At 48.3% G+C, this 69,510-nt stretch overlaps 9 protein-coding genes across 9 annotated transcripts; 5 read left to right on the top strand and 4 right to left on the bottom strand.

Annotated features, from left to right (window-relative positions):
* Nucleotides 1-1,998: 1,998 nt before the first annotated feature.
* On the top strand, nt 1,999-2,472 carry HOO65_060623 (uncharacterized protein; the record flags this gene model as incomplete). Its single annotated transcript, XM_071004089.1, has 2 exons — nt 1,999-2,195; nt 2,274-2,472. The coding sequence occupies 2 exons, from the start codon at nt 1,999-2,001 to the stop codon at nt 2,470-2,472; spliced, it is 396 nt and encodes a 131-aa protein (XP_070857973.1).
* A 736-nt stretch (nt 2,473-3,208) lies between these two features.
* Nucleotides 3,209-4,723, bottom strand: HOO65_060622 (Uroporphyrinogen decarboxylase; the record flags this gene model as incomplete). Its single annotated transcript, XM_071003871.1, has 5 exons — nt 3,209-3,282; nt 3,362-3,752; nt 3,893-4,428; nt 4,543-4,584; nt 4,669-4,723. The coding sequence occupies 5 exons, from the start codon at nt 4,721-4,723 to the stop codon at nt 3,209-3,211; spliced, it is 1,098 nt and encodes a 365-aa protein (XP_070857972.1).
* A 4,356-nt stretch (nt 4,724-9,079) lies between these two features.
* On the top strand, nt 9,080-9,646 carry HOO65_060621 (putative integral membrane protein pth11 protein; the record flags this gene model as incomplete). The annotated part of the gene is made up of 1 exon (XM_071001175.1): nt 9,080-9,646. The coding sequence occupies one exon, from the start codon at nt 9,080-9,082 to the stop codon at nt 9,644-9,646; it is 567 nt and encodes a 188-aa protein (XP_070857971.1).
* A 7,018-nt stretch (nt 9,647-16,664) lies between these two features.
* HOO65_060620 (putative amidase) lies at nt 16,665-18,713 on the top strand (the record flags this gene model as incomplete). The annotated part of the gene is made up of 4 exons (XM_071003765.1): nt 16,665-16,948; nt 17,034-17,461; nt 17,569-17,638; nt 17,720-18,713. 4 exons carry the CDS (start codon nt 16,665-16,667, stop codon nt 18,711-18,713), a joined length of 1,776 nt encoding a protein of 591 aa, XP_070857970.1.
* A 668-nt stretch (nt 18,714-19,381) lies between these two features.
* Nucleotides 19,382-21,392, top strand: HOO65_060619 (fungal specific transcription factor domain containing protein; the record flags this gene model as incomplete). Its single annotated transcript, XM_071003774.1, has 2 exons — nt 19,382-21,312; nt 21,371-21,392. The coding sequence occupies 2 exons, from the start codon at nt 19,382-19,384 to the stop codon at nt 21,390-21,392; spliced, it is 1,953 nt and encodes a 650-aa protein (XP_070857969.1).
* Nucleotides 21,393-24,080: 2,688 nt separating this feature from the next.
* HOO65_060618 (Fungal specific transcription factor domain-containing protein) lies at nt 24,081-26,720 on the top strand (the record flags this gene model as incomplete). Its single annotated transcript, XM_071003688.1, has 3 exons — nt 24,081-25,163; nt 25,252-26,511; nt 26,589-26,720. 3 exons carry the CDS (start codon nt 24,081-24,083, stop codon nt 26,718-26,720), a joined length of 2,475 nt encoding a protein of 824 aa, XP_070857968.1.
* An 886-nt stretch (nt 26,721-27,606) lies between these two features.
* HOO65_060617 (uncharacterized protein) lies at nt 27,607-49,564 on the bottom strand (the record flags this gene model as incomplete). Its single annotated transcript, XM_071003572.1, has 9 exons — nt 27,607-29,028; nt 29,352-32,081; nt 32,132-37,203; nt 37,313-37,360; nt 37,464-37,991; nt 38,072-38,317; nt 38,397-39,266; nt 39,325-44,944; nt 45,005-49,564. 9 exons carry the CDS (start codon nt 49,562-49,564, stop codon nt 27,607-27,609), a joined length of 21,096 nt encoding a protein of 7,031 aa, XP_070857967.1.
* A 4,360-nt stretch (nt 49,565-53,924) lies between these two features.
* Nucleotides 53,925-55,109, bottom strand: HOO65_060616 (RING-H2 finger protein ATL5; the record flags this gene model as incomplete). Its single annotated transcript, XM_071001174.1, has 1 exon — nt 53,925-55,109. The coding sequence occupies one exon, from the start codon at nt 55,107-55,109 to the stop codon at nt 53,925-53,927; it is 1,185 nt and encodes a 394-aa protein (XP_070857966.1).
* Nucleotides 55,110-63,135: 8,026 nt separating this feature from the next.
* HOO65_060615 (Anaphase-promoting complex subunit 2) lies at nt 63,136-65,648 on the bottom strand (the record flags this gene model as incomplete). The annotated part of the gene is made up of 2 exons (XM_071003699.1): nt 63,136-63,417; nt 63,501-65,648. 2 exons carry the CDS (start codon nt 65,646-65,648, stop codon nt 63,136-63,138), a joined length of 2,430 nt encoding a protein of 809 aa, XP_070857965.1.
* Between the last annotated feature and the right edge of the window lie 3,862 nt (nt 65,649-69,510).

Below are 69,510 nucleotides of genomic sequence, written 5' to 3'. Positions count from 1 at the left end.
CAAAGGAGGCAAGATGCTTTCCTATAGCCAGCTACTCTCCTCCGGATTGGAGAAAAGCAGAGCGTGCCCCTGACTTTGACAAAGAATATTATAGACGCCAAGATGCGCGGATTCATGGATTCACGCAAAGTTGGAGTCAGTTTGCTAGTTGTGGCACGCGGTTCTGGCGCCATTTTGAAGTGGTATTTGGCATTGAGATCGGAAAAGCATGAGAAGTTGAAGACGGTGGATGGCGCGCATTCACAGGGAGTATTCTTACGTCAAGTGGCGCGCAGGGTATACAGAACACGCTATATGTGTGGACAACATGCTATGTAGTGGGTATACATGAGCTTGTGCGTGCTGCTCACTCCACTTATAGCAACCCAACCAGCACAGCTTGAGTGGAAAAATCTGCACAACATCTGCTTATTCCTCCATTTTGTGATCTTACTCAAGTTGTGACAAGTCGTTCCCTACCCCTTCTTTAGAACTTTGGGCAAATGACCTCCGATCTCCAAGATCACAAGGGAATTTAACAGAGCAAGGCCTGCTGGGCTGGGTGTCTAGGGGCTTAGCAGGGCTCAGCAGGTCTAGCATGGAGTTTCTATTACGTTTCTGTTGGTTAATAGCTTCCTATGTCCGGTGGGGCATTCCCCGGATTTCTCTTGGGGAAGCGCAAAAAACCTTGACACAAGCGCAAGTGAGAGGGGAAAAGGAAATTTAATAGTAAAAGGAGAGACACCCAAGCCAGTCCAGGGCAGCGAGAAGTGACAAGACGAAAGGAACAAATAGCAAAAAGAATGTTGACATCCCTGAATGGAACGGAACAGAGGACATGTTGGAGTTGCGAGCGGTAAGGGCCATGTGACTTTGTAAATTTCAAGTTATTATGTAAAAGACCAAGGATATTCCGAATGCATGAGTAAGTTATTTGACTTGACATTTGGCTCCGAGGAGGCGACAGGTTTACCAGATGACTGGGCCTAGCCAAGAAATTATGCTATAAGAGGAGAAAAATTTTCCCACTCCATAGGTCCCTTGTGCGAGGTAGGAGTCAAAGGCCGGCGCCGGCAGTAGGAGGAGAGGAAAAAAAGAAGAAGAAAAAAAGAAGAAGAAAAAAAAAAGAAAAAAAAAAAAAAAAAGAAAAGGGCTTCTCTCTCTAGAGACAATGAGCCAATCAGATGTTGTGATGAGACCCCTGTGCTGCCTATTTTTCCAGGTAGACAGTGAGAAAAAGTGGAAGGAAGGTGCAAAAAAAACTTCTTAGTAGTTGCCTTAACTCAGCTTCGGCAACAGAGCTCTAATGGATTCTAAGAATCTCGAGGCTAGTGCTAGAGCCTTTCTTTGTTCGAGACTGTCGAAAAGCGGGTCCTCTTGACGCTCATAGCTCGTAACTGCCTCCCCAAAAGAAAAGCAAAACAAAACAAAAAAAGGCTGAGTCTCGCTGTTGGAATACTTTTATTTGAATTTATCGCCATTTTACCGCGGTACTTATTTTAGTCAACCAAATCAAAGCTGGACCCATTGTTGCGGCAAGCAACGTAGTTGAGAAGCACGTTTTCTGGTCTTGTGATCACAAAACTTGCATCGCTAACTAAGTAGTACTAGTACGTAACAGTTTAGTGACGAAACTATGAGGAGACCAAAGAGGAAAAATGCGTGAGAAAATTTGCTGTTACTGCTGGTTAGCGAGGGAGGGAGAGAACTTGGAGACTGCTGTTTTAATGTCTTTCTGCTTTGCTTGGCTTGGCTTATAGAGTCATGATGTTTTAGGAAAGAGAGTTTTATTCGTGGTATATAAGTTGGGGCGGCTTCCCACCCTAAGCTGCCTTCAGACTTGGAGACATTATTTTACACCACAAAGTTCGTTCTTCTCTAGTGCTTGTCTTTACAAACCCACCGATTGTACTGCCTTTGATATTTGCATACCACCCGCTCTGCTACGCACGCTTCTTCCTACTCCATATTTCGCTTTTTCTCCATCTCCCCATCTTCATCTCCATCTTTCCACTCATAATGGTCCTATACTCTTCTCACGGTCGTGGCGGTGTTGGCAACATGGCCGACAAGCGCCTTTCTCCGCCTTTGACCGCTGCCGACCTTGTTACCCCTACTGTGAAGACCGCTGTTTACAGCACTGGTCGTGGAGGCTCAGGCAACATGGCCCGCAACACCGACCCTCTGGAGACCCGCATGCGTCAAGATGTGGAAGAGTAAGTCAGATGCTTCCAGCCTACTGGCACCTACAACAGGCTAGATAGATACACGTAGCTAACACACCCCTCTCCTAGAATCCCACGTCGCCGTTTCTCAGGTAGCGTCCAGCACTCTGGCCGAGGAGGTGCAGGAAACATTGTCAACACCGAAGACCTGGAGCGCGCCGAGATCCCTCATATGACACTGGACATTGGCGAGAGCCTAGTCTCCGGCTCGGAACGTCGCCGAAGCACCGAGATCATCGAGAAGGCCAAGGCATTCTTCCGCAAATAGAGACTGGGATCTAGATCGCCTTTTGCTCAGTCTTGTCCCCTTGACACGATTATGTTTCTTCTTTTCTGCCCTATTTGCTGGTAGTGTATGTGCGGCGCCTTCTCCCGAGTTCTTGCTGTTTCTTCCGGAGCTGTCGATGTCCTCGTTTCTTCCCATGATACCCTCTTTCGAAACCCCTACGTTACTCAGCGACCTCCTTGACGATTTGTTGGCGTTTATTGGTTATGTTTTATTTTTATGGGGGTGTGGGAGTTTTATTTTCTTGATTTTTTTTTAACCACCTGGGCTTTGTTGATAACGGCTCTTACACAACCTTACGCATTATGATACGGAGAAAAAAAAAACTATTATATATGAACTGAGAGATCGTGAGCTTTTCAGCATCTTAGTCATTGCGAATCTGAATACGTCTTCGTTTGCCACATTTTCTACGTCATCGTGCTCTTATATATTTGAACGCAATTTGTAGTAGTAGTAGTAGTAGTAGTTAACCTGAAACCAAAGACCAGTAGTATAAAACTAGGAGCCAATACTGTAATAGACATAGTACTAGTCGTTTCGAAGGAAGAATCTAGTTGTTTTTATTTTGTTGCCGCAGATAAATAAGCAAGACAAATGGGGTCTGTACCTAATATATATGCGCCAGATATACATATTGCATTAGAAGGCTGCATATCATACATGGAAAATATAACCATTTCTAATACATATGGGCGATGAGTGTGCGTTGCCGCACTTATGCCTTGGTTAGCCTGTGGATCTCTTGGAAGAAGAACTTGAGATCCTCCGGGTTAACACCAGGAGTGATACCTAAAACGTGCAACAGAGTATTAGCATCTTCATATCTTCACATATCCACTATCACAAAAGCGCACTGGAGGTTTCATACCGTGTCCTAGATTTGCAATCCAGCCCTTCTTCTCTGACCAGAAGCCATCAACGGTCCTCTGCACCGCCTTGGTGATGGCTTCTCTAGTGCCGTATAGCACTCCAGGGTCAGCGTTGCCCTGGAAAGTGATCTTGCGGTCACCACGAATGCGGACAGCCTCTTCGGGCTCCATAAGCCAGTCAAGGCCAACCACATCGTAGCCCAAGTTGCACACGTCGTCCAGGGCGAACCATGCGCCCTTAGGGAACACGGTCATGGGCACACGAGGGAGGCCCATCTCGTCCAGACGGGCAGGTAGGTGCTTGGAAATGTAACCCAGGAAGGGCTCAGAGAACTCCTTAAAGGCAGACGGTGAAAGCTCGCCAGCCCACGAATCAAAGACCATTAGCAACTAAAGTAGATGAGTCAACGTGTTAGAATAGAATCATCTCAATCAAAAGACGCCCGGGCCTCTTGTTTTGCCAGGCCCGACCAAGGGCAAGAGTAAAAGAAGAGAAAAAATAAGGCCAAAAGGCTAAAGGCAAAGCTCACCTGGGCTCCAGCCTTGACTTGGAGAGCCAGATACTCGACACAGATCTCGGCAATTCTCTGTAGCATCGCCTTGCTCTCCTCGGCATATCTGTAAATCCACTTCTTGCTCTCCATAAACAGCTTGGTGCCACCACCCTCAACCATGTAACAGAAAAGCGTCCACGGAGCACCGCAGAAGCCAATTAGAGGCACGCGGCCGTCTAGCTTCTTGCGTGTTAGGGTAATAGCCTTGTAGACATAGTCCAGCTCCTTGGAAACGTCAACAGCGCCCTTGAGCACTTTTTCGTACTGCCCATCGTCGGGGGTACGCAGCGGTTGCGGAAAGTGAGGTCCCTTCTTCTCAACCATCTCCACCACCATTCCCATAGCCTGGGGGATGACTAAGATGTCGCTGAAGATAATGGCGGCGTCAATTAGGCCGGCATACCGCTCGACGGGCTGTAGGGTAATGGTCGAAGCTACCTCGGGGTCCCGGCAGCACTCGAAGAAATCACGAGAGCCCTTGGCCTCGTGGTATTCAGGAAGATAGCGGCCGGCTATTGGCAGATGTTAGCATCGTTTTAGACCTGAGGTCACAGCCTTGTGCTCGTTTCAAGTCTCGTGCTCATACTCATAACTTGGAGCAGAGTTCTGTGCCAAATATCTCTTACCCTGTCTCATAACCCACATAGGCGGGCGCTCAACCTTTTCGCCTAATAGAATCCAGCATGGTTAGCATTGCTAGAATATTTGCTCTGACGTGAATGAGATAGGCTGAGGGAGGTGTAGATTCCCACCTCTGGCCGCGCGAAGCAGCAGATCATTCTTCAACGGGGCAAAATTGGCGTCCATTGTATGCTTAGGAATGTTCTGTTCTTTTTTGTTGTTGTTGTACAAGGAAATGGTGTCTGGCGGTGTCCCGAGTGCTCAAGTCGATAACCAAGGTTGGATTGTTGATACACTAAAGCACCGCTCAGGATGAGCCTTCGCCGTCTGCCAAACAGATGAAGCTTACGCCACATTTGGCGGGGAGTTTAAGAAGGGGGGGAGGAAATGTGGCGGACAGAGGATTGACAGTGTGGCACTGGTAACCCTAGAGAACAAACATAACAACCCTAGCACGTCTTTTTGTTCTCAATGGCGAAAAGATCAGCGCAGGTATACAACGCGAAAAGATTCTAGCAAATCAGTCGAATTTTTGGATACGAAAATCACCGACAATTTTGCCAAGGCCTCAGTATGAACAAGGCCAGTCTGGTGAAACCCCTTGCAAATCCTACTTGCACCCTTTGATAATGTGTGGCTGCTACTTGCGAGAAACGGCAACATCGTAGGATATTTGTTGTTTGCTAGCGTGGTTTCATGAGTATCTAGTGAAGCTGCAAGGCGCGTTGTTTTTTGTAAACATGGGAAAAAGGTGGCTATTAGGACCAGCACACTCATCACAAGACACAAACGGGACCATGCAAGGCCTATAGATAGGTATGGTACAGTATAGCGAGGGAGAACACAAGGGCAGAATTAACCAATCCACTTAGCAATCCAAAAGTCTGCCTGCTCAATCTGGTGGCTTGGATTTGGATGACCTGACTGTAAGTCAAACGAGAAAGAGGAGGGCGAGGATTATGAGACGAACGGAGAGAGGAGGAGAGACGCGGCGGGGCTGAATCAACAAGGAAAGAGCGAGACTCGAGGCAGGACTCGAGTTTGAGCAAAAGAGGAAGTTTCCGGAATAAAAAATTTCGAGTACTCATCTCGAAACTCTAGCAGGCGGCATCTGTGGCCAAGATCTAGTACAGCGCATGTCGTAGTATAGATAGTAGCGATAAGTCGGGAACCAGATAAGAGATAAGAATCGCTCCTGTGACTCGGCTCGAATGTCATGTTTTGTGACAGTGATTGGAGCAAAACACAACACAAAATCACAGTAGTCGTGCTGTCCTGTCCTGGTTTTTTGGCGGGCTTGGTGCCAAGCCGCCGAGCCCAGTGTGCAGCCCCCCCTCTTCCTAGGGAAATAAGAAAGACAGAGGGTGCATATGTGGTGGTGAGGCGAGTGGGTGTCAGTTCAGGTCAGTGTACATATGGGTATCTGAATTGTGGTAGACTTCCACCGAATACGTAATTTTACTTGCATGGCATAGCAGTCATGGAACTAGGCCGCCAATAGTAGCCGAACTTGGGAGCTGGCACCAGAGAAATTTGTACGTTATGTCTCTTGGCTGAAGGGAGCACAGGTGAATATATTACTGACGGTGCTACCAGGCTCTAGCTCATGTGCGACCTTAACAGGTAAGAGTGTGGGTCTTAGTATACTTAGCATATACACACGTCTGACTTGATAGGTTTCTAATATTATGCATCTCCATTTGTGTGCTATGGTCCATGGCAGCGAGAACAAAAGAAGAATTACAAGAACATTTCTTCATCATTTTGGGTCCACCTGAAGGAAAAGAATGGAGTGCTTGGGGGATCTTATGCTTCAACATATTTTTTTTTTTTCAAATATTAAGATTGCGTGTAAATAGATCAGGCAAGCAGGCAGTCGCCCGGTGGGAGCAGCGCCAGGCTTCGGGTAGGTGCATAGAGGCGGTTAAAAAGTGAAGGTGGAGGAGGGGGAATGAACATGGATCGATGGATAGAGGCAGGGAAAAGATCTTTGGCCCATACAGCGTATTTTCGCCCAGTGAGTTTTCGCAATACGCTCAGAAAACGGAATACTGAGCACTGGCATGCTCTTGAGTATCCACGGTTGTTGGTATATATGTACATATATAATGCGTGCTGGGCTTACTGCTCGCAGGTGCAAAGTAGCTGATCCACTGTCTTGACCGCATCTTAAACACCGGCCTGGTTTCTATTCATGTCTCCGTCCACCTTTCGCTTGCAAACTACTCGCCGTCCTTTTTGTCTGCATGTTTCCTCTGTGAGGTCCCGTTAATATGGTTCTCAGCAGAGTCTGTGAAGTGGGAAGCCCGGGCTTGTCCCTAAAGAATAAGTCCCCTTTTTGCATTCAGGTATTGCCATATTCCTTTTTGCTCGCTAGCAAACGGCAAGAAACCAACGACCAGTCAACCAACGAGCTGCTCAAACGGGTAGGGTTCCTCGGGTCCAGCCTTGGGGCCAAACGCACACAGAAAGTACACTGCTGATAGGATTCCCACAATGGCCCAGCAGTAAAAACAAAGAATAGGAGGATAAGGGTCATCCGATGCGCTTCATATTGGTGCGCCACATATATAGATGCCTGGCTGAGCAACTGGTTGGTTGACTGGCTATCCTGTTCTGAATTGTCTTATTTGCCTTGGTCTGTGGTCTTTGTCACACCCTCTTGTTGCTGCCCGCCCTGCTGTTCTCTGGTCTCTTTGATTACCTGTTGGTTGCCCACCCACCTCAGGAAGTGTTTCTTTTCCTTTCCCTTTTTTCTTTTCCTTCCCCCATACATGCCGACTTCGTGTTCCCCCCCTACTGGGCGCATCTGACCATACATACAGCTATCACCCTCGTTTGTGCCTGCTTGTCGATATCTTCCTGTTCATGACTGCCCTTGGTTTTTGCCTTCATTATTCTCCAAGTTCCCGCCCTTGCTTTCTCCTGTATGGAATCTCAATCTCAATCACAGTCTATCGCCTTGTCCGTTGTTCTCCAGTCCCCACTGACTGACCTTGGAGTATTTCCTATCCCTGGGTGCTTGTACTTTGACCAAAAGAAACAGGAGATTCGTAACCTATCTATCTGCCCTTGGTCACTATCAGGGTTCTGTCTGTCAGCTAGGCCATTGCCTCCCACCCTCCTCTTCTGACTGCAGCCCCCTATCACGATATCTCTCCATTTAGTCTCTCGTGCCACTGGTCACAAGGGAACTACGAGAGCCTCACTTGCCTCGGGCATAGTGGGCCGTTTTTTGTATAGATTGATAACCGCCGTGGGCTGTCCCCTCAACTAGCCTTTGGCGCTGCCCCTCATCTTGCCCTCTGGTCATTTCCTTTGCCATTTTGCTCCAATGAGCAGCAAGGCGATTGAGGAGGCAATCGCTGCCGGGCGTGTCCCGGAAGGAATTGAAGATCGACTGTATAAAAGCACCGAGAGCCAAACCATTGTGGCTATTATTTTCGTTGGAAGCCTTTCGACACTCGTCGTGGCCGTCCGCCTGTTTTCGCGCCTTTTTATTGTCAAACACGTTGGTATTGATGATGGATTGGCATTGGTAGGAGTTGTTAGTTACCCCATTTGGCCATAACTAGGAAGAAGAGAGAGAGAGAGAGAGAGGCCTGCACTTATTTTCGTTCTGACCTCCCTCCCTCCCTCCCTCCCTTTTTCTTGTTTCATCTTTTTTGTCTTTTTTTTTGGATTCCAAGTTGACTTCTTTTGATTTGCTATTGAGGAGAAAATCGCTAACCAAGTCGGCGCCTGCTAGCTCACGCTTATTGCATTTGTCGTGCTTTGTGTCATCCTCATCCGACTTGGCTCAGGGCGGCATTTTGAATACATCGAGTATGTCATGCCAATGAACACTGTTGAAAACAGTGAGATCCTCGACTTCGCAGCCCACATAATATATACCACCTCACTACTGATAGGCAGGCTTTCTGGTCTGGCTTTCTACTATCGGCTGTGTAAGATGCACAACACATTCCGCATGGCTATTTTTATAGTTGGCGGTCTGATTGTTGCTGGCTTCTTGCCCCAAATTCTTCTTATTATCTTCCACTGCCTGCCTGTTACAGGCCTATGGCCATATTCATGGCAGCCCGGGGCTGAAAAGTACACATGTTTGAAATGGGGCCTTGTTTATAGTGTTAACTCGGCTACCTCTCTGCTGTGTGACTTTTTAATTTTTGGAATCCCCATTGCCATGCTTAGAGGATTAGACATGAATCGAAAGAGGAAGATTCAGTTGACATGTATCTTGCTACCAGGAGTTTTGTAAGTTGCATCTTTATCAGGGGCTATTTGTATGCTTCTTTGCTGTGATATAGACTCTGGGCAACTGCCATTCTTCGTCGAGCTAGCTTCTAGAAGTCTTCTCGAAGTCTCTAGAATGTGTTGCTGGCGACGATGCAGTAACTGCCGTTCCGTACTCCATGTTCCATACTTTTGACTAACAAGACCCACCTTCCATTTACTAGTGTAATCGGCATTTCTGTCACCCGCCTTGTATTTGTCATCAAAGGCCAATGGGAGGCGGATATGTCGTGGTCGTACAACCCAATGCTGGCTATAGAAGTCTCTGAGATTGGCGCAACGCTGATAGCACTTTCAGTACCAGGCATAAAGCCTGTGTTTGACTTGTTTTGCGGGAGGCTCAAGAGCGCTTCAAAAGTCTCGTATGCATCGGCACGCAGTCGGTTCCAGCCCAACTCACAGCATCTCTCTAGCACAGAGAACCTCAAAAGTATGTATCATCGGAACCGCGAAGGCCATGGTCGTGGTGGCTTTAACCGCGATTTTGAGCTCGAGTCAACAGGGAGCGGGGACAGTGGCCAAAGCGACGGCCATGGGTTGGAGGTTGGACGACACAGTCACCACCAGCACCACCACCACTTGAGCAACACGGGGGTAACTGCAGGCAATGGTGCTGGTACCGGGGCCGCAATTTGCACAGGGACCGGAACGGTGGTTACCGCGGGAAAAAGCGAGCTTGTGTCGTCTGTGGCTTCTGATGAAGATCACATTCACTCAGGGTCGGATGCTATCCTGGTACAAGTGGACTTTGGCATTGACGAAGAGCGGGGCGAGCCAATCCCCAAAGACTATGGCCTAAAGCATTTCCATTAAAAATTGAGAATGGAGAGGGAGGGTATGTGGCGGATTGGGTATTGCTGTATTGTATACAGCGGGCTTGGGTCCTGGCTTAGCCCCCCCCCCCCCCCCCTGGCTGGGGGCTACCATGGGGCGTCCAAGATTCATGGTATTTATTTCCCTCCTTTATTGATACGTCTGTTATGATCACTGTCGTTACGTGTTTCTTGTCTGGTTGCTTTCCTTATTTAGCTGGCTTTATCATATATTTGCCTCTTGCGTCTCGCGTCTTGCATTTTCGATCCTGCGAGTATTAGTGAGATATTTGGTTGTATTGTGCGCTTAACTAGTCGCTTACTTTCCTCCTTGCCTATGATACTTTTTTTTCTGTTGACTGCGGCTCTTTTGGCGCCCTAGAGCCTTCTCCTGAGCAGTACTTGGAGGAACAATTGCAACCTTTGGGCTGCCTGCCCTGAAGCTTGGACTACGGTTAGCTGGTTTATGCCGGCTAGTCTTAGATTTCTTTCCACCTTTCTCTCACCCCGCCCCGTGCCCCCTGGGCGTTTGTCTTGGTGATCTTTAGACCTGGAACAAGGTTTCATAAAGAAAGGCCCAACATAATGGAGCATGGCGAAGAGGGATTTATAAAATGAGCAAAGAGATGGCAAGATCATCGTCAAAACTAGTTAGGGGATCTAGACTGTGCTGGGACTGAGGGTGAATTTCATGTTATCAAATCGAAACCGAGCAAACAAAGGAGGTAATCTAGATCAGAAGTTTCGAATATATCAGGAACTACGAAATGAAGAACACATATGCCCAGTGACTTTTGCCTGGACCACGCCCGTAGACAGGTAGGTATGTATGTATGAATTTAACTGAGATAATAGCAAGAGCCATCGTTGGTAGAGTCGCACATGAGAAACATGGAGTAGAGGATTACCTGATCAGCAAACACTGCTAATCAAACAAACTGTTGAGCACGCAAGAGCAAGCCAAGCGAGAATTTCAGCTTACCCGAGTCCTTGTTCTTTTTCTTTGTTATCATGTAATAATTTTGAATCGCTCGGTTGGTAGCATTAGGGCATCAGGCGCAAGCCACTAACCGATATTTATCAACGGTGGTTGTTGCACATATGTTCTAGTGGAGCAAGACCCTCACCTATTGTGAGGGAAAGCAAGGTATGGCATGCTGCAGTTGAACTACAGCAATCGGGCAAACACATGCACATGCGTAGATACCTATCAGCTAGACTTCAGATGTAGCAATGTTGCCTGTGACGAGGTGAGAGAACAAAAAAAGCAAGCAAAAAGCTGAACTTCAGCTTTACGGCGCAGGATACCAACAATGCGTAGGAGCGAGCGCCACTACAAAAGACGAGCCAAGCAGAGTAACACCAGAATAGACAAAACCCACGTTCTTGTCTCGTGGGCATATGCGCGCTAGCTACAGGAGTGTGTAGGTTTGTGTTTGGCAGACGATTACACAACATTACGCAGTACAGCCCACTGGAACTTGGCGATATACGTTAGCTGCCACGACTAGAAACTTTGTACTGCAGAGCAGGCGTTTAGGGTCTAGTAAATAGGTAGAAATAGCCCATGGAGAGTTTAAAGAGCGACGCTTCTATATCTAATACAGTAGATAGGGTTTTAACTCTCAGTGCAGCCACGACACTACGTCCGCTATAACCTAAGGAGTAGGCCTAAAATACGAGATATATTTCAAGCTCCGACTTTGAAGCCCCCTATGCTATATACATCTGCTTTAGGAAATGAGTTACCGGAGCGGTAATAATAAGAGATAACGGGGGCTATGCAAGATGGGCACTTTGCACCATGATGGCCGGATTTAAATGGTGTTCATGTACATACACGGTAGCTCTCTCTTCTTGCTCAATCTTTTTTCATGTCTATTGTCTGTTCATGTGGTAACGATATACAGCATGCGTTCTAGGAATTGTGAAGAGAAAAGGAGGCATGCAACGTAGGCAAAAGTTTCGCTGCATATGCATAGAACGAGATGGTAGGTGTGCCTCTCCCACATGGTCCAGTCAAACCCTTTTCGGGAAAACGGCACACTGGCCGATCATTGGTGCTTGCTCATGTGTATACGATGCTGTGCTTTGTGTTGCCCTAGGGTCGGGAGGGCTAGGAAGGTAGGAGCGTAAGAGGGGTACGTAATGTCTGACAAGAGTAATGTGGGATAGAGCTTGTCTGGTCTTGAAATATTAAGCCGGATTTAGTCTCGCTTTTGGCCTGAGATAAAGATAAATTGACCCAAGATATATATAAAGGGGAAACGGCGTAGGAAAGGGAGGAAACGGAGAGGAAGTAGTACTGGGCTAACCAAGCGTCTTCAGCTTTGGCCCAGGGTGATAGAAGAAGGCCTTTGGAAAAAGAAAATCGGTACTTCGAGGACCGACTAGTTTGTACCATAAGGGTAGGCACAGGCATAGAAAAGATGGGCGAAGAATGAGGAAGAAGAGTAGGAAGAGTAGGAAGAGAAACAAGAGAAACAAGAGGAACTACTGCAGCAGAACCTAGGAGACTACAGGCAAGGCAAGAAGGAGATAGAAGGGCTCTTTTGACTGCCAAAAATTCACTTAGGAACCGCATACCGAGTAGAAACCATGGAGTCTAGAGCCCCTCTCGGATTGCTTTTTCCATATTATATTATGGCAAGTCCTCGCCCAGCAGGCTATATCCAACTATAGCTAAGACGAAATATAAGACAAAGGCGGCCAAGACCTGGTGTATGCACACTTGGTAAAATACGGCAAAGAGCAATGGGTGGCTTGAGATTGGAGATACACCATTGTCTTCTTGCCAGACATGAAAACCTCACCATTAGGGCCTTGCTTATGTGGCCTAGTTGGCATAGGAGCGAAAGCAAAAGAAATAAGGCCGGGTTTCTCGTGAACGAGCCATGCGGATCTACTGCATTGGGAAGATTCCACTGATGGACCTAAAGGTTAATTTGTAGGCGTCCCCCCCTACTTTGACATGCGCACTTATACTAGCCGAGTGTTAAATGAGATATGTGGAGACGGACTTTGCCGCTCCAATTCCCCGATAGTTTCATCAGTCTTGTAGCAACCTCCCGTTTGGTTGAACAGAGTGTTTTTGGTGTCGGATTTTAAGAAGACGGAAGATGGCTGCCTTGGCAATGGGTATGCCTAGCTAGACTTGTTAGTATTGGCAATGAAAAAAACCATGATGTTGTATGGGATCCACCAGCTTGTCAGATGGCGACTAGCGTTTGTTGTATAGGCTTTCTTCAACCTTCATGCTCACGACATCCACATCCCTTTTGCCTCTAGAATCTTATATAATGTGATGTTGAGTGAGAATAGATGTTAGAAGCGTGGCTGGTTGCTTTTGTCCTGTCATGGCTTGCTACTCTCCGAGAAGGAGATCGGGACAAAAAAGCGAGGCCAGAAAACGTGATGTCGCTGTTGATGAGTATATGGGCTACACTAACATCATGATTCTGTTATGCACGAATATAACAAACACAGCATCCAAATATTATTGTAAGAAAATGAAAAGGCGATAAGATGAGGGGGGATAGCGTGGTAGCGACCAAGCACGACTCGTGCATAAATATCAAGCCAGAAGACAAAACTATCTCCGAAAAGGAACCTATGTGTGGAAAACAGCATCGTATATGAGTCAGACTCAAATCAACCTCCAAATTCTTGTCCCAGCATCTAGTTCGCTTAGAAAAGGCGTCTATACGGAGTTAAGGTCTGTGACAAGACAGATGGGCCAAGCGAGGAGAGAAGGAATTGGCAGATGACGCTCAAGTCAAGCCCGTGCTTTCTAGCAGACACCTTCAAAAGAAAGCTGCAATGCGGCTGAGCAAGGGGGATGGGCAGCTTGTCCCACAGGCTCACTGCTCTTCCAAGTGGCAGATCCTTGTGCCGACATGGACGTGCTGGTATATTACGTGCTTCTCCCTCGTGGAAACTAAAAAGCGAAGGCAAGCAAGCGGTCTTTTGGTTTTTCTTTTTCTCCGTTTCTCCATTGTTTCTTCATCCCCTACATTCCCTTTCCTTTGTCTCCTCCTGCCAAGGATTAAGTCAGCCCAGAATTGATGTCAGAACACACGACGTTGGCAATAAATACGAACAGCAGCCAGCGGAGGCGTCCTTGGGGTAGCCACCTTCTGTCATGGGCCATCCACTATCGAGTTCAATCATAAATGTGGATAATAGGCGCGTGTCAGAATCTTAGAAGACTGAGAACGAGGCCCAAGCTTCTTGATTATTGCGGTTGTTGTAATTGTTGTCGTTAGGTTTGTTTGTAGGCTTTTTTATTTTCGTTTTGGAAGTTATTGCCCATTGTCATACCATTGAAGCAAGGACTCTATATTCTAGTCATGTTCTAGGTGTATTCTAGAACACAACGGATCTAGTTAGGTAATTGCCATTTTATCGAGCCAATAGGGAGATAAAAGAAATGCCCCTAAAAATAAGTCGTCTTGCTCGTCTCGAATAAGTAGTTGCTGTTCACGCACTGTTGATTTGATTTGAATATATTTAACGTCCACTGGATCACGCACTGTTTTTGGCATCTCTTCTTTTATAAGTCAAAACACTAGCACTAAGATTCGAACATTGAGGAGGCTGTGAAATTGTGGCGGGAGGACAAGGACCTACACTAGATGCAGGTATTACAGGCTGGAATCAAGAGGGAGACCATATGGCAGACAAAAGGCTGTGGTAGAGCCTTTGCCTGGCTACTGCTAGGCGCCCAAGACTCCTTGTTTTTTTTTTTTTTTTTTTTCTAGTTGGCACTCTAATGCTAACTATGCCGACAAACATATAGCATCTTAAGTCAGTCTCAGTCTCTGAAAATGAGTTATCGAGTGGGGAAACAAAACCCACGTACACGAGGAAAAACTCCGATCGTCTGACTAAGGAAGTGCAAGGACCGACCCAGGGAACTCGAATTGTTTTATTTATTGTCAAAGCTCAGTATTCGGGATAGATATGACTTCTCACATCCTACTAGAAAGGGTATTGGCTGTTGGGCGTACATTGTTTTTTTGCTGCACGGCGGCGTTTCGTTGGTGGATAATAGTAGATCTTGTTCTATTTAGGCCATTCAGTTTTCATATGGCTGGCACTACGCTTTATTTATTGCGGCCGCCTTGCTTGCGCAGGACCTTTTAGTTTAAACAGCAATCTTTGAAAGCGTATACACACGCATCTTTGCCATGTTCTTACATATGTTATTCCTTACTTGGCACTATGACGATGCCCTTTCCACCAAAAAGCCCAGCTTAACATATTGAAGGTTGCTTTGTAAAGCCATAGTGGGGGTGACAACGCCCTTTAAAGACACTCCCGAACCATCAACACCCCCCTTCCCCTCATAGCAGTTCACAGTTTGAGGCTGGCTGGCCGGTGGATAATATCTCCAAGTAGGCATTGTTTAGGGGTGGTTGAGAGAAGGGCGTTCGTCTTGATGGCTATTTATTGCCTTCCTAAACCGTCCCTTGTCTTGCTTCACTCTCTTTGTCTTTGCGAAAGTATGTGCGCCTCTCGTGTAGGGTTCGCCGCGGTGGTCTTGCCCATATGTCTCACTGCAAGTTAGGGGAAAGGGAGTCGGTCATTTTGGGCTCTGTATGTCTGCCTATGTGGCATCTGTATTGTATTGTGTTTGCTGGGCGTAGTATGCATGTGGAGCCTAGGTCCATGTGACTAGCGGCGAGTTGCAACCTTAGGTGACTCGTCAATAGGGAGAAAATAAAAGTTCCCTAGAGGGCTGTTTTTTGTTAGTACATCCCTGGCAGAATCGGTCACTCAGCCAAGTAAGAACGGAGTATTGCCTTGTTTCTATGTTCTAGGTTCTTTTTGCCCTTAACTTTTTCTATTTTTTTTTCCTTTTTACTGTGACAGACCCAAGCTGGCATAATCTTGACAAACTTCCCCTCCCGTACCGCCCCAGGGCAGGGCATACAGTCCTGAATATTGCATGTCAGCGTCACATTCACATTCACATCACATCCCATCACAACATCACACTGATGTTGCCTCTCAACATATTCCCTCGTTTTGCTCATGATGTGCACTTCATTTCCTAATGTAGGTAAAGGAAGCTCACGCGGGCGCCATTGGTTGTTTGCCATTGCCATTGTCATCGACTTTTGAATTTTCTCATTCCTTTTCTTTTGCCTCTGTTTCTCTTCCTGCCTCTGCCTTAGCGGTTGAGCCTCTTTACCACCCCCACATGGTTGACTTCTTTTTGGCGTGGCCGGTGTCAATATACACAGCCCTGAGTGGTTCTGGCAAGCGCCTTGAGCCCGCACATGGATCCATAGTGTGTATGGTCTCATTTTCTCTATAATCCTCACTCCGTTCACTTATTTCCTGAGTCCTCACCTGGGCGGTGTCTCCGGGCAGGCCAAGCCAGACCCATGCATGCTTGGCCTACATCTAGCTTGGTGTTTTCATCGCTCACTTTTAGCTTCACCTCATCTTGTGCTGCCCACCATCTATGAATCGTGAGCAACAAGAAAGCTTGCGTGCCAGACCGGGGGGAGGGGAGGGGACGGGGGGGGAGGGGGAAGTCCCCTTCTGCTAGACATACAAGATATGTGTTATATGTATATGTATATATATAAACCGGCTTTCTCCATCGTCTTGTTCTCCCTTCCTTCTGTTTCTTGTGTATCATGCCCTGTGTCCACAAAGTCTCCCTTACTTCTTCTTAATCACTCACTTGCTCACAGGCTTACTTTCAAGCCTCTCTCGAGTCTTGTTGCATTCTTTGCATCCTCTGCATGCGTTGCCGTGTTTGATTATCGAACCAAACTTCGCATATATCTTTTTTGTTTTTTTTTTTACATTTTCTTGTTTGGTGAGTTGCCCTCTTGCTCCTGTCTCGCTTTCTTCTGCAGCATAAGCTATCAGCTATCTGTCGGGGACTGTTAGGATTTTGTCTTGTGTTTTATTCTTTTATTTCTGATCCCTCCACTAACACGCTTTCTTGAAGACTTGTTCACCCGATACCATACAAGCAAGCTCCTTAATATATCCTAAAAATGCCCTCTCTTAGTAAACTTGCGGCTGCGATCCTGCAGTTCGGTGTGTTTGCTGCTGCCAAAAGAGGCAGAGACTGGGTTTCAACTAATAGCGAGATTTTGTTTCCCCTGGAAAAGAATATAAACACACCCGAGCTCTTTACCATGCCTCACTGTGGTGGTTTCATTCTGGAAGAGGCCACTATTGACCAGATGCAGGAGGGCATGAGCAACGGAACCCTGACGTCTATGAGCCTCACCATCTGCTACCTGACCAGAGTCCAGCAAACTCAGAACTACATCAAGTAAGTCTACGCAAGATCTAGCCCAAGTTGCCGCTGTCTATCATCTAACCTATTGCCGTTTTCTTTTCTTTTCTTTTTGCCACAGTTCTGTCATGCAGGTCAACCCTGATGTATTCAAGATTGCCACTCAGATGGATCTTGAACGCAGCCAGGGCAAAGTCCGCGGCCCCCTGCATGGCATTCCGTTCCTTGTCAAGGAAAATATAGCTACCAAGGACTCGATGGAGACCACAGCCGGAAGCAATGCCCTCCTGGGAAACATCGTCCCTCGAGATGCCTTCACTGTGAAGAAGCTCCGGGATGCCGGTGCTGTCCTCTTTGGAAAATCCACTCTTAGTGAGTGGGCCGATATGCGCTCCAGCTATTACTCGGAGGGATACTCGGCCAGAGGTGGACAGGCCCGCAACCCTTACAACTTGACCAACAACCCCGGTGGCAGTAGCACTGGCAGCGCTACTGCCGTGAGTGCAAATGTCATTCCGTTTTCTTTGGGGACTGAGACCGATGGTAGCAGTAAGTTGCGATTTCTACAAGCTGTTAATTTTCACAGCAAGGTAGTGAAACATGATATGGTGCAGTTGGGTACAGCAGACAGCTAACCCGTTTATCTTCACTTGTAGTTATCAACCCTGCCCTGCGCAACAGTATTGTTGGTTTCAAGCCTACTGTTGGCCGTACTTCAAGAGCCGGGTAAGAATAAAAAGCACCTCTTATGTGATGTTTTACTTGTTTTGTTGAGAGCACCCACTGACCTTGTTTCTTGCTTCCCAGTGTTGTTCCTGAAAGTGAGCACCAGGACAGTGTTGGCACATTTGGCCGTACTGTCCGAGATGCTGTCTATGCTTTTGATGCTATCTGGGGCATCGACAGCCGCGACAACTATACCGACGGCCAAAAGGAGTTCATGCCCAAGGATGGATATGTCCCCTTTCTATCTGACAAGACTGCTCTCAATGGCGCCACGTTTGGACTGCCCTGGGACAGCTTCTGGAAGTATGCCTCAGATGAGCAGATTGACGTTCTTTTAAAGTTGGTCAACCTCATAGAGGCGGCTGGAGCTACTGTCATTAACGGCACTGAAATTCTTGATGGCGATGAGTTCATTAGCAAAAGCGGCTGGGACTGGGACTATGGTACTACTCGCGGATTTCCCAACAAATCTGAGTTTACTGTGATCAAGGCCGACTTCTACAACAACATCAAGTCATACCTTTCTGAGCTCACCAATACTCGGATGCGCTCGCTTGAAGATATCATCGAGTACAACAACGAAAATCTTGGAACTGAGGGAGGTCAGCCTGGGTCCCATCCCGCTTTTCCTTCGGGCCAGGACTATTTCCTTGCTTCCGCCGCAACTAAAGGTGAACAGAATGAGGAGTACTGGGAGGCCCTCTACTACATACAGAATACTACTCGGGACGGCATTGATTACGCCCTGAACTGGGAGGGCAAAAAGCTCAACGGCCTGCTTGTGCCATCTAGTGTTGGTCAGTCCTACCAGATCGCTGCCCAAGCTGGCTATCCCATGGTGACTCTGCCCGTTGGCATCAAGGACATCAGCTACATTCCGTATGGTGTTGGCATCATGCAGACTGCCTGGAGAGAGGACGAGCTGGTCAAGTACGCTTCGGCCATCGAAGACCTGCAGCTTACCACACCCGGGTGGGAATATAAGCGGACCCGGCCCGAATGGAGAGGTTATATGGCGCGTAACTTGCCTGTGCCTTTCCAGGACGAATACACCGAATACCCCCAAAATCCGTAGCGTGTTTGGGCGAGTTGTGTAGGGGTTTGCTTTTGCATTGCACTTTGTACATAGACTATATAGACTTGTCACACACACATAAGGCACAGGAGCGCTGGCTTTCTTATATTAATAATTTTTACCGCCATTCTTTTTTCACCTTTTTTTCTTCTTTTTTTGTCCGTCATATGAGTTGCAATATGGCAACAGACTGGTGCGTACTATGCGGAAAAGCTTCTATAACTGCAAGGCTTTTGTTTAGAGTTGAATGAATGTATGACGTCTATTGCAGCACTTTTGATTAAGCTGAGTGATTGGCTAATAAGAAATTAGCCAAAATTGGTAGTTGCTTCCCCTACTTGGCTGGCTTGGAATTAAAGTCAAAAGTCGTTAGGCGCCCTGGTCAAGTCCGTAAATCCAGAAACGCCCCACACCACAACGGATCAAGCTTATCGGGTGCCGATAAAGCTTGATAAGCTACCCTTGTCACTAAAGTCACGTGATATAGAGCATCCCATTGTGATAGGCCAATTGGCCAATCCTATCGTTGCTTTAACAAATCCCAGGCGGGGAGGGCTCGTTTTTTGGGTGAATCCCCCATTAAGCTTTCGACGGGTTACAATCCAAGGCTAGAAGTTCCCCCTAAGTAACCCCAAGCCCGCCTTGGCCGGATTGCCTCGAATCTCACGATGCCCCCACGGCCAGCAACTCGATATAAACGACTCGCGACCTCTCCAATATGCCACCCGAGCCCGACATCGGGCGTGCCAGCCGCCGAGGCAACAATGACTGCACTTTGCACAATAAATCAGTTACACTCTATGCGCGGACTCTCTCCGGCTGTAGCTGTAGTTGCTGGCCATACACCTTCAAAATCGCTTGTTAAACAGAGCGGCATGGCTGCCATGCGACAGTTATCCTCGGTTCCAGGCCCGTTGGAGAGCAGGAGGCGGGCGGGGAAGCGTCACATGGCTGACATATACTCTATTCAAACATTTTCCCCGCCAGAATACAATGCTTGCGATCTTTCAAAATGGACCTGGTTTGCTCCTACCCCCGCCCAGAAGCCTTCGATGTTCAACAAAGTCTCGTTGATGGGGGCCTTGCGCGATTTGCTGCCTGGCAAGACAATTGACTACGCGAACACTGTTGATCGCCCGGAATATGCCGATCCGCTAGTCACGGCGCTCATTTCCATCGAAGCAAAAGTAGGCAATGGCCTTACTACTGAGCTATATCTCGCCGCTCAGCAATACAACATCGAGTTTGCCAATTCAGTGCGGCTGGGTCTTTGCCGCGACGAGGAAATTGTCACATTTACGACCCGAGCATTTGATGCTCTACTCCCCCTCAGCACAGTATCAGAAGCTCCGGATATCCTTCTTTCAAGCCTTATCGAACAAACCTGCGAAGCAATGCAAAATTCTACAGTTGGCAAGCCACAGGACTACTCGGAGGCCGTTTGGAGGTGTCTCTATGCTCATTCTCTCAAATTAGACTTGGCGGCAACTAACGCTCGCGCGCTGGCTCTTGTCATGCAATGCATGCCCGAAACGCATATCTCAACGCTCCGCGATAACGTCTACGAAACGATCTATGCGATATTCAGCTCTTGGCACTCACAACTCAAAACAACTACTAAAGAGGAGCATACGGCAGATCTACTCCCGCTCCCAAACCTCACAAGTCCTGCGGCTCAGATATTATCTCGCTTTTCTCTGGATGTGCTCAAGGCTGAGCTGCTCCCGGCTTTTTCTAGGGCCTTGGAATCTGTGCAAGGCAGGCGAGATACCTGGCGTTTGCATCTCGCTCTGGTGTCAATGGTTTCCCAGATGCCTGCGATGCGACAGTCTATGTTCCTGGGCACAATATCCTCGTTTTTCTCCAACTGTGGCACTCGCAAACCCTACGTGCCTGATCTGCAACTGTGCTCTCTGATGATACAACAGTGGGCTAGCCGAGGGTATTTACCAAGGCCAAAGATAGTCTACGCCAATTTCCACAACACAATAGAGAGATCAAAGCCCTGGCTTGTTCTTGCCAATCTTGTCCTAACAATTTCTCGATATGTCCCCGTAAAACAACACGTTCCGACCATGATGAGCCTATGCGAAGCCCTCCGGCAACAGGACCGCCTGGCCGATCTTGTCAAGTCCTTTGACGCACTACTGACAAGGACGAAAACTAAAATCCACCCAAAGTCCATCATTGCCTTGACGGCAGCATGTAATGATGCCTCGATTGCTGTTGCGCTGTACAAGCTTGCGCGGCGAAACCCAGGCATGATTTACGGGGGAATACCAGCCTTGGAACGCGCATTATCTTGGAAGATGTGGTACAAGTACTCAGAGGCACTAATTAAGATGCCCATTATTTCGGGATCGGAGTTGCTCACAGCTCTGGAACTACGGAACGATAAGAAAATATCGAGAACCGCAACCTATGACTACGCCATCTTCATCCAGCGCGTCTTGGTCGCAATGGCATGCCAACCACGTTTCAGCGTCCGACAGCGTCTCCATTTCCTGGACCGCGGCTTGGCATTTCTGCGCAATAGAAAGCTGCAGGTGCAGAAGCCGTTTATTGGTAGTTTTATTCTGCTTATCCTGCGCGACCTGCGGTACGGCCACTTAGGACGATTCACACGGATAGTATGGCTGAAGAAACTGATTCAGCAGTACTTTCCAGGGAGCTCAATAGAGTACCTGGACAGATTTATTACGCGCAGCCGCCTGCTCAATATAAGGCGGATTCGAGGGGGATTGAGGACTCTTGGCAGACATGTAGGATGGTACCTACGACTCCAGCGGACGTTGCAACGTAGGAGACAATGGAGGCAATATATTTTCCAGCATCGTAAACGTGTTGCCATTGGCTATGCGCAGGGGGTTTGGAAGAGATTTGTCAGATCAGAAGAATCGTGGGTGCTGTTAAAGAACCACATTCGGTTTATACGCGCGAAGCTGCGAAGACAACGGTTCCGGGCCGTAGTGAAGGTCAAGGCTAAGGCTGAGTTAGTAGAGTACTAAGGATACATACAGCCTTTGCCATGACGCGAGACCTGGAGCAATATTGTACAAATACAGGGGGGAGGGGTTTATCACGAAGGTCACAACGTGTCATGAGACAAAAAGAACCAGAACCAGAACCAGAGCCAGATCGATACTCGGCATCAAAACAGAAATAAGACAATGCGACAGAGCTGAGACTTTAGCGTCTGGCATAGTGTGCACAGCTGGAAAGAGCTGACAAGAATAAGAAAAGGTGTGGGTAGAGGTGCAGGACGTCCCACTCTAGCGGGAGAATATAGTACCAACCGTCATGCATAACTGCAAAATGGTACATATAGGCTATGCTGCGATTGGGACGTATCACAGTGCGAATCACAATAATATATAGCGCAGTATAGGTATTATAACAGCGGTGGCGGTTTTCTTGCACCCATCGCCCAGCTTAACACTTGACAATTGGCCGTTGATGTGATGTGATGAGAAAGAGCAAGGCCTCAAGTACGAGCTAACTAAAAATGGACCGGGCTAAGCGAAGGCCCCCTCCCCCCCCCCCCCCCCCCAGGCCACGAAAGCAGCAATTTTTGAATGCAGCCCCCGCTTTTAGGAGTAGGTTTTGTCGCAGCAGCGGCATGAACAGCCCTAGAGAGCAGGAGAGGCGACGGAAAAGGTAGAAAAGGAAAAGGAAGCAGAAGAAGAAAAAGGAAACTGCGGAAGTGGGGGCTCAGGAATAAGGGCAAACAGGGCAACAATAGAGAGGAGTAGCGGGGCGAATACGGAAGGAGCAAGTCGGGGGACGGAAAGCCTACGCAATCCTTCCTTGCCCGATCCCACATTCACCCGCAGCCGGAAAGGGTGCAGGCCAGCTGCCAAGAAACAGGCTACGTAGCAGCTAGAAAAATGGGTACAGGTAGGGGAGAATGGCGCCAGAAGGGTTCGTTCCACTCCTCGCCCACTTGGCTTTTTCTGCTCTTTTCTCTTCTTGGAATGGCGTCCTTGTCTTCCTCTTCTCTCAGTCAACGTCCCAGCTTTGCTCAACGAGTCAATCAGGTCAATCAAAGATCCATTCATCTACCGTCCCGTCCTGCTGCCGCTATATCGCATCATTTTTTCTTGATGACTAAACAAGACAGAATGCAATCTCGAGGCCAATCGAAACGAACGAGTAATAAAAGGGGAGACGAAAATAGGGCAGCGCCTGCTGGCTCTCACCAGTCAGACCCGTCTTCCTCCTTGGCCCTTTTTAGCCTGCTGTCTGTCTAATCCTGTTCCGTGGACTCTCGTCTGGACTTCTCTACCTAGCGCTGTCTCTAGTCGCCTGAGCTTGCTTTGCTATGCCTAGAGTGCCATGAGAAGCTACCATGCATGGTACCACATAGCAAGCTGTAATATTGTATATCCTGCTATGCCACAGCAGCATCTGTCAGCTACGTGAGACCTAAGTCTAATCTTAGGTAAAGAGGCTGCCGTCTTTCTTTTTTTCTTTTTCGTTTTTCCTTTTTCCTTCTTGCCTCTTTTTCTCCAGCTTTCTTATCTCTTGTTTTGCTATTGTCCCCTGTCTCTACCTGGCACTTTTCTATTTCCCACCCATTATTTGCCCTTTTCTTGTTGTGAATGGCTTGTTTCGCTTTGTGCTTATAATCCACATCTCTCTGCCCGGCCTGGACATCTTGGGCATTTATATATATATATATATACTGCACACACGTACCATACATGTGCTGACCAAAAGTCCCGCAAAGCTGCTGTGTCTTGTCTTTTCTCTCTTACACTACTTTGGGTCGGTTGGTCCTTTTAGCCTCTACAAGCTCCTGTCGCCGTCCTAACTCGGCCAGTTACTCTCTCTCGCTTGATCCCTGCGGCAGTTATGGTTCTACTTGGTCTGGGATCAGGGCCGCGTTGAGAAAAACAAGGAATTCAGTTGGGTATGGTATGGTCATATAACCTTGCCGTCCCCCCAAAAAAGGAACGAAAAGAGCGGCTTGGAGGAAATGCGCGTGGTGACGTTTTCTTGTGCTACGTTCTACTTCTAAAGTAAGTCTGCCTCTTCTCCCACTTACGTCCTCGCCCGCTATGTCTCTTTGTTTTCCTCGTCTATGTCTACACTGCCACCGAACCACGCATAATATATATACTCCTTCCCGCTTACTTGCTCTGTGTTATTCTTCTCCCTTTCTTCATTGTGATGCGCGCTCGCTATCCCTTTTATTTTTGCGCATGGTTGTATCACGCTACACAAAACACTACAATCTTCGTTGTTGCGGTCTAATTAATCTAACCAATCAGCCGATTCCATCCTCTTTTGCGCCTTTGGGCAATAAATAAATAAGCTACTACACTACGTCTCGCGCACTCTTTGCTTCCTCGGCCAGCTACAGCAATGGCTCCCGTCAGTCGTAGTAATTCCTCTTCAGGAACACCAAGACCATTGCGACGGCGTATGCGAATGATCAACAGCTGCTTTGAATGTCGCAGGCGGAAACAAAAGTGCACCAAGCACCAGCCTTGCGAAAAATGCCTGGACTTTGGTCGGGAATGTACCTATCTCTCTCAAACACTCGACGATATTGGCAGACAGCGCTTTAACGATGTCAAGAACAAGGTTGGCTCTTTGGAGCGTACCCTGGAGCGCAATATGGCTCTCAGATCCTCGACTGCCTCAAAAGTTTCATCCGATCTTGTCATTGACTCTGTGGGCTTTGAAGACGGTTACGAAGTCCAGATTCAACCTGGAGACATGTTGACCTCAGAAACCATACAGCACATGCGTCAAGACGAATCCTCTGCCGATGTAGTTGATGTTGTTCTGCGAATAGACCGAATACATCTTCATGCTCGAACGGAGGCCCTAATGCTTGCTAGATTCACTGCGGATGTAAGCAAGCACCACCCACATCTCGCCAATATAATAAACCATCTCATGAAAACGGACACCGCGACTGATACGATGTTTACACCACAGAAACCCAACCCCGACGATCTCAATGATGCTCTTTCTGCTGCTTCTGCAGGAAGAAACTTCCCAAGCTTTATGCAGTTTTCTACGGACTGCATCATGCCCTTCTCTGGAAACATTTTCGGCATGGAGTCTGATTCGGTTATGCTCAAATCATTAATACCACACCGGCCTACAGCTGACATGCTAGTGGCCCGATATTTCCGCTCAGTTCACCTACTTTGCCCTTGTCTTGACCAGCGAGAGTTTGACAGAACATACAAAGCATTCTGGGAAAGCCTCGAGAGAAATATCGAGCCTTCTTCCAAGACGTATTGCTGGGTATTCGCAGTATTTTTTGCTGCGTCTGTGTCCCTATCGAAAACCGATTACCCACTGATCATGGGAAAGCCTGACTTGAAGTCTGGCCTGTATCGATTTAAGACTGGCGTTGAGATCGCTCTTTGCCGTGCTGAATTTATGAGGGGCACTAGTTTTGAAGTCTTCCAGGCATATGTTATTTATCTGGTGCGTTTTGCTGCAGTAAAGCTCGATATCGTCTTGAGGCAGAATAAAAGAAATGTAAAAGAAAACACGGTGGCTAACACTCATACAGTTGGCAACTGTCCGCACTGAAATATCCCGAGCCCATTCTATTTCTATTGGGATGGCCCTGCGCATAGCAGAATGCATGGGCTTGGGCAAAGACGGCGAATATTTCCACTTGACTCCAATGGAAATCCAACTTCGCCGGCTCATTTGGTATCAGCTTTGTTTCATGGACGTCCGAACGTCTGAGTCACAGGGCCCTCGTCCGTACATACGGCGCGATGACTTCAACACCAAGCTTCCCGTTAATATTGAAAACGAGCTTCTTGAGACTGCCGAAACTATGCCTGCGCCGGTTGAGCGATGGACGCCTATGACACTCTCACTTATTCGTTTTGAAGTTAATGAAGTTGCACGCGCTATTTGGGCTGATAGACAAAAGCCCGAATGTCGTAGAGCAACTATCACCGAAATGCTTTCAAGGGTAGATGAGTTTTGGAAACTGATTGTTTCAAGGTACGACAGTTTCATGCAACTTGATGTACCCATCCAAAAATACACCCGCCTGGCATACCATCTGCAAATGTACCGACTCTATGTTGTGGTGCTGATGCGATACAATACGCAACATTCTGCTGGACTGCCAGCCAAGCTCAACTCCGTCATGGTCAGGGCATGTATTATGATCTGCGAGCTTACCATACTGCTCGATACAGACCCTATGTTTGCAGACTGGAAGTGGTACCTGGGCGCATATACACAGTATCAACCAGCTCTTGTTCTTGCACGTGAAATATATGACAACCCTGGAACCTCTGAGGCTGACCGCATCTGGGCATGCCTCAGCCATGCCTTCATCATTAATCCCAACGACTCACGCGAGCAGCAAATTGAGGCCATTATGGCCCGTATTGTAACAAAATTGCATATTTACCGCTCGCTGCGAATGCCCGCCTGGACTGCCCGCTCCCGGCAGATGGGCAGACAAAAGGGCGAGAAAGTGGAAAAAGGGAAAACACCAAGCCACTTGGACCAGACCGACCCATGCTACCAGCAAGGGCAGCGCTCGACAGCCTCAGCCCTGCCAACGGAGGCCATCCCTTCCTACGTTGCGGACACGGGTCCCTCCCTTCCTAGCCCAGCATCATCATCGCTAGGCCATCTAACACAAGACGAGCCTTGGGTCTCGGACAGGTGGCCACAGCGGCCCGTTTCTGTGCCCTCGACATTTGTAGGGCAATCTCAGCCGCTGCCACAGCTGTTGCAGCCATTGGGACATCCGCCAGGGCCTCATAACGAGTCTCAAATGCTGCTAGACGTTGACTGGGTGAGACAACAGAATACAACAACTATATAAACGTTTGAGCATAATAAACTAATCAACTCTACTATACTATATTCTAGGAAACCATAAACAATATATTCCAGCAAGACCCACACACCGGCGAGCTCATTCTCGTGGGCTATGACGACATGAGTCTTTCCACTCAGCCGCCACCAGTACATGGTCCACATCTACAACACCCACCCTCATGATGATGACGCAAGATTTTGGTGGTTCCTCTAATTTTCCGCAGTTTTTCCCCCTTGTTTTCATAACACGAAGCATCTTAACAGGACTTTTATCAGAGGAAATAAGATGTCTGTATTCAAATCAGATCAGCTTCTACTATACGTTGGATATTTTTCGAGTGTTATTGGAAGATGTGTTTTATTGTGACAAAGTATTTTTTGCAAATATAGGAAAAGAGAAAATGGCAAAGATCGTAATCATCATGAAAAAAAAGTCAGAAGAAAAAACAACAAATAGATAAGTCGCACGCCGGCCAGATTATAAGAAAAATAAAGGAGAAAATACAGGATAGAAGAAACAAAAGTTGAAAAAAATAAAACAAGACAACCAAAAGGTATCCAGACGACACAGAAGAATAAAAAGCAACCAAAGCAACGCAACGCAAAGAAAAGTGAAGTATTTTTAGCAATTGTACCGATAGAGACCCACGATAAATCGGAGACCTGTGAGTGTGGCGGTTTGCGGCATAAGATCTGCCTGAAGAGAAAAAACTTGAGCGGGACCCAGAAGATAGAGAGTGCTGATCGCGTGTCTAGATGTATACAAGCTTGGCAGAAGTAATAGAAAAAAAAAGATAATGGTGGTAAGATGGCCAAAGAGCATGCATGGTTTTATGCAAGGTTAATAAGAGGGGAAGAAGAGCAAAAAAAGAGAATAAAAGACGTGTTTTTCGCGTAAGGAAAGGAATTCAACGAGACACGGTTAAGGTGACTGGGAGCACCAGAAATCAAGAAAGCAAGCAAAAAAGATCAAGCCAAAATAAAGGAAGTGGAGGCAGATGGAAGAAAGATAGCAAGACCGCAAATAGAAAGGACGCAGGGCAAAAGCTACCCATCACCCATTCTCTCGTTAGACACTGGCCTGCGAATCATCGGGCGGCATCTGGCTATGCACAGATACGCCGCCGTTCTCGCTAGACTGGGCTGTGCTGTTAGAGGCTTTGCGAGGTTGAGACAGGATAACCTGGGCCGGGAAGACAACGATTTCTTCGTCTCCTTCACCAGCATCATTAGCCTTCTTAACAACCAACGGGAATAGCACCATGCGGACGGAAGCGCCACGGGCCTCAATCTGCTCCGGTGTTTCGGTGAGCTTGGAACTGTTGACTATGTGCATAGTCGAAGCCCGGAAAGGGACAGGTTCAACCAGTTCTCCCTCAGTGTCGTATTCCGGTTCTGGAGGCGGTAGCATTTTGTATTCGGCCTTCTGTCTACGCATCTCCATGGACAAATCAACAGCCTCGTGCATAACACGCCGGAGCTGGGTCTGAATCTGGGATTGTAGGTTTTGGGGGGGAGGTAGAAGAGCTGATAGAGTCAGAAGAATGGCCTGCACGACGGCCTCGGTATCTTGGTGGCGCTGCTTGCGGAAGTTTTCTCGGCGTGAAAGCAAAGTAAGGGTAATTGCACGCCACTGGCGAACAGCGGCAGGTGGACCAATATCGCTGAGATGCTTCTCAAGTTGCTTGAGCTTACCGCGCTGCTCGCGGTCCATGCCGAACAGAAAGCGGGTAAAGACAAACTCCCAGACCATGTTCATAGTGACCGACATGAAGACATCGCGGCGCTTCACCCGATCGCGGAGATAGTGGTCGACATTGGTGCCGTCAAGAACAGCATTATCAAGGCGGTCGAGAATCTTTTCATCGTGGATGTGGACGGTGGGACGGCAAACATGCATATCAGAGAATTTAGAGAATCGCAGCACCCACTGCTGGATGTGCTGGAACAGAGAGTTGCAGCGGGTATCGAAGTGATCCTCGTTGAAGATGTGAAGGTAGGTTTCTGGAGCACCGGCGCTAGCTAGAATCTGGGCCTGTAGCTCGCGAATGCGGGCACGTGATTCTTCGAGCTGGGACCGCAGATTGGCGATTTCTTGGTCTCGCTCTTGAATGGCCTTGTCAACGTCCTCATGGATGGCACGGCTACGTTCTATCTCACGGGTGGCTTCGGTGTTCTTGGTAGAAAGCTCGTTGTTGGCGTCTTTGAGGCCCGAGTTAACTTCGCGAATGCGGGAAAGCTCTTTGCGCACTTGGATCAGGGTATGCTTGAGGTTGTCAATTTCGGCATTGCGCTCAGTCAGAACAGCGGCAGCCTGTCTTGCGATGCCGACCTCAAAGTTTTGGCGCTCTTCCATCAACGCCTGATTTTCTTCGATCAGCTGGTTAACGTGATTAGTCAATTCAATGACCTGCATGCTCTGGCGTCTGCGCATTGAGTGCGGGCGAACAGAAGACATGGGAGAGCCCATTTGGGCATCACCCAAGCCCTCCTGGAAATGGTGGTAGCTGGTTAGCATCATTTTCGCGAAGGATATAAAAATATAGGCGGTAAAAAATGACGGCGAACGACTATGACAAGCCTTTGGAATGAAGAAATAATGGGAAGCTTGTCTTTTCGCGTGGGCAAATAGGGAGGCAAAATAATAAAGTGGGAACTTGGGATGGGGTTGGGAAATAAGGGTGGCTGGGAGCTTTATGAAGGACAGAGGAAAGAACATGAGGAGTAGCTGTTGTGACTGGATCGTCGGCTAAATCTCGGATTAATCTGGCCAAAAGGGGTAAGGAAAATAAAGCAAAAGTGGGGCTAACTTACATAGCATTCACGTTCAGGCTCGGCATCATCTTTGGTGGCTTCTTTGGCCCGCACACGGCCTTCATTGGCAATCGGATCTGAGTTTCCGTCCTCTGCTGCCCGAATCGAGTGCAGCGAAGATCGGAAATCTTCAAGCCTTTCAGTGCCTTCTTGATTCAGCGTCAAATCGTTGTGACTCTGGCTACCCCGCAAGCCTGCAGTAAGCCTGCGATCTGTGCGACGTAAACGCAAAGATCTGACGTTCGCCGTGCTGCTTGACGAACCGGGTCGTGGAGCTAGGGCTGGCGTCGATTGGCGAACCAGGCTTGTATTAGAAATTGAACGACGCGCTATGGGCAATTGTCCGGCGCTGATGCTTGTGGGCATTCCAGTCGTAGCAGTGAGTGGTGTCGTTGCACTGCGGTCCAGGGGACGGGGCACAAAACTATCGGATACACTGCGAGCCGAAGCTGGCGCTGACGTGACTGCAGCTGGGCTAGACTCGGCCAGGTCGAGGGCTAGAGACTCTGGGTCGAGCGGGGGAACACGTTGGTTGAAGCGCAGACGACGGTTGATAGGATCTGGCATTGGTGCGTCTTTGTTCTTCTGGGGCTCAACATGGTTCTGATCAGGCGACGGCTCGCGCAAAGTAGGCGTACGTCTCAGTGGCGAGTCCCGGAATGTGCGTTCTTGGAATGGTGAATGCTGGAGCTTCTTCTCAGGGTCGCGATACATCGAGTTTCGGGGCCGAGGGCTGGCTACTCGTGCGATGGCATTTCCAGCGGTTGGGTCCCGAAGGGTAGTTGTCTGCTCGTTAGAATGACTATCCTCTGCAGCCTTTGATTGAGAATCTCGCAACAAGGGACTCCCGGTTATAGACCGATCAAAAGGAGAAGCTGGGCGGTTGAACGAATAACGCGACGTTCTTCTAGGGGTAAGTGCTCCGGGGACCGCACCAGACGAAGGCTCCTTAGGATCTTCTTTAAGGGGCGGGAGTATGTAAGAGTTTGGCCGCGTAGGTGACTTTATAGTGAGTGTGCTCTCAGAATCAGCGGCTGTGTTGTTCACGTGATTGTCTAGGCTTTCGTCACAACTGCTCCCATCTCTAAGATCAAGGTGACTAGGAACAGTACGTAACTTTACAGAATCTCGATCTCTGTGTGATGCACGCTCAACAGCAGCAACAGATGGTGACATAGAAGCCTCTCTACCGCGAGGGTCGTCGTGGTCAAGGGGCAGGGGACTCTCCACACGCTTGATAACGTCCTGAGTACGGTCTTGGGCCTTAAGACGCGCAATCAAATCTTTTGCGCAGCTTAACTGCATCTCCTCCTTCTTCTTCAACTGCTCTTCACTGCTCATTTCTACCTTATTCAATGCCAACTCGTCATCTTCATTCTTTCCCTTTTCTTCGTCATCGTCCAACTTGTACTTTTCTGATTGCAAACTTCTGTTGCTGCCGCTGCGGGATAGACTAGTGGTGGCAATAGCAGGAATATTGTCCTTTTCCGTAGTAGTTTGACTCTCAAACTTGCTAGCAAGATGAGAAACACCGCCCGCAAGTGACGTAGAGAGCGTTGCTATCTCAGCAGCACGCACCAGAGAAGATTGCCTCCAGTTCACTGCCTTGCTCGCCTGCTCGATCTCGAAGCTGCGGTTTGAGATGGTGCTCCCAGTTCTCCTCAGTCCAAGGTGGCTTTCGGGTGCCTTTGCTGGGGTGTTAGGCCCATGTGCCTTTTCTCCTTCAGGGGCCCGTAGGCTATGGAGATAACCCTGTTGACGGGAGGCAGGCCGACTCAGGCCAGGCGAAGACACCCGGGGACAGGGATCAGGAATTCTGAGTGGTGCACGAGCAACCAAGGGCTTGTCAGATTGGGAGGCTCCCAGATCTTTGTTATGCCACCACTGCGACTCTTGGGCGGTGTAAGAAGTAGTCAATGAATCTGTTTCAGAGATTTCCGTAAGAAAGGACATGTTGGCAGCCCGGTCTTTGTGGGGGTATCCGTAGTTTTCGTGGCCACAATCGTCGTCGAAGTCCGGCAGAACAGAAAATGCACCATCATTGAGACGCGGGGGCGATGGGGGAGTTTCGGAAAGCACAGACTCGGTGCTCTTGCCTTTATCACGAGGCCGTAGCGTCTTTTTCATAGTCTTCGACGGAGTAACAGCCTCAGTAGCTAGTGGCGGAGGAGTTTTACACGTGGCTGAGGTTTCGGGAACTTCCGCAACAGATTCCGAGTCTATTAGTAAGCTACGCCGAGCACGTGAACGTCTCTTGTTGCTACGCTTAGTGTAAAAAGACGAAAAGTCCAAGTCTTCGTCATGCTCGTTCGTTTCCAAGAGAGGGGACATAGGTGTGTAGGAAAACGACGGCTCAGCAACAGGCTGGGGAGCCGCTGGGCCAGGAAGATCGCCAATTTCAGACATTGGAGCCAGCTCTGATATGGCATCATTGGAGATCATGGTAAAAGAAGGACCTCTATCAGGAGACGGAGGAGCTGAGTTTTGTCTAGCATGTTCTTCCAACGCTTCAACAGTTAGCTTGGCAAGATCTTCTATAGACTCGGTGTTCAAGGGCAGAGCCTTGCGACTACGGCGTTTCTTCCTAGCAGCAACACTGATTTGTTCCTCAGAAGTCTGTTCAAGAGCTTCTTGGGGAGATTCTTGTGGAACCTCCTGGGATGCCTCTTGAGAAGCGCCCTTGGAAGCAAGGCTTTCGAGGTTGTATGCGGGAGACTCAAATTCAGTCGGCTGGAGCGACTCCTTAGTCGGAGATTCAAGGGCCCCTGGTCTCCACCAACAGTCAACGAGATCTGACTACTAGTAGCCTCAGCTCCAGAGCCAGAGATATCGGCCGTATTATCACGGTTGAAGCTCCACGAAGAAGAATTCCAGGTTGAGGCAGCGGTGTTCTTGTTGGTCGGCACCTGTTTCTTCAAGGAAGAAGAGCTATCGGCAGAGACATTATGCTTGGTCAAAATCCCCTCAAACGTCTCTGCAGGAGTGAGGACAGCAGCAGAATTAACAGACACAGGCGGCTGCATGATTAGAGCTGGCTCCTTAGCTGGGGTGTCAAGGACATGGGATTCTGTTCGCAGAGACCTAGAATTATCCATGTTAACAGTCTCCGATTCCGCAGGGAGAGAACCCGGCAGACTAAGACGGCCTCTAGAATCGGTAGCCGAAGTAATCGGATTTTCTTTGCCTGAATTAGCATTCGACATGTCTATATCAGCACGGGATCGGGACCGAGACCGGGATCGAGACCTATTGCGGCGTTGCCTGTATGCATTGGGCTTTGGCATCCAAGAGTCATTGACGTAGTCTGAAGCTGGAATCTTTTTGCGCGCATTTGGGCTCTCAGGGAAAGGATCTGGTGTATGAGACCGAGATGTAGAAGGCGTAGGCTCCTTGACAGTAAGCAGAACAGGAGGTATCGGTTCTTCCGAGGCATTTTCAGTTGTAATTTGCTCTGAAGTATCCTTGATGGGAGAAACAGCAGCAGCAAGAGCTGCGGCTTCTGTTGCAGCGGTCAAAGTTCCAACAGAAATTTGAGGTAAGGAAGTTGAGTGACCTTCAGACTGAGCAAAAGACTCGGCCACGACAGAGGTGGGGGCAGAGAATGAGATGCTGTCATCTAGAAAATTATCATCAAACTTGGGCTCGTTGAGCTCACTGAATATGAGTGACTCAGGGCCAAGCCGCGGCGTTTTAGGAAGGTCGCTTTCGAGAACCATTGGGGCAGCCGTAGTAGAAACAACCGAGTCATGTCCAAAATTAGATTCGGAATTAACAGTATCCTCAGCAGCAGGCAGTGAGACTTGATCCATAGTAGTGCTTCGCTTAGTCTGACTAGTACCACAGACCGCCGTAAGGACTTCCTGCGTAGCTTCGGAGGGGGTTCTGGCATCAACAGGCTGGGGAGAGGTAGATTCAGCGCTTTCGGTAACCTCAGTTACCGGAGCATCTTTATACTCAGCAGCAGCAGCAGCAACATCCGTAGCAAGGGAGGATGAAATAGTCCGCGAATTGTTGCGCTTCTTTCTACGCTTGCTATTCTTGCGGGGCATCCAATCATCCCGAACACCCTTGATAGTATCCTGTTGCGTGTCAACTTTGGGAGTTGTTCCTAGTACATGCTCAGTCGTATTTGGGGGTTGCTCAAGACAGTTCTGGGCAAGAGGCTGAGACTCGGGCTCCACAGCTTCGGCGATGGTGTCAAGGACAACAGTAGGCTCTTCCAAAGTAGAAACAGGCTCATCGGTGTCGGGCACAGTAGTATCAACAGCCGTTTCAACTGGTAAGCTTGACTCGGGAATTATGTGCGTTTTGCCTGAAGCTCCAAAACCAAGGCCTATGGCCCATGGCATGGTAGCCAGCAGGTTCTTGGCAAAGTCAAAAGACGGTACAAGGGTAGGCTGTGAACCCAATTCAGAAACCTGTTGACCTTTCTCTTGGGCCTCGTTGGTTTCTTCGGTGACAATTGAATCTAAATCCTCAATGACAGGAGATATTTCGATAGCACTTGGCTCCTCAGTGGTTTCTTGGGGAGAGAGAGGTAGAGGAGTATCCATCGCTAGAATAGATTTTCTATCACCAACAGGCTCGCTAGGCGGGTCTTCAGCAACGACACTGGCGGCGATTTTAGCAGTGTAGGGTTCCTCGACACTAAACAAGGTTTCTGAAACTGTAGGCTCTTCAAGCACCGGTTCCTCTAGAGTCCCAGTCTCTCTTGTATCGAGAGCCTGTTCAGGGATAGGGAGCTCCTCAAAAACAGAAGGGTCTTCAATGATAATAGCTTCGGGGCCACGCAGCTCCTCATCAGTAGAAAGAGGCGCCTCAGAGCTAGAAACTGCATCGACATGTGTTGACTCTAGGATCTCAGGCATTTTTTCGGTAGGCTGTGTTTCCTCGACGACAAAGGTCTCCTCAACTATGGCCGGGGTCTCAGTAGCAGAAGACTCTTCAGCAGCAAGGGCCTCTCTACATGACAAAGGCCCAGAAAAATCACTGGCCTCAAGTTGTTCTATCAAGACATGATCTTCAATGGCAGAAACAACAATATCCTCGTTAGTTGCAAGAGCGTCTTCTCTTTCTTCAGTGAGCATCTCAGGAAAAACTTGAGCTTTGGGTACTTCAGACTCGTCAATAACGTCAGGAATACCTTGAAAGGGGCTAAGCCGAGACTCCGGCTCCGGCTCCACATATTTCTGGGATGACTCGCCATCCACACCCAAATCCTGCAAATCAAAGGGAAGGGGAACCAATGTGGGGTCAACATGTCCAGCCACTTCAGCTTCGATACCACGGGAACTTGAAGCCGAGAGTTGTTTGGGATCTTCTTGGAAGGTATCATCAGGAGTCATGTGACCTTCATCATAATATTCCAGTTGAGCATTGGGTGATTGTAATGGCTCCTCAATACCAAGTTCTTCCACGACTGGCAATACTCTGTCAATTTCCTCGGTCTTCTTGTCAATGGACAACACCTCCTCAGCGTCTTGTCCCAACACAGAGAGCTGGTCCTCTTCCGTTGGCACATCCTCTTGGGCTTCGACGTGGTGGGTGGTAACGTGTTCAGAGGCTGCAACAATGGCCAGGGCGTCATCACAGAGCTCCGAGTCAGAATCGGAATTGGCACATGATTCAGACGAAGAAGAGGAAGTGTCAGGTAGATACAAGTCTTGGTAGACACCAGGCTCAAAAGGAATATCGTGACTTTCACGATTAGAATCAATCGGCAGATCGCAGTCAGATGCAGCACCATTTATAACTTTACTGCAGACCTCCGCCTCAGCCTCAGCCTTAGTATCAGCCCCAATCTTAATCTCGCGCTCAATAGCCTCATCGTCAGTGTCAAAACTGTCAGCTGGAAGCGGAATATCTGCAGGTTCCAAGCCCGGGTTAGAATCAACCTGCTCAGGCTCATGGATGATATCAGCAGAAAGCAGCGCATTCTTTTCGAAATCCCGGAAACTCTCAGCTAAAGTAGCTTCAATATCGCAAGTGGATTTGTGGATAATGGGGGTAGTAGCCTCCTCAAACATTTCATCATCGGACATCTGGTTTTTAGGTAGAGGGATGTTTTCGGGGGTGATATCCGGTAAAAGAACCTCTTCAAAGGCAAATTGAGTATCAGAATGGATCAAGGCTTCGGGGACAGACCGGCTTTCATCCCTAGTCTCAGGTTCAGATGTAGGCTCAGAAACAGGAACGGCTTTGGCTTCATGAGAATCGATCTCAGGTTCAGGGGAAGCCACGATAGTACAAGGAATCAAATCCGCAGAACTATTCTCGGGACAAGAGATGATCTCCTCACCAGCGGCAATCGAGCCCCCAGAAAGGGCCCCATCTTCTAAGGTTGGTTTAATCTCAAAAGATCGTTGCGTGCCAAGATTAGCTGCGGCCTCTCTGATAGATGACTGGTGGATTGGCGTGTCATTGGCAGTAGAATCAGACTCGGCTTCTTCATGAGGAAGAGCTACCTCAATAGCATCTCTCTCTAGCTCTGCTTCGGCATCGCTATCGTCGGAGTCTGGGAGGGCTAGCTGTGAAGCAATCAAGACTTCTTCCAGTATATTCTTTTCATGCCAATCATCAGGAGCAAGAGCAGTAGTATCAGGCTTTAGTTCGGGATCCAAAATCGCTTTGCCTAGAGCTTCTTCAATCTCTTCTTCTTTAAATTCAGCATCGGCAGTGTCAATTAGAGATTCGTGGATGGGGGTTACTACGTTCTGCTCAAGACTGTTATCGATTTGCTCTCCGTACAGTTCAATCTCAGTAGATGCAACTGGTTCAGAAGCAATAGCCAAGGAAGCAGCCAGAACCTCTTGGCGAGCTTTTCTTTTCCGCTCACGTTCTCGTTTGCGTTCTCGTTTACGACGTTGACCGCGAGATAGAGTAGATGAATGTGTAGCATCTCGACCAGCCTCCTCAATAAGGTCAGTGGAAGCAGAAGCCACCTCGGCAACAGGGAGCGGGTCGTTAATGGGAAGAGACCCAACAGTGGCGACGGGAATGCGATGTTTTTCGGCTGGAATGTGAACCAATGGAGATGAGACATCTTTAGTATGGATAGTAGCATCAGGTTCTTGAGCTAAAGACTGCGGGGCAGATTCTTGCTCGGAAGCAGAGAACTCTGTATTGGAATCAGCCTTGATAGTAATTGACTCAAAGTCAAGTTCTCTTTCCTCTTTATCATGCTCCTCAAAATCATCAGCTTCATCCTCAGGGAGGGGAACATCCTCTGCATGAATCTCTGAGTCATTAGTGGGTAAAGCGGACGAGGCATCTTCAGTAAAATAATCCCCTTTTTTGTTACTAGCAACACCTTCTTTAGAGACGCGACCAAGTGATGAATCGCGGGTCTTTTGGCTTGCGAGCTCCTCTTCTTCTAAACTGAAGTCTTGGAAAATATAGGAAGATGGCTCTAAACCAAGTTGCTCATTGGGCGTGGCTACAGGGTTCTCCGTAGAAGCTACGGGGTGAGAAGGTGCAATCTCCGATTCATAGGCATTTCCATCGATAGCAACAGACGTCAAGGGCTTCTCACCAATGGAAACGCCCTCAGTTGTAGTCTCAGGGCCCCATCCCGTCTCATTTTCGAAGGGTGCGTTAGAGAGAACAGGAGAAGAAACAGCAGGTGAGTTAGACTCAACATCAGAAGTAGAATGCTGAGTGATAGTAGATGCATCCAGAATCGGGCTATCGGGAAGAGGAAGAGCACAAGCAAGTTCGGTCAAATTGTCTTGGGTCAGACCAGGAAATTCCTGGAGTGGCTTACCAACCAGCGTAAGGTTGGCATCTTTATCAATGATTTGAGGGGCGTCACCAACGGCTTCACTGCCAAACCCTTGTTCAATGGGGCGAGATTCTACACAACGAGTTGAGTCAGCATAGCGCGAATGGAGAAAACAATTTGTCACCGACAATAAAACGCCCAAGTAATAGCATGATATGAATAGATCAGTATACCAACTTACCATCTGGTCTAGAAGCCCCAATATCATGCGTTGTACCACTAGGTGAGCCTAAAGATTGACGTCAGTACGCATAGTATAGCCAAAAAAAACCCCGAAAGTGTTGTGTGATAGAAGAAAAAAGTCTATGCAGGCTAGACTTTATGAGACTTACTGTGCGTATAGCCAGCGTATTCGCTGTTTTTGGACGAGATTGAGTTTGAGGTTGTGCGAGAAGGCGAATTATCTCGAGGCCCAATAAGATCAGGGATGGAAGGGGAGGAATACGGATTGGCATCATAAACAGTGTCAAGATGCAGGGCAGAAGGTTGGGTAGCAGCGCGAGGAGTGGAGGCAGCAGAGTCATAGGTCGGCCCATCCACTTGTGCATGTGCATGTGCATATGCATGTGCATGTGGAGTTTCATGTGCATATGCATCTACATCTGCATTTGCATCTGCGTCTACATCTGCATCTGCATATGCAGACTCCTCTTCCATGACAATGCTGTGATTTGTCTTTGCATCCTCCACTTGATGCTGTTGCTCTTCGTTCTGTTCCCGCCCCCCTGTTTCTTTCTCCTCTTGGTCACCCTGCTCCTCAATGTGATTCTCACGATCCTGATTTTCGCCAATATAAGTACCTCTCACTCCTATAGCCCGGACCTGTGGTTCGTGCGTTAAAGTGGGCTCGACGTCAAAATCTTTGTTTCATATTAGTGACATTGTCCTCATCATACATCCCTCCTTCTTACTACCAGGCGACTAGCGTCTCGAAACCTACCAGCAGCGGTGGCAACAGTTGTGGCAGCACCAGGATTCTTGTCCTTATTTTTGTCCTTACGCCTGTGACTTCGCCGTTCTTCTGTGTTGTCACTCTGGGCTGCGGTATGAACAGCAGCAGCGGTAGCAGCCTCTGCATTTGTCCGTACCTCAGAAGAAGAGCCATTATCGGTATCTCCATCACCTCCCACAGACATTTTTGGAACATTAGCAAGTGAGCTTTCAGGGGGATCGAAAGCAGATGTAGCTATAAAAGTAAATGTTAGCATTACTTTTCCCTAAGTTGGCCCACCACCAAGCAAGCACATAAATATAGTTTCACATACCAGATACACCAGGAGTACCAGAAGCACCAGAAGCACCAGAAGCGTTCAAAGCAGCAACCGCGTTGTCATGGTTTTTTCGAAGGGCCTTATTCCGCCACCGGGTTCCGATGGACTTGGCCTTGACAAGACCGCCAGTCCAGGTGCCGAAATCTAACGACGGAGTCTTCACTCTAATCGGATCCGCATTGAAATCAGGCTCGGAGAAAGCTGCCTTAGCAGAAGAGAAAGAGGTGTCATTTTCCTTGACAACGGGGGAGTTGAACCCAGGCTCATCGACTAAAGCAGGTGTAGGCGAAGCGGAGACAGGATCAACATTAGACGTTGGAGATGGAGAATCCAGAGGCTCAGTGGACGTGTAGCGCTCATCAATAGGGGACTGCTGTGAGAGAGGCTCGAGTACAGAGTCCGCAATAATTTGGGAGAGCTGAGAAGCAGGTCGAGTGGCAGACTCATGCGGGAACACAGTCTGGGAATCGACATCGTTATGAGAAACAGTAGTTGGAGGCTCCACGACGTCGAGAGCAGCCGAAACCCCATCTTCAAGCACATGAGGGGCAGAGACAGTAGGGTTTCGATCCACAAAGTCACCATCAACAAATTCAAAGGTCGAATCTGCCATAGGTTCATGGGGTCTAGATGTCATGAAAGTCGGCGCACTATCTAGACTAGGGGTGAAAGATGGAAGCTGCTGAGCATCTGCAAACATCGTCTCTCCAATTGTAGCAGCACGCTCAGATGTCACATCTTCAACTGCAGAGACAGCATTCTCAAGCTTCAAAGACTCCAAAGTCTCCCGAGAACGGAGGCCATCGAGAGGAGATTCAAAAATCATACCCGGCTGTGTAGATATATGGACTTCAGGAATAATGGCTAAAACACGCGTTAGTATAAGACATAGCAATATATTCAAATTCTCAAAGACGCCTACCATCAGTATTGGCAGTTTCAATAGGAGAATTGACGGACTCAACATCCCCATCCACAGAGCCTGCAGCTGTAGAGGCAGCTTGATCAAAGTCATCATTAGCAAGCTCCGGGGAAAGCTCATCTGTCGGGGTGGAACTACTAGAAGGAGGAGCCAGGCCTCTAATATGACGATGAGCCCCCATAGTAGCCCAGGATTTATGTCCAAGCAAAACGGAGCTAGGTGGAGGAAGGCCCTTGCGAAGGCGTTCTACAGGCATGTTTGAAGGCTGCTCATCATCTTCTTGGACATGAGATGAAGTAACAGAACCCACATCATCTTCACTAGCTCCTTCTCCAACAGTAGTGTCAACAGAAGGCGAAGGCGGTTGGGAGGTATCCTGGGCAGGGGCGCCAGCGGGAGGTAATATCAAATTTCCGGCAATTTGACCTGGCTTATTAAAGGTGGAAAATATCCCCGTCCACCTAGGAAGTTGGCTCTGGGGATTTGTCATGGCTGGGGTCGCATGAGTAGGAATTCCTGTAAAGATTAAGTCTTTAAAATCAGGCTCAGTGTCCGAATTGATGGAATCAGTGGCAGGCACCGAAGCCCGCACACGGGGGGTGAGATTATGGTCAGTCTCAGTACCTGCAGCACTGATGTCGGCTTCACAAATAGCCTCAGGCTCGGGCGGAACTAGAGCTTCAATATCAGCCTTAGCATCAGTATCAGGCAAGGTGGTGTCCTCTTGAACCATGAAATTGGCTTCCTGAGACGGAACAGCATCAGGCATCTCGATATCAAGGGTATCGCTGTCTTGCAATTCAAGCTGAGCTGTCTCCTGAACAAGGCCAATGGAAATATCCCTGATATTAGGCCCTTCGTCAAGCTCGTCATCGTCACCCAGTGGCAAAGGCGGGAAATCATACACAGATGCTTCAGAGGTGTTACTTGAAAGAACAGGAGTCATAACTTTAGAGGGTTGCGACAAAGTCTGTTCCATGCTATCACTCTGAGGAGACTGGGCAAAACTCTCCAGAGAAGACTGAGCTACGGACTCAGAGGCAAGTCCATCGACTGGCACTACAGAAGTTTCAAGGAACTTTGGGGTAGAAACAGGCTCTTCAACAACTATGTCAGAAGCTTCGGGTTGTAGCAATGTTTCTTCAACGAGAGGGGTCTTTATCTCGACAGAGACACTAGCATTGTGGATTTCCGGAGTAGCCTGGGGCTGATAGTCGAGATTTCTCTCCGGTATATTCAGGGAGACATTACTCTCAACAACCAATGCATCCTCGGAAATTACCAGAGAAGCGCTTTCATGAACCGTGGGAATTTCGCCAGAGAGTTTTGGAATCATGTCAACAACAGGCTGCGTTGAAGGGCCTTCAGTTGAAACGTGAGGGGTGCCATCCAGGACGCTCTTCTCTCCATAAGCTGCTTCTCTAGGGGCATCCAATGCTTCGGGCTGCTCGACACAAGAAGAAACATCATCAGTGATATCTCCAACATCACCAGTCTGTTGAGATTTAGGATCAAGGGTCCCAGCAACATGAGGAGCAGATTCATCAGAAGCAACGGCAGATGTGCTTTCAACATTAATATTCGGAGGGTCTTGAGTGTGGGCAAAGCCAGAGGAAGTATCAGTGATGCTCTCAGCAGTAGGTGGCGCGGTAGCTTCATGGACAGACCCAAAAGCCTCGGTGGCCTCGAGAATATGCGTTGCAACGCGTGAATCAGTGTGATCTTCATAGGTGTTTTCAACACCTTGCGCTTCATGAAATATAGGAGTTGTCTCGAAAGCAGGTGTCTCTTCAGCTACCAAAGACTCTTCAACTATAAGTGACTTATCGGCAATTTGCATATCATGAACAGCAGGTGTTGTTTGGAACACAGTAGCCTCCTCAAGTTTGTGAGTTTTATCAACACCAGAGACTTCCTCAATATCGAGAGACCCTGAAGAAACAAAGCTTGCTTCACCATCAGGCTTGTCTTCAGGCACAGAAGTTTGGGTCAGGGCCTTGGGTTCTAAGTCATATTGATTAGTGGGTAAAAGCCCCTCGTGTGCCGCCTCAGGAATAGGCGAAGGGCTGTGTTCAACAGTAGATCTGACATCAATCTCGCAAACAGGCTCCTCGGTCATGAGAGACTCGTCCATGAATGCAGATTCGCTAACAGGAGACTCGGGGAGAGGAATGTCTTGGGCGACAATGCCCCGATCAACAACAGATTCAACGTCTAACACAGGCAGCTGAACTGAGTATTCAGTTCCTGCCCTATCATGTACAACTGATGAAGAGTCTTCTTCAACTTCTTCGACAACCGGGGAGAGACCGCGCTCAGCGAAAGAATTGATGCCAGAGTCATATACAGACTCATCAGGAACTTCAATGGAGTAATCTTTATGCTCTGGCTCGATAACCACTTGAAGATTCTCGGGCGTATGCTCCATTAGCGTTGGTGTTTCATTGATAGGGACAACGACCTCCTCAGGAACAGAGCCCACTCCAGCCTTAGGAGCCTCGTAGAAGGGCTGTGTCTCACTAGTTGAATCACTGCCAATTTTGGTTGAAGGCTCGACGACTCTCTCATCCTCAAGTATGCTTCGATCGATCTGGCCAGGTCGTATTTCGAGGGCGGTGAGTGGAGGATCTGACAATGGCGAAGTTGTCTCAAGGCTAGCTTCAGATATAGCGGCGGGTTCGAGTCCTTGAGGAAGAGGATCATGCAGAATCACGGATTCACCAGTAGTGGTAATAGCTGGTTGTAAAGAATCATTCTCCTGCTCGTGACTCTCACGAAGTCCATCGCCCGATTTCAGTTCGCGAAAGGAAGGTTCAAGGGCCAAGTCAGAAGAGGTTTGAACAGAGAAATCATCGACTTTAGGTGTGGAATGAGAACCTTCGATTAATTCCTTTCCAGTAGAATCACGAGCGGTCATACCGTCAAAAGTAGGACACTCTGAAGGGATAGCTTCAGACTTGTCATTAACCAAGATGGTAGCAGTTACAGGTGGTTCATAAGAGGCCACAGTATCAGAAGCTTCTCGGTCTTCTTCAACTAACACCGTAATTTGACCAGTAGCCAGTGAATCGGATTCTATTTCATGTCCTTCCTCGACAACCGACGTCTCGATTGCGACAAGGTTATCACTAGACACAGTGGAAGCAACAGCCGCAGTCGCAGCGGTAACAGCCGCAGCTGCAGCTGCCTTCCTAGCCTTCTTCCTCCGCTTCTTCTCTTTCTTACTCAGCTTTGGAGATGTGTCGGTATTCTCGGCTAACCCGTTGTCATCGATATTAGGAGAGCCAGGGTCTGTCAGAGTTGGGCTAACAATGCTAGGAGCATCAAGACGGGGCTCTTCAGTTGTCGGTGGGCTTCTGGAAGGCTCGGAAGGCTGTGAAAGGACAATGGAGGCGGAAACTCCCTTGGTAAAGGTATCAGAGTAGGATACAGCATCTTGGAAGTCATCTTCAGTTTCCGAGGGGGTCACTTCGGATGGTCTAGCCTCAGCAGCAGTCTCAGCGAAGTCTTCATCAAGATCAGCAGGCAAAGGTATCTTGCAAGCTAAATCAGGAGATGATAGAACACCAGAATGCGCGCCGTCTGCATCATCCGGATCAGATTGTCCCGGGAACTCAGGCAACTCGTCATTTATAAGCTCTGGCTCAATGGTAACATCACCCAGAAGAGTAGCAGGATCCGGGGTGTGGGTACCATTAGACGAAACAGGTACCACCTCAGTTTCTGTACCATGGGCCTCCAAGGGCTCATCCTCTATCGGCATGGTGGGCGTAACAGGGCGGGATAACGAATCTGAGACTTCATAAGCACCCACAATAGTCTCCGGCTTTTCATCATCAACATCAGTATCAAGCTGGGCAGAATGACGGACAAAGCCGCTATGCTCAATCCCCAGCCCAAAGGCAAGAGGTCCAGACATTCTACGGCTTCCAGGTCTTGACGATGTTGGTGCGGGCTCAGTTGTTGATACGGGCTCAGTTGTTGGGCCAGCGTCAACTTTGGCAGTGCTTGAGGAGGAAAGAGTTTCCTGATCAAGAATCAAGGGTCGAAGGCCCATGGTAGCAGGATCGAAGCCAGTTTCGTCGCCATGGGGACTCAAATCCATCGAAGCTGGTTGCCCAGTACTATCACTTTGTTGCTCACACTCGGAAATCCGGTTGGGGTTGATTGGGTTCATGGAAAAGTCAAAGCTAGAGGCAGACTTCTGGAAGTCAGACTTCGAGCGAGACCGTCTAGCAGATGACAACACATCAACAGAAGCGTCGCCCTCCGGGGATGAGAAAGAAGTTTGATGTTCATGACGAGTCAGAGGGGGGAGAACAAGGGGAATGAGAGTCCCAGTGCCTCGAATCGTACGATCCACGGAAGAGTGACGGGAGCGACGGCTTAATGTGGGAGATGCAGATGGACTGCAATGGCCTGCTGCAGGAGAGTCAGGCGCAGCTCGAGCAGAGCGGAACACAATGGGGAATGCAGTAGAGCTAGGTGACCGTGTTGGAGTGTCAAAAGCTGAACTTTTTCTACGGTGGTGAGCAGCGGGATTGGATGTGCGGCGCTCCTCTGGGGGCGTTTCAGGGCGACTATCAGGGAGAGGGGGGAGGTTTTCTTGAACAGGCGAAATTTCAGGGGAGTTCGGGTCACTTGGAGGTAGCAGCAAAAGGTCACCATAGCTAGGGTCAATGGCAGGCTTAACTCGTCTCTGAGGAGCAACAGCAGGGTCTATGAGAGGTGGAGATTTAGGCACAGTGGGCTCAGCTTCCAGTTCCACTGAGACAGGATCAACAGAAGCCAGGCAGACAACAGACCGCGGCTCACTCCCACTTGAGGCTGGACGTGCAGCTGTGACAGAGACATCCTCGTTGTTTTCTTCATCCTCAGTGTTAGTCGGGGCATGCTCTGTAGTATCCACTGAGCCGACATCCTTGGATGGAATGTCGGCGTTATCTAAAAAAGCCCCTTGCTGATGAATAGTGTCGTCACTGACGGCTGAAACAGCATCCTGAAAGTTATCAGTAGAGGTTGAAGGTGAGTCCACCGCAGACTCAATATCACTAGAACCATCGGCGTCAATGTTACTATCAGCGGTAGCAGCTTGTGTCTTTTGGGCCTTTTCTTTTTCTCGTCTTCGCTTGGCCCGTTGTTCAGCACGAGAGAGGCGCTTAGGGTCCTCGGAGCGCCACGAGTTTCCCCATGCATTAGGGTCTGATCCTGTACTCATAGGAGTTGAAGTGACTGACCCTAAGTTTTTGTCGGCAGGGTTTTCACTTGGGCAAGCCTGAGCTGGTGCGATGTTTTCAGGCACATCAATGGGGCGGCTATGAGAGATACTCTCGTTGTTCGCCGAGGGACGCCACGGCTCAAGCTGGGGATCGTGACCAGGAGGGGTAAAACGCTGGTGCATAGACTCGTGAGTGGCAAGGGAATCATCAAGACCGGACATCTTCAGGCCAGCCGCCAAAGTAGCGGAAAACTCGATATCACCAAGACCACCTGGCATGTCGGTCACAGGATCAGCATCATGCTTAGTTCCACGAAGCTTAGCATCAATGGAAACCTCTCCAGAAACAGATCGGGAGCTATGGGAGGCGATCGGAGAGCTAGGTTCGTACGCGGGGACAGACTAGATATTTTAAATCAGCAAAATATTTATTAACGCAGTAAATTAACGAGACTTTATTACCTCGTGGGACTCATCAATATCCGAAATAACATCTTCTTCTCCAGCGGGAGGGACAAGCTCAAGACCTTCAGTGGCAGGAGTCTCCTCAGGGCCAGAAACTACAGGTGTGCATTCAGACTCGACTTCATCCTTCGCAAGTGACCGCTTCATCCTTTGGATTCCTATGATGCCACTACCAAATACATTACCGCTGAACCATCTCCGATGTTTAGGGGAGGAAGGAGATTCGGCGGAGGAGCTTTGTTGTTGCTGTTCTTGCTGTTGTTGCTTAGTTTCAGACGCAACGGCAGTCTTTTCAGTGTCATCTGCCTGTTCGCTTCGCTCCTGGATAGCATCAAGGTCGTTGCTGATATAGCTACTCCGGGCAGGAGATACCTCCGGGGTAGGACGAATAATGTTCAAAAGAGGCCGCTGAGCATCAGTAGGGGAATCGTTCACAAGCCCTGAGGGTTGAGGAGGCAAAATAGAGGGTAGATCCTTAGGATGGGAAATAATGTTGTCAATACGGACATCCGCATTGGGCGAATGGTACCGAGATTGCCTCCCACTATCACTCGAACCTACAGATTCTCGCCCAGGATAGCCTCTGGAAGAAGAGGAAGAACTACGCGAGCGCGATTGATCAACCTTTACTGTCAGCTCATCGTGACGAATACCCTGCGAACGCCCACGGATGCCATCTTCAGTGTCTTGCAAATTGACAGTCTGAGAAGAAACAGGTTCATTATCGTCGTCAGAATTGGACGGAAAACGGAATATGTGGTGAGAAGGGTACTCCGGGAAACTACAGGGCAACGAGCTCTGCAAGGCCTGCTCATCACTACCAGCGTTGAAAGTCCGGTCCTCTTCTACCTGACGAATACTCTCTTCAGCACTTGTGGTTTCTTGCTCGACAGAAATTCGCTTCATTTCACGGACACGTTCTGATTCCTCAGCCGCTCTTCGGGCTTCGGCCTCTTCGTTGCGGCGAAGTTCGGCAATCCGCTCCAGTTCACGAGCCTCCTCGGCTGCAATCTGAGCATTTCGTGCTTCAATTGCTTGCTGTGCTGCCAGAGCTTCTTGGGCTCTTGTGGCTTCGCGTTCCTGGTTCAACCTTGCCTCCTCTGCCGCACGTGAAGCTTCCAATTCCCTCTGGCGAGCGAGCGTCTCGCGAGCGGCTCTAGCCTCCTCCTCTTGAATCATGCGGGCTTCTTCAGCAGCTTTAAAGGCAGCAAGCTCAACCTCACGAGCATGAGCTCTTCGAGCCTCTTCAGCGGCTCTCTCGGCTTCAAGGGCTTCCTGGGCCGCCCTTTTGATGGCAGCTTCCTCAGCTTCGCGTGCTCTCTGAGCGGCCCTTTCCGCTTCAATGGCTATTCTTTCGGCCTCCATTTTTTCGCGGAGGCATTCAGCCTTCCGTGCCTCTTCCAAGGCAATGCGAGCCTCGCGATCACGAGCTTCCCGAGCGGCCTTTCTAGCAGCAGCCTCGTTGGCCGCTCGCTCAGCCTCAAGGCGCTCGGCCCTTTCCTTGGCTATTCTTTCGGCCTCAGCTTTTTCAGCTTTTCTACGAGCTTCGCGGTCATGGGCTTCCTTGGCTCTTCTCTCAACCTCAGCCCGTTCGGCTCTTTCTCGAGCTTCACGATCACGCGCCTCTTTAGCTAACCTCTCAGCAACAAGTGCTTCGTGAGCCACCTGTTCGGCCCGTCGTGCAGCTTTGAGTCTCTCTTCTTCCTCACGAGCTATCCGGACTTCGAGATCATGAGCTTCTTGAGCCGCACGTTTAGCCTCATGAGTAGCCTGCATTTTCTTGGCCTCTTCCTGAGCTATGCGAATATCACGTTCATGGAGCTCCTGTGTGGCACGCTCGCTTTTTTGCTCTACATTCTCGGTTACGCATGCCAAAGACATAGTCCCAGTGCGCTCCTTCACTTCACGAGAAGAAGGCGGGGGCGCTATACTCACAGCCCGTGGTGAGGACGTAGAGCTTCGTGACACAGACCCCGCTGTCCCTCCCTTCATTGCAGACTTGAGGGGATAGCGAATAGATTCGGGTGTATGGCTTGTTTTATAGCCAGTCAAGCCATGTCCTTCAGGCTTCGGAACAATCCGAGGCGGCAAAGCAGGAACCTCTGTTGAACACTCCGTAGTGTTGACCTCTTCGACTCTAGTTCGCTTCTCTGTCTTGGAGGACCGGCTTTCGGAGAGCAAGTAGGCTGCAGTCGTAACAGCAGCTGCGGGGGCAATTACAGTTGCGGCTAGTTTTGTTTTACTCGATGTATCCTTCTCCTGTATATGTCGATTAGGTGCCTGAGGAGGCGATGAATGGGGAGTTTTAAACGCATCATGGGCAACTTGATACTGGAATGGATTCATACGGGAATCCGTAGAGCGGGTGATCTTTCCTGATGCTTTTGATGAAAGTTCGGTATGAGCGTCGTACTTGACAGTTTGTGGTTGCGGTCTTTCCAAGACGTGCTGGGACTCTACTGCTTTTCCCTTACCAGAGGAGTAAGGTCGCCCATGCCCATCCCCTTCTTGTCGACCATAGCCGGAAAAAGAATTTCCAGCCTTACTACTCTCGTATGAAGTTTGTGTAGCAGTTTTCTTTTTAACTTCCTGAGACTCAGAAAAGGCTTTAGCAGCAAGCGTAGCTCCTATAGCCCCAGTCACAATTCCAATTGGGGCAATTTTACTGCTCGTGCCCGTACGTGAGGGTTTATTTTCTGGGGGTGATCGGAGGTCGAAAATATTGCTGCCGAGAGGATGAGTCGGTCTCGGTTGCTGCAACGGAACATTGACATTGGACGATAATGCAGATTGCGAATAGGATGATCGGGCGGATGTGCGCCTGAAACCGGCCTGGTTGGAAGGATTGTTGCTGTGAGAATAGTAGGGAAGCTCAGATCCGCGAGTATTGTATGCCTGAGTCGATGTCTTCACCGGGATTGGGATAACATTGCCATATGCGAGGCCATCCGAGGACGAAGAGGCGGACCCAGAGTCAGAGTCAGATTCAGAGTCATCGGCGTCTTCCCACTCAGAATTGGAATCTTCATATGGGCGAGTGAAATGCGCAGCATTCTTCCCATTAGATTTCGCGCCTTGGCTTCCATTTCGGAGAAGCTCCCTCCGCTGGCTAGTGGCGCTATCATACTCCTGTGTAGCTGTAAGTAAGTGTTCTAGTTGTTTCTGGAGACCCACAAGCTTGCTATCAATCTGAGACGAGTCATTCAATGTTTTGCGATCATCGCCAGACATAGGTCTTGCCTTTTGCTTGCCCTTTTTGTCTTTGGGCTTCTTTGCTTTGGGCGTCGAGCCACCGGAGCGTTGTTGGTTAACAATCGTAGTAGATGCAGAAGTAGAGGTGAGGTGGTTGAACATGGCTCCCCCAACTGCGCCAGCAACAGCGCCAGCAGCCATGGCGGTCCCGGCATGTGTATGATTGGTCGAGTCAGATGGATGCCGTGAATGGCCGTAGGGGTGCTGGCCAGGTAACGGGGCTGGAATAGGATACGGGGCATAGTACATATGGGGCCCATAAGGAGATGCCACATATGGAATACTAGGATACATGTATTGCGGGTGGTGCGTTTGCCTAGTGGTGTCAGATTCAGAGCCAGATGACTCAGATGATCGATCGACATATCCGTGGCCATAAGCAAGATCCGAGTTCAAAGACGAAGAGGAAGAATTAGGCATTCCGGCGACATGACGACGTCTTCGGCTACGGCGGCGGCGACGGGATTTTTTCTGGGAGCCCGCAGTGAAGAAGCGCTTAAAGAAGCCCTTTTCTGTAGGTTCTTTAGGGGGAGAGACACGAGAAACATTCAATAGCGAGGATGAAGTTGATGATCCTGACGAGTTCGAGTTACGTGATCTTGGTCGACGGGGCTTCTTTGATTCAGGCGCCGTAGGCGGTCGGGCTTGTGGAGTGATGGTTTGACTTCCGGTCTGGAACGAAGGCGGAGGGTACACATTTGGTGGGACCGCCGAGTAAGGCGACTGGAGATGGTGTGGCGTAACAGCAGGAGCGGGGCCGGTCGCAAAAGGGGGAGGCACTCCGTAATGCTGGGGCGGATACGATATGTATTGGAATGGTTGAGGAAACTGGGCACCCGCGGGGACGAAGCCAGGCGGTGGCGGCGCGCCGGGGAAGCCTTGCAATCGAGGGTCGGGAAAAGGTTGGGGGTATGGATACGGCATAGGTGGTTGCTGCTGTGTAGGATGAGGCTGTTGAGAGCCTGACGGGGGGGGTTGCCGTGATGACTGCTGAGCAAGCGGCTTCTGGGTCAGAGATTTAGGCAATGGGGGCGAGGACCCAAGCTGCGGTGCGGGGGGCAGTGGTTGCTGCTGGATAGCTGACTTCTGGGGAGGTGGGGCATTGCCGTAGGAAGAACGAGAAGGCTGTTGAGGTTGGGGGTAGCCGTAAGGCGCAAAAGCGGGAATAGGAGCGGTTGCAGAGTCAGAGGGACCAGCGATGGGTGCTGTCTGGAGCGTAGTCTCATTGCCACTGTACTTGCGCTGGTCTCGTTTCATTGTTCGTCCTCGATGAACCGAGTCGATATTCTTTCGGTGAGAGCTCATAACGAAAAAAGCGGCCGGTGCACGACTGTAGCTTCACGCCCAGTATTAGTGAGGGGAGTCGTAACGAATATGTATGCGTATGTCTGTGTGTGGTAATGCTGTCTATATGCGCGCAGCACTAAAGTTGATGGGGGACCTGATCGTCTGCAAATGCGAAGAATAGAGTCGAGATGAAAAAAATCATTCAGCCAAGACCTTAAAGCGGGATGTAGTCCATTAAAAAAATAACTGGCATGAACGGACGAATGTACAGGCCGGAGCAGAATCAGACACTCAGCTTGCTGGTAACTTGCGCCTTCTGGGAGGAGGAAACAGGATAGAGCATCCAGAAAAAGATGCCCAAATATCACCAACCCAAAAGAGCGTGACTAGAGTTGGGGGTCGCGTATGGGGTAGACAATGCAAAAAATATTATGGGAGAGATAAAGAAGGGATTAAAAGTTAACGGCAGATGAAGACACGCACTCTTTTGAACCTAGCAAACAACACGGTTAGGTGTAGTTTGGACAAAGTAAAAAAAAAAAAAAAAAAAAAAGGAAAAAAAACTCCCCAAATAAATGGATAGAAATGAGAGAAGAAAGTCTAATTGACCATATGGCTTGTGCGTTAATTGGTGCAAATCGTCAAAGGAACATGGAAAGGGCAAGAGCGGGTCGGTCTTGCCTTGCTTCTTCTTTATTCCCAAGACTCCCCTCCGCAAACCCTCTAGTCAGCAGCAAATAACAGTATCGTTTGCCTGCGTACTATCCCTGTACCTGTACATACCAAGTACAACACACGTGTACCAAGAGCTACAAAGGACATACAGAATATGCAGAAGGGTCCAGAATGCAGATAGCGGTCACACCTACAGCCTCTCCTTCCCCTCCTTCCTACTGCATCTCTGTGTTTTCATTCGCCCACTTCTCGACTTCCTGTCGTGTCGTGTCCGTGTCCGTGTCTTGTCTACTTTTCAAGGGGGGCTGGAAAATAACAGCCAACATCCTTGTAAAATGCAGACTGAGCCAGTTAGAACTCCACAGCCCCCCATCTTCAGTTACCCAAAGACAAATTCCCAGCCTGCGAATTTATTCGTCCGCCTCGGCAGCTATCATTGCAGGAACTTTGAAACTAGCGACTCTCAACAGCCATATGTATGCATTTGTTTACTTGTCGTCACGGTTAGACAATCAGCCAACTCTTAGCGTTAGCTGTCGCCTAGAAACACACTACTAACACGCGCGATAGCGCGTCGTGTGGAGCTAAATAGGGTGTCAACTAGGTTAGTTGGTGTACTTGTCAGGCTGGTTGACATGGTAAAAAGAGAATAGAACAGGGTTTTAGCTTGTGATTGTCATTGTCTCAGTTTGATCGCTGCGTCCTCCCTTCTCTTTTCTGTATACCCTTATCACTGACACATTTAACCCTATCATGCCATAAAAACAAGAACCAAACTCTGATCTAGATGTGGCACTTTCTTATTTGGGTAAGTTTCTTCGTAAATGAGGGGCAATAAAAGACATGACGGATAATTGTCTAAGAATTGCTATGTAGCCACAAAATTGCAAGAAATGCACGTCGCCTCGTATCACGACTAGACCCAGGTATCGCATTTTTTCTTCTTTTTCCCCCCCTTCATCGTTTAATTCATACCCACTCTATACAATGGCAAGCCCCTACTCCTAGGATTACTCCGTCTTTTTTGGGCCCCAAGTCGTGCGTGGGTGGCAAATAAGGCTTGGCCGACTTCTTAAAGGTGCCCGTGCCAAAGATGAGTTCAACTTGGACAAAGACGAGGAGGAATCTATGATCGACGGAATCAAAGAGCAAATAACGTCAAATGGATCACTTCATCGTGGCGTAGGGCAGCAGCCAATGCCTACTGTTCCACGTGCAATGAAAGCAGCTACTTGTTAGCCTGAACTAAAGCTGCCATCTATACGTGCCATATACATGACTACCTGATAATGTAAAAGGCACTGACTCTCCTTCCCCTTCCAACAGAAAATCAGTATCGTTTGCTAAAATGTGGCCAAAACAAACCAAAGCGCACGGGATCTCCATAGTTTTTTTGCTTTATAGACTTTGCGTAAAAAAGCCATGGCCAGAGCTGAAGGAATCCTGCTGTGATCCTTGCACGCTTTGTTATATAGCCAGATAATCAGGCAGAAAAAAAGCAAGAGACTAAAAAAACACCAAGACCCCATGCCGGAGACTGGTCTGGTGCTATGTGAGGGCGGAACACCAGCGGCGATGGTGTATTGCCGCGCACGATAATTGGCTATTTCCTGGTCTTTCAGCCAGTACAAATGATCACTTTGCACAAGGAATGCTAGTAGACCCCTACCTAGGGTTAGACTTGGTGGGTTGGCATCTTCGTGTAACACATGGGAAGTAAATAAATTGTCAGCTTCAAGTGGCTATAGAAACGTTGCGTATGAGGAAGAAGTCTAGCTCTGGTGATGCTGTAGTGAGAGATAAAAAAGAAGGAGAAAAAAAAATGGTGGCCTGTGATATGCGGCCACAATCATGCGCTGATGAAAATAGGTCTCTGTGCCTGATATCAGGCGCGAATATGTACGTGTGCATATCGGAGGCGACTCTCTTTCTTTCTATGCAGGATTACTGCCCTAAAACGGGCCCTGCGAAGCTGTGCTGGCAGAAAAATCAGACAATAAGTGGGTATAACTTCCATAACAAACACATCCAAGGCAAAGCCGGATGGTGGAAGTAGAGAAGGTGGCGAATTGCAAAAATGAGAGATACTTCCATTTTGTACGATGTGGGATCGGCCCCACTCTGGCCGTGATCGGCTCCGGTGCCTTCTTCCTCTAGCGAAAATGCCCCATATTTCCCGACCATGATATGCCTGAGTTTGAACGTTCATGCGTGCTGTAAAGATCACAAAGCTAGGATATCCATATTAAACTTAGGAGATGATAGGCCCCAATCATATGCTAAAAGTCTTATGAATGCATAGCCGCAAACAGTATGCTTCCATAACGAATTCGGTAAATACGAACTTGACTCGTGCTCTGCTCTCGCACCCGGATAGCACGGGAAACCATCTTTTTAGCCACACCTAAGATCCATGAAGGAACGTAAAAAAAACCAATAACCCCAAACGCCATTAATCCATAGAAAGCTCATCAATCGTATTGCACACGAGTACGCAAGAGGAAAGAGAAAAAAGAAAGAAATGCAGATAAACGCCGAAAGATAGAGGCTCTTGAGGATAAAACAGCCAAGCAGACGAAAGAAAAAAAAAAAGGAAGACCTCCGTATAAATCACAACAGAAAAGCGCTCGAGAGGCAGTCAGAGATGATAGAGTTGTATGATCAAACAATAACTTCATGTTGATCGGGCTCAGACCTAGTAGTCATTGTCGAAGTGTCGCGCTCGGATGGACTAAAACTTGTTGTTTCAGAAAACTGAGGGCTTGCAACAGAACGTGGAATGCCAGTCACCGGTGCATACATGTCCTCTGAACCGGCATCAAAGTCGCCCTGAGGGTAGCCATGGTCACTATTTTGTAAGGCCCGGAAAAATTCTCTGTATCTATGGGAATGCAATGAATCGTCGTCTTCATCACTGATGGTGCTGTAAAAGGTAAATTTTTGGGTTAGCCCCCGTCTGTTTCCTGAGCCGACAAGGGAAACAGCATCCGAAACATGACTTACCTGTTGTTGTCAGGCCCGTCTAACCTCAACAAGTTGATGATTGTATCCTGGTTAAGCCAATCGAAGCGCTCTATGTGTTGGGTGCGATCCGAGTCAACAGGTCCCATCTTTGCCAAGAGAGCTGCAAGGTGGCGATTTGTCGACGAGTAGAGAATCTTTAGAGGTAGCTCGACACGGCAGTATGGGCATGTATTTGATGACCCAAGCCATTCATTTAGACAACTGTGACCAAAGACATGACCACACTTAGGGATACGCAATGGGCGTTCAGGTTCACCTTCGGGCCGGTCTTCGGAGTAGTCAGAATAGCATATATTGCATGCTTAATGATTGGGTGTTAGCAGGTGGCAACATGGCATGCACGAGGGGAGATAGGGAATCTTACTTTCTTCGCCGGGCCCCAAAGATTCCAAGGGAACGGGGTCAAGACTTTGGATATAACTCTTTGAGGTGACAGTTCGTTTTGTCAAAGTGCCGCGGAGAATCTGCATTGTGCGGACGATGTCATGATTGGAACGCCTGACTGCATGCATGGACAAGTGCCCACGTCTATGGCGCCTTGGCAGGTGTAGTGTCTCGAGGTGACGATCGCGACGAGGGCTCGTACGGCGAGGAGTGGCTATTGAAGGACTGTTACCGGATACTTGGTAAAAAGAGAAGTGTTAGTTTAAATGGATTAAAGAAAGCAAAATTCAAAGATCTAGGTCATTATACCTTCCGAACGCTGGCGATGCTCACGCTGTGATGAGCGAGGACGAACAGCTGCCGGAGCCCGAGCTAAAGTTTCAATAAAAGAGTGGCCACGATGATCAGATTGAAACTGGACATGTAACTGCCGAACATGGCCCGTAGACGGCGTTGAGGAAAAAGACACAGTATGATGATTTTGGCGCGGCGGTTGTACGGGTTGAGCAGTCTGAGCTGGTTGTACAGGCTCGGGTTGTCTCTCAGATATCGTTTCCGCACCATCTGGGCGCCGTTCACGAGAAAAGGATGTCGTGTTGGTCATTTCTGGCAATGTATAAGTTGAATTGTAGACCTCATACGTCAACTCCGAAAACGGCGGCTGATTGTGGCTAGATGATGCGACGCCGGCTGTGGTAGCAAATGACGCTGTGCTTAGTGTAGGAAGGGGGACTGGAAGGGGTGGGATATCGGAATGTTGGGTTGAAGTGTGTGGAGACATGGCGACTTGTTGTGAAGCCATTGGGCCTTGGTTGGGTGGCATGGAGGTTGTCGTAATCGGCGGGGCTGACCAAAGATTCAAAGGGCGTAATTGCGGAGGAGGGAGAGGCAATGGCCCTGGGGTGAATAGTGACGAACTATAAATGGGAATTTGCGCCGAAATAGTGGTTGAAATGTGTTGATGAGAGCCCGGTGGGGGGTTCATTGGCCGACTGATGGTTGCAAGTGCGGGCATGACGTAGGGTTGCGCCATTGTACGGATGTCAGAGTTGTTGAATTGACCTGTGCCATGTGACACGCCTGGCATCGATGGGAAAGAACGCATTGTGCTAGAGGTATTGTTTGAGCCAACAGGCTGGTTAAGGGTAGACCAAAAGGTCGGGACTGGGACTGAAGTAGGCCAGATATTTGGTCTCTGTTGAAACTGATGCTGATGCTGATGCTGCTGCTGCTGCTGCTGCTGCTGTTGTTGTTGTTGTTGTTGTTGCTGCTGCTGCTGCTGTTGTTGATGGTGTTGTTGTTGTTGTTGTTGTTGTTGTTGTTGCGGAAGGTAAGGAGGTGACGTCAGAGAAAAGCCAGTGAAATTGTGGATGGAGTTCAAACTCATGGCACTGTGGTTGCAAGAGGGAGCGTCTCTAATACTTGGCATATCGGAAAAGGCCGAGTGGCCGCCATCTAGATAGCCTGTATGGTGCGACATCGTGGGCGTGATTTCGAGCTGTCGTACTTGGTTGGTGCAGAGATGTTTGCCTAAAAAGAACTGCTGGATGGGATAGCCTACTAGGGAAGTAGCAGCCGTTACTGGAGATGGCGTGTACGGAGTACGCTATAGAATGAGGCAAGCAGGGTGGATGACGCTTGGTAGCGGTGTTTTAGGATGGGCGTCTCTGGCGGCATATAGCAACAGGCTTGCCAACGCAGACGCAGTTTTGGGGCGAAGGAGGAGCTGTTGGGCTCGATGAATAATTTGCTGGAGGTTACAGGGAGCAGAATCACAAACACAGTATTAGATCTGTATATTTGTGTTTTTCTCAGGATTGTGTAAACAGCTGAGGATGGAGAGAGAAGAACCCTAGTAGTGAGCGATATCAGACGTGCTGATAGTGGAGTTGCTGGCTTTTTCTTAGCGTGAGCCAAATAGCATGAAGTAGAGAGACCGTAGACTCAGAGCGAGAGGTGGTTTGAAAAGATGGCTCAAGCAAGATAAGACCCCGTAAAGCCGTTGAGTCAATTATTTGGCTATCTAAGAAACTGCGAGCACGGGAGAAGGGCGAGGTTAGTGAGTGAGTGATAAAGAGAATATAGGAGCGGAAAGAAGCGAAAACCAGGAGCTCGATAAAAGAATACTGAAGTAGGGTAAGATATACATTTTAATGAAAATGGGAGAAAAATAGAGAGGGAGGGGGGGTAACAAGAGGAGGGGCCGATGATGAAAGAGAAGAGAAGAGAAAGGGAAATAGAAAGAGAAGAAGAAGGGCAAGAAAGAGGAGAAACAGAGCTCGGTCATAGCAACAAAACAGGGAAGAACAGAGAAAAGGTTGATATAATTATGTACGTACATTCCGTTTTTGTTTGGTAAGTGGGTGTGACGTAGAAAAAACCAGCCAGTTGTTTACCGTCTTTATGGACAAAAGAAGCAACGGCAAGAGCTGCAAAGCAACGACAGCAGAGGAAATTGCTAAATACTGAAGCGGATGACAAAAAAAGCAGGTGATGGATGGCGTGGATGAAAAGAGAAGGAAGAAAAAAAGAGGAAGTAACGGTAGCAGCAACAAGATAACGATAACAGGTCCCACGTTTGGTCTTTGGAGCGAGCTTTGGAGGAGGCGAGATGTCTTTTGGTGGATGATGAGGCGATACGGGGCTAGCTTTGGAGTTAAGCCGGGCAAGAATCAGGGAAAGAAAAATAGGCTTCGTTTGCGAGGGGCAGAAGTCGGTGGGGATGCATAGAGGGGGGACTAAAAAGAAGCAGAGCATGAAAAAAAAAAAAAAAAAAAAAAAAAAAAAGACGCCTACTAGCGAGGCAAGAAAGATAGATGGTTGGGTCTGGAAAGGACAAAAAGTAAGATCGTGGGTGTTTGCTTTGCATGCGGCAGAAGAAAACCGGAGCGATGACGGGCTGTGTTTAGCACGAAGTTAAGGCTGCTGCTCCCTCAAAGGAAAAAGGAAAAGGCGTGACGTTTTTTTGTCTTATTGATAGGAGGGTCGGAGGGAGATGAAAGAGCTAGCTGAACTATCGATTCGGATAGAACGCCTGCTTTGTCGCCCTGCTAGGAAACAAGATGGGAGAGAGAGGGCAACTATATATGTTGCGGGGTGAATGGCCAAGAGAGCAGATTCTAAGAAGAGCGACGGGCGGGCGACAAAAAGCGATGCACTGCCTGCTAAACGCAATAGAATAATTAAAACAAGGAAGGCGACGATGTCGTCGGCTAGAAAGAGAAAAGGAAAAAAAGGAGAGAAACAAAAGGGAAATGGAAAGAGAGCACCATATTAGTTATTGTCACAAGAGCGGAAGCACACGGGCTTTTGTTTTATTTTTCTTCTTTTTTTTCTTCTATTAATCCAGCTTATCACATTCCACTTACTATGACTATGGATGTGAACACACCTGCTACTCTATGGTCTGGTTAGTTAGGAAAGATCCTGGATGGGTGAGAAACTCTAGAACCGTAGAAAAGAGACACTTTCGGAATCATACGCCCCAAACAACGATGCTGGTGGACTCGTGTACTCAAGTACTTGTGTATGTACTTAGGTACTTGTAATGTAGCCATCAAGAAGAGAAACTAGACGACTTGGTCGCAGGCCAGGCCAGGCCAGGCCAAGGTTTGGTCTAGGATCAGCTCAGCAGAGCGCTCTAGCTTGCTTTGCATTGGCATTGGCAGAGGGGTTATGTGAGGGGATACGTACGAGACGAGACGACGTACTTGGGTATGTGCGAAAACAAGCAGTATGCCTAGAATATAGTGCCTAGGAATACATAGGTACCTATCTGTACTATGTCTTGTACCAAGCAAGGCGAAATAGCCAAGTACGCTCACATTACCAACATGCATGAAGTGATACTTACTTTGCCCGTTGGGAAAGGGAAGGATGGCACTGCACGAAAAGGCTGGTTGTGTTTGATGAAAAAAAGGAAGAAAAATAGGGAAAAAAAAAAAGAAAAAAAAAAGCAAGTTGGCCCGACATAGTAAATGGTCGCAGGCGATATTATATACAAAAAGAATAAGACTATGAAACGGTATAGGTAGGTAACCACTCAGTTTGTCCATACACGGGAGTGGTACAGTCCCATACACATTGTCCTAATGTATGTCGACATGTTATAAGTCACAAGCATTGCTCTATATGTAAATGTGCCACACATACACGCACACACACACACACACGCACACACACGCACACACACACACATACACACATGCACACAGGCATACGATGTTGTTGGCGGCCTGGTGGAATATTTGATGAACGAGGGTAAGAGTATATTTGTCTGATTGGCTTGGGGCCTGAAACCCTCTTCTTTACTTTTGGGTTTTTTTTTTGCTTGTATGGTGCTGTGTTATGTATGTGTTAGAGTTGGAGTAGGCGAGTAGAAGGAACAGCTATTTTGTTCAAGGGTCACTGAAAATTCCGTTATTTAATTGCTTTTTTTATTTTTATTTATTTTTATTTTTTTTTACTTGTCTTGCCAAAGATAAAAAAAAAGACAAGGTAAAAAAAGTAAACCAGGCTACTTTGACCTGACCTGACCTGACCTGATCTGAACGGACATATTTCCTTGTTGCTATCAGCTATTGATGCTAACGCCAATCTAACGTAGCTCGTCTATCCTAGACGGGTTACAGTCAACCCAACCCAGCCCAGAGGGGGGAAGATAGTGGCTCTGTTACGAAGAAAGCTATAGCAGAGCCATGGGTGCCTTTTTTTGCTCATTTTTTTCCATGTGAAGTGCGATCTAGTCGACGAGTAAGGTATTTCGGCTTGTCTGTCGGAGCCCCATTCCTCAGACTTCCATGCTACATCCTGTTCACACTGACAGACAGAGCCGTATTCTTGATCTTTGCCCTGTGCCGCAGAGCGTCTGGGCAGGCACCAAGAGAAAACGAAAGAAGAACAAGAAAGAGATGAAGCCAGTTGGGCTGTTTCGTGCTGACAGGGACGGTTTCGTTTGCAGTCATGCAGAATAGTGCATCACATACGTCGCTAGTAAGAAAACCTAGCATCGTTTTTCCCCCTCCCTTCTACTCAACAGGAAGTTTCAATCTATGGTATGAATACTACGCATGAATGGCTATCGCCGTATGGAAAGACAGCCGCAAGTATCAAAGACAGAAGAGGTTGAAAACAAAATGCTTTCTGATGACTAAGCTGATGCTTGCATTGGGACAACTTGTTTTTCTCTCCAGCAGTCTACAGCTGCCAGGACCTAGTAAACTGAGTGGCGGCAATTATGGCAGCTGCATTTTTCGGCTGATTCTTCTTGCTTGTTACGGGATGGGATATCAACAAAAACCGAAGAAGGAAATCGGGACTTGCCCCCATTCCAAAACATCTGAGAACACAAGCCACATGCGATAGAAAGAGAAAAGAAACATGGAGCTGTGTGGGCGGGTGCTATTCTTGCCGCCCGCATTTTGCTGCCTTCAATTTCACTCTTTGGTTCCCTGTTGCTTCGTTCTCACACGTTAGCGGGAACATGTTGCGATTCCTGGACCGGGTGGCAGTTGCGGCAGCGCGGGATTGCTTCCTTCTGTGTTGTGGAAAAGGAAGGAGGAGGAAGGACAACGCCCGGGATTACTATGGGGCCAGCGCTTTTCCATTTAAAGCAGTTAAATGGTCATCCCACCAATCATAGTGGAGCACTTGAAACCTCTGGAGATCTTGAGAGAACTTTGTCTTTTTGTCTTTTTCTTTTGAAGCCAAGTCCGCTAGACATTATATGGTGAATTTGGTGGGAGCCCAAGATTTGGACCGCGAAGACCTGGGATCACAGTAAATGGCCGCGGTAATGTCCATATGCGATGAGAGACAACGCCAGTGCCGTTGTTGTGTACGTGATTCATGCTGTTTTCCGCCCCGTGTTGGATGTAAAATCCACTTGATCAAAATGAGGCGAGGGCGAAAAGACATGAAAGGGTAGGTGAGGGAGGTAAGGCCTGGGTAAAAAAAGATAAAAGTCAGGGACAAGGGTATAAAGCCGTTTCGGCCAACGAGACTGCCACATTCGCTTGGGAAAGGACACAATAGGAGGATGAAGTGCGTGTGCTCAAAGAAATAAGAGAGGCTGTTTGTTACTGTGCTTCACGCCTTGTGCATGCCTCTTTGACGGTGGTAGACCATGGGTATTCCTGGCGAGGAGAGGAGTACACATGCGATTTCACACGTATGTATGTGTGTCTCGGTGTACTGAATAGCCCATTTGATTATGAGGAGGTGACAACGCATCCGAAAGAAAAACCAGCTGAGCAGAAAGAAGAAGGAGAAGGAGAAAAGCAAAGATAACAGAAGGTCCACGAGAAGCCTCGGGCGTCAAGGCACGCACAGCCAGCTCCCTAGGGCCAACCAACGACGAAGGCGCCTGACGAGAAGGAAAGCTAGCATCTAGGACAAGACAACTGCAGGGAAATATCCGAATCCTGTAGCAAAAGAAGAAGAAAACAAGACCAAGACACGGACTACGAAGCAACGAGCTGCAGCCAGCCGTAAAGGCCTTTGCGACACATAAAGAAAGGGAGGAGCTCTATGTGGTTTTTCTTTTCTTTCAATTTTTGCTTCGCCTGTTAGTTTTTGTCCTCTTTTGCTTTCCTTTCTGCACCTTAAGACTTGGCTAGCCATCATCCCTGTCAATAATGACTATATACTAGCTGCCCTGTTGGCTGAGGCCTTGCCTGTTGATTTCTATTTTGTCTTTTTTTTTTTTTCTGTAGTTCTGTCTTGCTCCCGCAGCGTCTCACACGGTCATATGTGTACATAAGTACAGCCGAGACAAAACGGGATTATGACAGTATAGTGAGAATCGATGGTAAAAGAGTGTGGCAGGGAGCAGAAGGGTATATATAGAGCGGCATCTTACTATTCTTAGTTCGTCTTGTTGTTCACTCTCTTGACGGGAGGCCTGTCACACGACAAAACAAACAGCCGCTACGATTTCCTATGCATCAGCACAAACAGCCTACAAACGGCCGAATGAAAATAGGAAGGTATGCGTAAATGTAAACAGGAGCATGTGCTAGAGCGGCGTGTATGTGTGTGTTACTTGGTTGATATATCCAAGCATGTGCGAAAGCACATACGCACGTATGGGCCCTTCCATTGTTCATATAGAAACATACGCAATTGTGTATGGACCAGCACGGTAAGTTATGTACTTAAGTTTATATACATAGTGTGTATGTATGTATGTATGTATGTATGTATGCATATATGTATGCTGCGGCTATGCTATACAGGCCTCATGGGTCTCATGCACTCAACAACTTTGCCTCAATCCAGCAAATAAACCGTAAATAGGCGTTATTAGAACTTCCCTTTAGCAGAAGCAAGAACTATGTACGGGCGGGGGAGGGGTATGGAGGGACCGTAGGAGTCTCAATGTGTATGTACATACACGCAATTCCAGCCTAGGTAGATACATGCGCTCGAGGACGTACACAGTCTTTGGGATGGGAAAATGCCTGTCTCTGCATACGTGCGTAGGTGTGATATGACCAGGGATACTATGCCTGTAAAAAAAAGAAAAAAAAAAAGCAGATCGCCCTTGCTTCTTCAAAGAGATTGAAAGAGAAAAATCCGGAAGCAATTAACCCTCCCCTGTTGGATTAAAAGGGCCTATAAAGGTTAACAGCAGGTTGTCCTGCGGCTGCATGTATACATGTGTACATACGTACGTATTTCCAATCTTAGAAACAGAAAGAGCCTTTTTCGTCAGACTCTGATCTGATTCACATGGATAGACAACAGAGAAAGACGGCAGGCACCTCATACAGGCAGGCGCGCATGCCCTTTATGAGATGGATATTCACACCGAGTTGTCCTGTGCGATTCGCACCCCTTTGTCCTACTGCTTCTTGCTCTTGCCCAGAATCATCATCCATCACAGCAACTTGACATGCAATTTTTTGCAAATGAGAATGAGAGAGTAAACGACTGTTGTACGCCAAGTGTAGCAAATGATAAAAATAAATAAAACAAATGACCTACGAGGAAATAAAAAATGAGGGAGGCGGAGACGGGCCATGAGATAAATTTTGTCAAGGGAAGCGTCACATGCTGCTTCAAACGAACAGCTAAGGATTTGTTTCTGTTTGCTCAGGAGAGAGACTTTATAGTGCGTGCTTGCCTTTTCTGTCTCTTCTTGCTGCTTTGTATGCACATATTTGTATTTCTTTTCGTAACCTGTTGCCATTTTAGTCCACCAATTCTTTTATCCATTTTTTTCCCGCTTATTATCCACTCCATACGCCCACCGCTTTTACTGTCAGCTTCATACTATTTCATTTCCCTTTCCCTTTGACTTTTGCCTCTTTTTTCTTTTTTTTTTTCTTTTTTTTTTTTTTTTTTTTTTTTTTTTTTATCTTTCATGGTCTTCCATTACTGGCCACAGCTTTCTTTTTTCGCTCCACCCAACAAAATTATAGCAAAGTAGGACCTCTCTTGGTTACTTCCCCCAACATCCTTCACCTATCCTACACAACTTGCGCAACAAAGAAATAATCGGTAGAAATAAGGGCCGCCCCCATAGCACCAGCCCTCCATTCAAACTTCTTCTCTATCCTATAACCGCAGGGATTAGGAGACAGAGGGGGAACGGGACCAAACAACACAGTATTAGACTCATCACCAACTCGACAATCCTCGACCTGATAAGAAGGGAAAGAACCCCCCCCCCATTTAATATTCAAAGTTGTCTCATGGCCGCCTGATGGCCTTTCCCCATATCCTCGGCCAGACGTGCTTTCATCCCCCGCCAAATTTCCCAACCTACGTTTCATATCCATGTCCGAATCCTCGTGACTCTGCACCCACGCCGAACAACACAATTTTAGCAAGCCAACTCAAAGCAGGCTAGGCCTTGAGGAAAGGGGCCTAACGGCCCAGAGACTTAAGGACGCACGAAACAATCAACCATATCCAAGACGTAGCTCTTGTATATATACATACATTCTCCAATACGTACTACTGCAGCTACGCACATACTCATGTCACCATACCCTACATGTAGTAGTATATTACGGGCAACCCACTTCGCTCCATCGGTCTTGATCCACCCCACTTACTTTGGCTGCTGTCGTCTGTGCAAAATGCTTTGCTACGTCATAGGTCCTGTCGTTCCAGACCCTCCTTCTACATATTACTTCAGGGCCTCCTAGCCTTCGTCTACAGACTTGCATAGACCGCCAAAACTCCGGCACCAGGACAAAAAAGAGATAAGAAAAAAAACTACCAAGCACAAAGAGTGGCACCGGATCCCCAAAAAGTTAAGCGTCATTGAATGCATTAATAATATCATAACATGGCTATCCAGGCAGCCAGCCTTCGCAAGAAATAGAAACAGGAGAGGATATCACAAGCTAACCCCGTCTTGCTCCCTCTAGACCCAGCCTCCCCCCCCCCCCCTTAAAAAAATGCCTTCGGCATCGCCATCGTCTGCACCGCCGTTTGCCTTTTCTTCCATCTTGAGCACCGGCTGGCTCCCTCCCATGATTTCATTATCCACTCTCTCACTTTTTAACTAGGCGGTATTTCCCTCCAACCAGCTCTGCCTCGCCTGCCTCAACTTTCTCGGCCATAAACTCCTGAAACTGCTCATCTGTCCATGCAAAACCACCCGGAATCAACATGCGCATCATCATGGTCATGCGAGGCAACGGCATTGCGGTTGGCGAGTTGGTCAGCATGCCAACAATAAACTGCCAATAAATGGGCCCTTTTTCGCCGTGTGCAGACGAAGGCTTCTTGCTGCCATCGCTAATACCACCATCCTCTGCAGTAGAGCCCACTGTCTGCCCCCGCCTGTGCTCCCCTCTTCACGCTCAGTAACAACGTAGGCCCCGTCAGAGACTTGGCGAAGAACTTTGTGTTTTACCCAAAAGGCAAGCGCCTCTTCAATGTAGTCGGTGTCCATTTGTAGCTTGATTTCGAGATCATCGACCGTCAGATTTATCGGGCGCTTGTCCTCTGCTCTGTCGCTGTCTTGAGACTCATCACCAAACGCGTAGATGACAGTAGCCACATATGTCTTACACTCAACCGCAACTGTGCCGCTCTCAAGCTCAAGCTCCACCGTTGCGGTTCCCATATGATCGAGCCAGGTGAGCTTTCTGGATGACTTGATATGCCTGTAGTTTTCGGAGTATTGTCTCTGTGCCTGCCCTACACATTCTGGAATGAGAAAATGCTCACGTTCAATATTCGGCCAGTATAATCTCGACAGAATTTTGGCTGAGCACTGTGGCAGTGTGCATCTGTCACGCGACAGGTCTGTGCCTTTCACAGCTCCCGTGACCAAATCATCTAGTTTCTTAGACTCGATTATATCGCGGAGCATGACATCGCAGTGCTGCAAAGCTGTGTCTCCGTATCGTCTCTTGAGCAGATTGAGCACCTTTACCTCTTGTTGTAGATCGCTGGATACTGAAAGAAGCCGTTCAGCAACAATAACATGAAACTCTTTGATAAACATTTCTTGAGACCCTAGCGCACTAATCAAAGTCCCAATAATGTCTTCTGACCGAGGCCGTTTGAAGTTGGCGGCTGCATCAATGGGAGCTGGGTTCCAGTCCATATCATCCCAGTCTTGGTCTTCGTCGTCAAGTGCTGGGCGTTTAGCCTGCGATGTCGAGTTGAGAATGGCAGCCAGCTCTGCAAGCCTCCCCTTGCCTGCCTCGGTACCTACATCCTGAGGATTAGAGAGCATGCCCATTACAACAATCCGTATAGCATCAGCCCTTTGACACAAATAGAGCTGTAGAGATGGGACTACGCGGTCTAGCAGGACCTTGGAGCTGTCAAGTGCATGGAAAGTGCGAATAATGGATATATAGACCTGAAGGATGTGGAGTGTTGAGCTTCCCGGATGCAATAACTGACGTTCGAGGTTGCGGGAGAATACAGACGTGAGGTGACTTCTTTGTGACGTGGTGGTCACACATGACTTGAGATCAAGAAGGCCGCCACGACTATCGGGCCAGTGGAGCACAATGTCGTAGAGCTGGCTACTGCGCAGGTTAGCCAGAATACATAACGCATTTTCCTTCCAAGCAGCTACATGTGATGGCGTAATTGGCCGCCCTAGCTTGCCCATAACCTCAACTGCTAATGAGGAAAATGTATCCTCAATCCACGAGTATAGAGTGGAAATATTCTGCGAAACCATCACTTTGCGGTTGTTCCATGCCGTGTTGTTAGCACTAAACACGTGGCCAACATCAAGTTGTTGAGTAAATATGTTGTTGTATGCCATCTCAATGTGTGCCTTGAGAGCCTCGTTCATGGCCTCTGCAAATGTAACTTCGAACCGCCGATCCGTAAGCCCGATACTTTGCAGTGAATCTACTAGAGCCAGAAATCTAGCCCGGTCATCCAGCCTAGTGTTATCTTCCCCAAGCAGGACGGCGTGCGTATGACACTTGAGAAGCGACACCATGACTTCGCGGAAATACTCCGTCTGTGAGCTAGCGATCAGGCCATGAATCTCACGCAAAAACCGCATGCGAGCTTCATGTGCCCGGATTTCATCCATACCTTTAAATATAGGTTCGGCCCTAAGCAGGTACAACTGCGCGGCAGTTTCCAGCATATTTATTGCATTCAAGAAGCAAGCTTCATCATCCCTTTGCCCCAGATCTAAACCCAGAGCAGGTTTCACACTTTGCGTATAGTGGTGATACATTTGCTTGGTATACCATGCAATGAGGTCATCCTTCTTGGTTGCGTGTGGGACTTCCCGTTTAGAATTGAGGATTATGCAGAGGGCGGCGTCGAAATCATCGCCAGAGGGGATATCATTTTGATTTGCGAGGCCATCGGGAAGTTTGAGCAGATCTGTGACATGATGCCAGGCAACGGACCACCGACGTTGGTCTGCTGCTACCGAATCGCCGTGCACGACCGAGCCAGACTGCTTCCTTGGAGAAGTGCGCAATGGTAGGACGGTTTCATTGGCACGGAGGGCATCGCTTGGGAAGACGGAATTGAATATGACATGGCGCTGCAGCGCCCAAGCTTGACTCATCTTCACAAAGGAGACTGGTGGACCAAACCCAATATCGCCAGGCAAGACGTAGAAATTCCAGGACAGTCAGGTTAAATAGCAATATGCTACTGCATTGGGTAGCACAGCAAAATAGCAAAGAATGCCAACAAGGGCCAGTTAAACTGGGAGTTTGCGGGGGGGGGGGGGGAGTGTAAAGCGCGAAAGGCCTGTCACAGGCCAATATTGAAGCCTTGGGGCTATTTGTTTTGAGAACGCGTTTGACCGAGACGTTCTTACCGAGCTCACCGAGAAAGTGTGTGTGGATGACTAATACATTTGTATGATGTCACACCGAACCCTAACCTCTTCCAACCATCCGGCCAGGCCTCCTTGAGTCTCTGACTAGTAACCAACCTACAAGGACTCCAATTACACACGATTCTTCTTCCCATTTAGCCCGCACCCTGTGAATCTATCGGATTACAGGAAAATAAAATGATGCGAAACTCCACGGATTTAAGTATGGCCTTACCGATTTCTTTTCACACCATCACGAGCGCTGTTATCTGTACATTTAACTTCTGTTATTTCATGGGGCTAACGGCCTGACCACTTGTTAGGAGAAACGACGATGAGGTTGGTGATCCTTTGTTTTGGATGCTATTCTAGACAAGAACACCATGATAGCGCTCCCACAGGATTCCCACAGTTGTTCTCTTCTACTTGTTTGTGTCCTTTACTAATGCTTTTAGGGTTAGAGTTATCGAAAACTATCTCCGTCTTTTCTATCCTCAAGGCTACGATGTCCTGGCTTTAGGCTAGTGCAGATATGCGTTGGCCCAATCTCAAGGCGCCGTATCGCACTAGGATTCAGAACAGTGTGAAGAGGAAAGGAAACGATACAAGTACATCATCTACACAGCTAGCTCTAATGGCGAATTCCGGAAAAAAAGGTTGATGAGAAAGTTGATCTGCTTTGCCCCGTTTCATGAAAAGAAGGGGGCAGGCCAATAGAGGAGCTGATCCCATTGGGTATCAGCAAAGCTTTGAGGGACAACTGAATCAAGGTCAAGGGGTGGGAGCAGAAGGTATGCCACGCAAGATAGGCCCGTCTGAGATACCCTGACCGTCATCACGATCGCTTGCCAAATCACCTAGTTCTGGCCGCAAGCAATGTCTGGTATTAAATCATCCCACCGAAGCCGAGAAAGAAAGCATATCACGCAAGGCCGAAATGATGAAGCTTGGTGGGGATCTTTCTTTTTTTGCGGTTTTTTTCCTGGCACCCCTCTTTTGTCTTTGGCCTTGGCCTCATATTTCTCCTCCTTTGGATCAACCTACGATCCTAGAACCCCGCCCTTTGCTTCCCTCAAGCAAATATTCCTCTGGCTTCATATAGCTTTCCTTCTAATCAGCCACTCCCAAATTTTCAACGGCCCCAGCAACGGCAAAACAAAGGCCCAAGTCTAGCATGGATACATGGGGTAGGAGGCAATCCTCTTGAAGACACACTGTTGGCCGGCCTTGGCCTTCTAATCTCCCTCTTGGCTCGTTCTCTTCTTGAGCTCGATTTACCAGGATGCCAGAATAAGATCTATCACATCACAAAGCCCGCCCCCGCTCTCATTCCTAATCCCCCTCTCCCCCACTTTCGTTTTCGCTCTTGGGCGTCCATGGCTAGCTTCTCACGTCTCTTTCTTCTTTGTCGAGTCCATAAACAGGAGGGTGAGACTTGAATGGCTTTTAGATTGGCTCCAGCAAAAGGCCTAGTGGTCGCCACTTCGGCCAAGTCTAGGATTAGGATGTAATTGCTGATTGTCTAATTGGTCTGCGTCCTGTGTATGTACATTCCATTATAACGCACTCGACGTCATTTGCTAGCTATAGGCACCTTTGGAGGGCTTGTGGCCGTGATTTGCGCTAATTCCGCCTGGTATTTTGCTGCTACTGACCAATAGGCAGTTCTAATGGACGAAGGTATTCAAGTGATATCCGAACCATGTACGTATAACCCCCTCCCCCCTCCCCTTGGCTGTTCTGCATACAAGAATAGGGCACTCGGCGATATCTGCATACCAGGAATGCAGAAGAGCCCGAAGCAAGAGGGCCAAGTCAAGTAGATGGACAGAACAATATGCATAACAAAAACAGAGAGAAACACCGCAGCAAGCAAAAAGCACCCTACAAAAGACGGGCACAGTCAAGTTTAGCTTCTTGTGCAGCGTCCAAAAGTGCCAGACCCCCCTCTTTTCCTCATCTCACCTCACTTCTCCCAGTGTCAGTGAGACGCTATTGTTTCTACTTGCTTGTCAAAAGGGGACACTCAGTGAGACAGAGTGTGAGACACATTGACTGGCTTCTGAAAAGAGAGGGGAGGAGGCCAGTAGTTCCTGTGTGCGCATGTGTACCCTCACTGTTAGAGAACCTCTGTTCTATAAGAAACAGAATTAACAGGAGCAAGAATGCCCCCAAGAGAAGTATAAAATGAGCGGAACATAGGCAATCCCATTTTTTCTCTTTTCAAGGAAAAAAAAAAAAAAGGAATTGATCGCAAGAACTGCACCCATGTATACCCTCTCTCTCTCTCTCTCTTTCTCTCTCTCTCCTGTACGCATACATGGCACAGCAACACAGCAACACATGGTGCATCGTGGCTGGACTCTCTCTCGCTTGCTTGCATGCCTTTTTGGCTGTGCTTGTACACACACGTGAAGGCGGTCTGCAAAGACGGGTGCAAGAAGATGTGGGCTAATGGGAGGACAAGGAAACGGCAGAGAAAGAAAGAAATCAGAGAAGAAAACCCAAACGCCAAGAACGATTACCTTTGGGCCAGCTGGGTCGAAGCTGGTGTTGTTCCCTTGGCTGCTATGTATGTGCATGTACGTATGTATGTATGTGTGTGCGTGTATATGTATGCTATGCATGCATGCATGTATATAGTAAGTTGTCATGATAAGACTACATCACTTTATTCATACATTCATACACACAATACAGAGAGAGGCCCATTTGCTGCTTCGCCATTAGCTTTGCCAGGCCCTATTGTCTCACGCCCAGTCTCACAACAAAGCCTGTCTGCATCAGTACTAGAGAGAACTGCTGCTGTGAGACAGGCAGACACATACAAGCAACAAGCAATCCAGAGAGCAAAATCCAGCAAACATTGGTGTTTTGCATTGGCTTTGGTTACATGTTGCTTGATTGACTGCACTAGTTAGGGCTACAACCAAAGCTATAGCCGTGGCTAATGCTATACCTCTCAAGTCTCCAGGCTTGGCAGTAGAACACAGAAGCCACGCCGTTGCCATGGGTTTCTACAGATTCCCGAGTGAGGGTAACTATGAAGCCGGCAGTGAAGCCAGCCCTGCCTCACTCCAGAGCTTCACATCGCGGCAACCTGCTGCGATCATGCTGTCGGAGGAGGGAAAAACAAAGAAGCCATGCTTTGACGCTGCCACTAGGATAAAGAAAGGGCTGGGCTGACCCAAGCACTGCATTCGAGAAGGGGGAGGAAGCGGAGGTGTAGGAGGGACTTTTGAATACTAGGCTTCACCGTTTTTCCTTTCTTGTCTACTTCCATCTTGCCGCGCTGTTGTTAAGTGGGTGGCTTTGGGGAAGGCTTAGCCCATTGTTGATGGCGATAGCCTTTCACTACGTCCTAGATCCCAGCTAATAGCTGTTCGTTTATCCTTGTTTCGCCTAAGCCAAGGTCCATAAGTTGAAGTAAGAAGGGATTAAGATGGCCCATGAGAGGAAAGGAACTACCAGTTGTTTAAGCAGAAGGAAACAAATGTCTTTATCCGACACCGCATCATGGCTCAAATCAAGGAGAGGCAACTCGCCATGTCCAACTATCCAGTGAAACGGCCCAAGTGACAAGTGACAAGTGGGAACGTACACT

The sequence above is a fragment of the Ceratocystis lukuohia genome, assembly GCF_044167205.1.
Source record: "Ceratocystis lukuohia strain C4212 chromosome Unknown Supercontig6_pilon, whole genome shotgun sequence".
Classification (NCBI taxonomy): domain Eukaryota; kingdom Fungi; phylum Ascomycota; class Sordariomycetes; order Microascales; family Ceratocystidaceae; genus Ceratocystis; species Ceratocystis lukuohia.
This window is presented reverse-complemented; position numbering and strand designations above follow the sequence as displayed.